General features: G+C 38.7%; 1 protein-coding gene across 1 annotated transcript; it reads right to left on the bottom strand.

The window, feature by feature from the left end:
* LOC109234024 (linoleate 13S-lipoxygenase 3-1, chloroplastic) lies at positions 15,826 to 21,059 on the bottom strand. Its single transcript, XM_019399844.1, has 8 exons — positions 20,326 to 21,059; positions 19,941 to 20,221; positions 18,576 to 18,816; positions 18,150 to 18,476; positions 17,824 to 18,017; positions 17,433 to 17,734; positions 17,082 to 17,348; positions 15,826 to 16,780 (listed from the first exon to the last, which is right to left on the bottom strand). The coding sequence occupies exons 1-8, from the start codon at positions 20,696 to 20,698 to the stop codon at positions 16,024 to 16,026; spliced, it is 2,742 nt and encodes a 913-aa protein (XP_019255389.1). The 5' UTR covers positions 20,699 to 21,059; the 3' UTR covers positions 15,826 to 16,023.

Genomic DNA, 59,237 nt, shown 5'->3' with positions numbered 1-59,237 from the left:
GTTCTTGCGATGATTCAGCAAAATCCTGGAGGTGAGGTCTTTTAGCCGGCCTCCCAAATGTAACTTCCCTTCTATACCAGGCATGGTACTCAGGTGATACTTCTCCTTCAGATCGATCCCGCACACAGGTATTCGCCGCCAAGTATTGACATTCGCTCCAAACCTGGCGAACCTTTGCTTCAGGAAACTGTCCATCAGGACCAATCTCAATCACTTGGATGCTAAGATCGTCGTTTTTCGACACTATCTGGCATCTCCCGAGTTGCCTTAAAACCCGATACGGAGCATAAGGCTGAATGCTCTTAAGACCCATCAAAAGGAAGTGCGGCCCCGTTGCTGGCATATATATGATTTCATCAACAGGCAACCATCCAAATGTCCACTCTATTTGACTAGCAGTGAGGGACCGAAAGTATGATGTCCACCCCGTGAATCCCTCGGGCAAGCTGACCCCCTTAATCCTTGTGTAAAACTCCTCTATACATGTTTTCTTTGTGGACCCATAACTCAGGAACTGAGGACGATGGCACAGGTGTTCGGTCATCCACATTTGCAACAATAGATTGCATCCCTCGAAGAAGTCTCCCCCGGCTTTGCAGACTCTAAGAGCGCGGAAGATTTCGGCTAATATCATGGGTGCAAGAGTGCTTTTGGCTTGAGTGAGTAGAGTGCTGCCGACCCCGGCTATTTTTATGTCAATGTTCCCATCTTTCCTCGGGAATACCAAAAGCCCCAAAAAGACCACCATAAAAACAAAACGTCTATGTTCTTCCCATTTTTGGCGGTTTCCTTGCTACATATCTTGTTTTCCGGGTTGTTGAACCCTCCTATGTGGCCATATCTATGGTATATGAAGTGTGGCGTACAAAAGCCATTTGCCAAATCTGCGTTGTGGACCGTCCTGCTTATCTTCAGTGAGTCTAAGAATCTGTGCACAGCTACAGTTCTCGGGGCAACCAAGTACTTATGTCTTAAAGGAACCTCATCATTTCCGATGTAGCCAGCTATTTCTTCTAAGGTCGGGGTAAGTTCAAAGTCCGAAAAATGGAACACGTTGTGTGCCGGGTCCCAGCATGTGACCAATGCTCTGATAATGTCTCCCCGAGGCACAATCTCCAACAAACCGGTAAGCCCTTTCAAATATTTTTTGACTTCATCTTGCCCTTCTCCTCTTAGGTCGTTCCACCACAGACGCAACTCCAAAGGGATTTTATGCATGATTGAAAAAGGTTCATTTTGAGTCGTGCTCATCCTGCACATTTATTAAGGTGATTTAACTTATTTTGACCTAAAAGGAAAAAAAAAATAATGACACTATTTCTGTTCAAATTTCCAATTTAAAACAAACAGCCGATCTTGCAGCTATGGCCGTTCAGCACTTCGTAAAGAAGATTTTAAGGCTGTGCCCGCTAACCGTTTAAAAATGACTCAGGGTGGCTGTTCTTGCAAAAACAGCCTTTCGGCGCCCTTTTTGGGGACATTCGGCTTATTTTAAACAAGAATGGCGGCACCCGACTTATTCATGACGAAATTAAAAAATTTGGCATTTTGGGCTATTTGTGAAAAGGGGAGGTTGGACCCGATGAGGGTTGCCTACGTATCTCACATCCGGTGAGAATCAAACCTGCGTAGTTCGGGCAAATAAAACTAACTATTTTTGAAAACAAGACTCTTTTGTTTTTGTTGGCAAATACACTATTTCTGAAAGCAAGATTCTTTTTGATATTTTCTTTTTCAGTGGCAAATAAACAAACTAATTTGAAAATAAAACTCTTTTTTGTTTTTCTTTTCCATTGGCAAACAAAACAAACTAAACAAAATACTTTTCTTCTTTTTTCTTTCATTTTCTCAAAAATCCGGCAGCATTTCGGCACTACTTGGACATTGGTTTTTCTAATACAGGTAATTAACTCTCTACACTGCTATTTTCTCTTTTTCTCTTTTTGTTTTTTCAACTTTTCCCAGATATTCAAAGCCGGTCAGCATGCGAGTCCAAAACAGATAAATGCACAAGTAGGATGCATCAGGATGGTCCATTATTCCGGATACATCTGTCCTAGACGGACCCAACCCCTGTGTTGAGTCCTCTAAGTCAAAATGCACGTGATGTAGATAAGCGTTCCTACTAGGGATCCGGCATGAGGTCAAGTTATTCTAGGTTCAAAACCTGGGTATACGTTCTAGACTGTGTACCCGAGCGGACAACTCGAGTCGAGGAGGGGGCTACGTACCGGGAACCAAAAGGCCATCCGGCTTAGTAACTTGTCCGGCGTCTTTCTTATTGTAAGGTATGATACTAACAGAATAGGGAGCCTCCACCAGTGAGCGCATCTCCGGAGATGAGAAGAGAAGGGTTTCGTAACAATTTATATACAGTTCAGATAATATCAAAGCGGTAAAGCATTTAGCACATTTAGCATGAAACATGTAGGAAAATCAGATAAAGCCAAACATAACAATTATTCTAAGCTCGAATTCTTAAACCCTGAACCGAAGTTCTGGGTCTGTATCCCCAGCAGAGTCGCCAGAGCTGTCACACCTCCTTTTTCCTACACCCGCAGTGTGTAAAGGAGTTTTTCCACTTAAAGGACAATCGGAACGGGATTTATTATTAAGATTTCAGAGTCGCCACTTGGGAGATTAATGGTGTCCCAAGTCACCGGTTGAATCCCGAACCGAGGATATGACTCTGTTAACAGTCTGCGAACCAGAAATCCAAGTAAGGAATTCTGTTAACCCAGGAGAAGGTGTTAGGCATTCCCGGGTCCCGTGGTTCTAAAACGGTCGCTCAACTGTCATATTTGGCTTATTTACCTGATTTTACAACATTTTTGAATCTATGTGCTTTTTAACCGCTTTTATTATTATTATTTTAAAGAGAATTGCAACGTCGTGAAAACATGTCTCGAACCGCATCACATAAATGCACCCGCAATTTTTGACACATTTTGACTTCGTTGAGATTTGGATTTGGGTCACGTAAATGCGCACCCGAGTTTAGGAAGGTAATGTTATTAAAATACGCGCTTAAAGAGGCTAACGCGTTATTATCTTTGGGGAAGGCCGTGAAATTCGCTAAACGGCCCATCCCGAAGTCTAAGTATTTTTTATAAACATTTATCGAGGGCCCCGCAATTTGTTCATTTCGTTTGGCGAGGCTCGTCTTATTTTATTTGAAAGGCAAGTCCTAGAATAACTATGATTTTCTATTTTTATGAGTCTCTAACAATAAAAGAAAAAAAAGTCCTAGTTAATTAGTATGTCAATGTGTTATTACTAAAATATTTGAAACAGAAATTGCATTTAAATGAAACATTTCAGCGTATATTCAGCATTTGGGTCTGATGATGGGATCCAGGCCCAGGGCGTGCTGGTGTAAACATTTGAGCTACAGAGCTAAGTGTGGCAATTTTTGGGCCTGGCGTGTGAGTCCAGTAGGACAAGGGCCTCGATGCGATTATATTCTAACTAGTTAATTCAGGGACATTTAAGGTTCAGGCCCAGTTGTGAGCCATTACACTCTTTTTGAAATCAATGATTAAACTAACAACAAAATAAAACAAACAGAAACGCTAAAATTAGAGCTGACGCCTACAACCAGTGTTCTCTAGCCCAAATTCCAGTACTATTCACATTTATATTATCCTTTTCCTTTCAATTGATATAATAATACCTGAATTGGCAATTAGTACGAGCTAATACCCAGGACTAGTTAAATATAATCTAACAATCACAGACCAGGCTAGTTTAATAGTCCAACAAGTTCATTTTAACTACAGGAGCCAATTAAACATGTACTAATGCAAACTATATTCAAAATTTTCTCATACAATTACATTTCAGTCCAATTACTACAAAACTAACAGGGATTCACATATCATCAGCAAATGAAAGATCTAAATATACAAATCAAAGAGAAGCTAAATCAGAATCTTCACGTATATTCAATCTTCGTGTTCTCAGCTTACAAGTACCAAAGTTACAGCTGTGTACCTGGATTCGAATGAAAAAACAGATGAGAGGAGGAATAGATCAGCAACAAAAGCGTAACAGCAGCAGTAAATTAGAACCACCTCAGCAGCAAACTCAAACTTAACCCAGAAAATACACTCAAACAAAGCCGGGCAGAGTTGTAAACCAGCAGCAACAACAAACACCCAAAACAGAATGACTGAACCCAAAAACTGCTCGAAATCAACTAGAATACCTCTGAAATTTCAGCAACTAAAGAGGGAACTAGGAGATATGATTCAATAACTAAAAACTCGCACGTAACCTAAAAGTTCCAATGGAACAGTGTTTTTGCTTTTGTTTTTTGAAGATTTTTGTTGTTTTTTGGTTTTGAGGAGCTGGATCTAGAATTGGAATTTGAAATTCAAAACTTAGAAACTCAGAAAATCAGAGAATGGATTTGGGAGGAATTTTTTGGGGCTCCAAAACTTGTGATTCAAGGCAAAGGCATTGCCCTTTTATAGGCACATATGAGGTGCAGCTTCAGAAATTAGTTTTACATATTAGTCCCTTGCTTATTTACTCATTTAGTCCCTTGTTTTCTGACTTGTGTCACAAGTTAGTACACTAAAAGTTACTGAAATTTCATTTCGACCCCTTCTAGGTACTTCTAGTAGCTTCTAAATTCAGTTACCATCAGATTCCTTTGGTGAATTACCCTTACTGCCCTTACCTTATCCTTGAAATTACCAAATTGCTTTAACCCCACTCCCACTCTTTTTACCCTAATTAAAACTACCAACTACAGCCCAATTTGTCTAATTATAAAAGCCAATTGAATCTGAGCACTGAACTAAGGTAATACTGACCCCCAACTACTGATTAATCTAACTAAACTAATCTGAATTCACTACAATCAGTTAATATCAAACCAAAAAAGGCACTAAACCACTACTAAATTCTGGATTTATCTATGAACGATATAAAATTAATTATAAAAGACTGATCATATTAAACAGAAAATAAAACTAAAACCTTAAGACTAGCAGAATCGATAAGCAAACAAACTTGAATTAATTGATGCAAGCTAAAATGCAAACTTGAATATGCTAAAAGTGTTTTAATAATTAGCTAATTTAAACAAAGATGAGAGCAGCCTACTTGTTAGATGCCTTAACCTTATCATGCAAACGGAAAATTAATTGAACAAGAAAGAAAGAAAAAAAAAAGAATCAGAGGAGACGAAGACAAAAAATAAAGAAAAGAGGTGAACGACTCACCAAAAATCGGAGAGTATTAACATAGATGACCAAGCTTGAGACGCTTCGACGAAGCTTGAAGCTGACCCTAATGACACTCTAGTCAAGAATGGTCTACCAGGGCCAGCTTCGAGCCACGACAAGCAGAAGCTTCAAAAGACCCTAACTCCTAAATTAGGTCAAATCTAGATTCAAGATTTGACGAATTCCAAAAGTTGTTTGGGAAAATCGCCAAGGGTTTTGAGTTTCGGGAGACTCGGTAGTTATGGGGTGTAAGTTTGGGGTCGATCGGAGTTGCGCCGCCGGCCGGTGAGTCGAGAGAATATTAGGGCGGCTAGGGTTTTTTCTTTAGGTATGGGTTAGAGACGGAATGGGGGGATTTGAAATGGGGGGTGTTAGGATAGTCTTATATGGATTGAATGGCCAGTTCCCAGCCGTTAGATCATGGGAGATCAACGGCTGGGATTGAAACCCAGCAAACGACGTCGTTGCGGGTTAATGGGAAGCTGGACCGGGTAGGCTAGTGATTTGGTCCTGGGTTTGGGTAGTGGTTTGGACGGGTTTGGCATTAAAAATGGCCCAAGTCAGAAAATAAACCCCTTTTCTCAATTTACCTCTTTTATTCCTTTTTTTTTCTTTTTCCTTCTTCCTTGTTAATTAGAAATCCTAAATAAATAAAAAAACTTAAATTAATCTAAAAATGTGAAATTAAACTAATTATCTAATTATAAAAATCACTCAATCCTAAATTAAAAGTAAAAAAAATCAAAAGGGAAAAAAATGTAAAAATGGGCCTTTTTGTGATTTTCATTGTTAATAAAGCAAATAATTAACTAATAATCCCTAAAATATAAAAACAAACCTAGATGCAATGCATGGTATTTTTGGCATTTTTCATGATTTTTTAATAAAATTAAACGTGCACAGAATGCAAACAATTGATAAAATTCTACGAAATTCCTAAAAATGGCAAATAATTAAGAAAGAATCTATTTTCCTGGGATTTTATAGGAGTAATTCATATAGGGCAAAAATTACGTGCTCACAGCTTTGACTACGGCGCCGGTGTTGGTTTTGCCACATGATCAAGACCATATACAGTTTATTATGATGCATCTCGTATTGGACTTGGTGCGGTGTTGATGCAGGATGGCAAGGTCATTGCCTATGCTTCGCGGCAGTTGAAGATTCATGAGAAGAGCTATCCGGTTCATGATTTGGAGTTAGCAGCCATTGTTCACGCGTTGAAGATTTGGAGGTATTATCTGTATGGCGTGGCATGTGAGGTGTTCACGGATCACAAGAGTCTGCAGTATTTGTTCAAGCAGAAGGAGCTAAATTTGAGGCAGAGAATGTGGTTGGAGCTATTAAAGGACTATGATATCACCATCTTATATCATCCGGGAAAGGCCAATATGGTGGCTGATGCCTTGATTAGGAAGTCAGCCAGTATGGGCAGTCTTGCATATATTCCGGTCGGTGAGAGACCGCTTGCTTTGGATGTTCAGAATTTGGCCAATCAGTTCGTGAGGTTGGATGTTTCTGAGCCCAGCCATGTGTTAGCTTGCACCATTTCTCGTTCTTCCTTATTGGAGCGTATCCGAGATCGGCAGTATGATGATCCCCATTTGTGTGTCCTTAGAGACACGGTGCAGCACGGAGGTGCCAAGCAGGTTACATTAGTAGATGATGGAGTTTTGAGGATGCAGGGACGGGTTTGTGTGCCTAATGTGGATGGGCTCCGGGAGTTGATTCTATAGGAGGCCCATAGTTCCCGGTACTCTATTCATCCGAGCGCCGCTAAGATGTATCAGGATTTGCGGCACCATTATTGGTGGATAAGGATGAAGAAGGACATTGTTGCATATGTGGCTCGGTGTTTGAATTGTCAGTAGGTTAAGTATGAGCATCAGAGACCTGGCGGTTTGTTTCAGAGGATTGAGCTTCCCGAGTGGAAGTGGGAGCGTATCACTATGGACTTTGTTGTTGGACTCCCACGGACTCAGAGGAAGTTCGATGCAGTGTGGGTTATTGTTGATAGGCTGACCAAGTCAGTACATTTCATTCTTGTGGCAGTCTCATATTCTTCCGAGAGGTTAGTTGAGATCTACATCCGGGAGATTGTTCGCCTTCATGGTGTGCCCGTGTCTATCATTTCGGACCGACTTATGCAGTTTACCTTACATTTCTGGAGAGCAGTTCAATGGGAGTTCGGCACGCGAGTTGAGTTGAGTACAGCATTTCATCCTCAGACGGACGGGCAGTCCGAGCGCACTATTCAGATTTTGGAGGATATGCTCTGAGCTTGTGTCATTGACTTTCGAGGCTCGTGGGATCAGTTTTTGCCTTTAGCGGAGTTTGCCTACAACAATAGCTACTAGTCGAGTATCCAAATGGCTCCTTATGAGGCTTTATATGGTAGGCGGTGTCGGTCACCGGTTGGATGGTTTGATCCTGGAGAGGATCAGTTGTTGGGTACGGATCTAGTACAGGATGCCTTGGACAAGGTCAGGATCATTCAGGATAGGCTTCGTACAGCTCAGTCCAGGCAAAAGAGTTATGCCGACCGTAAGGTTCGTGATTTGGCATTCATGGTCGGTGAGCGGGTATTGCTCCGGGTGTCGCCTATGAAGGGCGTGATGAGATTTGGAAAGAGGGGCAAGCTTAGCCCTAGGTTCATTGGCCTATTTGAGATTCTTGATCGAGTGGGAGAGGTGGCTTACAGACTTGCGTTGCCGTCGAGTTTATCAGCCGTGCATCCAGTGTTTCATGCGTCCAAGCATCGAAAGTATCACGGTGATCCATCCCACGTGTTGGACTTCAGCACTATCCAATTGGACAAGGACTTGTCATATGAGGAGGAGCCGGTAGCTATTCTAGGCCGGCAGGTTCGTCAGTTGAGATCGAAGAGTTTCCCTTCTCTTCGTGTTCAGTGGAGAGGTCAGCCTGCTGAGGCATCGACCTGGGAGTCCGAGTCCGATATGCGGAGCCGTTATCCCCATCTTTTTCCCGACTCAGGTACTTCTTTCTTATGTCCGTTCGAGGACGAACGATTATTTTAGAGGTGGAGGATGTGATGACCCAAAAAGTCATTACTTTTTTTAGAAACTAATTCAGTGTTCTGAGGCCTAAAAACCTCCTTTTTACCTCACCTTGACTTGCGTGCGTGGTCCGTACCTATATCTGAAAAGCTTTTATGTGAAAAATTTGAAAAATAGAAATTTCTAGAGTTAAAATTTGATTACGGTTGACTTTGGTCAACATTTTAAGCAAACGGACCCGGATCCGTGTTCCGACGATCCCGGGAGGTCCGCAGTAAAATATGGGACTTGGGCGTATGGCCGGAAATGAATTTCGAGGTCCCAAGCCTTAGAAATCAATTTTTGAAAGAAATTGGGCCTGTATTTTGGTTCCAGAGCCCGGTACAAACTTGTTATAGTATTTAAATGATAACTGTGAAATTTGGTGGAAAATGGAGTTTATTTGACGTGAGTTGGACTTCCGGTTGAGGGGTTATGAACTTTAAGTGTTCTTGATGAAATGATACGTTTTGAGGTTTAATTCATGGTTTTACATGTTATTTTGATGATGTGATCGCACGAGTAGGTCCACATGATGTTTTTGAGTTAGACTGCATATTTGATTTGGAGTCACGAGGGCTCGGGTGACTTTCGGATAGGTTCGGGATGTTTTAGACTTAGAACATAGTTGTTGCAGGTTCAGAGAAGTTGCAGATCTCTGAACCCGCCTGTGCGGTCCGCAATGATTTTGTGCGACCACGGAGGGGACTTTGCGGCCGCACTTGGTTTCTTGCGGTCCGCGGTGGGACCTTGCGGCCGCACTTGATTTCTTGCGATCCACGGTGGAGCTCCGCGGTCGCAGTCCTTTTTGTGCGGTCCGCGGAGAGGGTCTGAGAGGGGTATATTTAAACGGGACTTTCAGTTATTTTTCATTTTTCAAACCCTAAAAACATAAGAGGCGATTTTTCAAACAACCTTTCTTCTCCAAAACATTAGTAAGTGATTTCTAACTCATTTTCTTTACTCCTTAACTTCTTTTTACAAGATTTCATCCTAGAATCTAGGGTTTTCATGGTGAAATTGGGAATTTTTGGTAAGACCTAAGAATATTGAGATTTGGGGATTTAGACCTCAGATTGAGGTCGGATTCCAAAACCAATTATATATCCGGACTCGGGGGTGAATGTGAAATCGGGTTTTGGTCCGAATTTCGGGTTTGGACCAAGCGGCCCGAGGTCAATTTTTGACTTGGGGAGAACTTTAGAAAACTTATTTCCGTGCATTAGAATTGATTCATTTAGCATTTATTGATATAGTTAAGTAACTTGTGGCCAGATGCAAGCGAGTTGGTGGTGGAATCAAGAGGTAAAGCGGTAGTTGAGGCTTGAATTGTGTTCGTGGCATCAAGGTAAGTGTTTGGTCTAACATTAGCTTGAGGGATTAGGAGTTGTGTCCTATTTGCTATATGTCACTTGTTGAGTACAACATATAGGCATGGTGACGAGTATCTATACGTTGGTGTCAAGCATGCCCGTGAGTCTTATATTACGATTATTATGATCTGTTTGTATTGTTCATGCCTCTTTGTGATGATTTCTATTGTTGGGCAAAGTTTGTGGAAGAAATTGTGATATTTGAACATTGAGGAGCGTTGGCTCAAGTTGTATACTGAATTGTGAAAGTATAATTGGCAATCGAACCTTATAGAGCATTGGCTCAAGTTGTGAAGTGAGTTGTAAAGTAAAAGTGAAAAAGAGAAGGGAATTATTACTTTGTCTCCCTTGCTGGGATGTTGCTTCTTTTAATGCTATCTCCCTTGCCGGGATGTTGATGCTTTTGATATTGTTCCGTTGCCGGGATTTGATTGTTGACTTATTGTTCCCTTGCCGGGATTTTATTGTAATTATCTTTATTTCCTTGCCCTATTGCTTGTGATTGTTGTTTGAGTGAGGAAGAGTGTTAAAGCACGAAGGGTGATGCCGCGTATTGTTTTGGTGAGAGAGTATTAAAGCATGAAGGGTGATGCCGTGTATTTTTTTGGTGAGAGAGTGTTAAAGCACGAAGGGTGATGCCGTGTATGATTTATGTGAGGAAGAGTGTAAAGCACGAAGGGTGATGCTGTGCCGCACGATGTACCATTCCGTGCCAATTATATTTATTTTATGGTGAGGATGAGAGTAAAAGCACGAAGGGTGATGCCGTGCGGTTTATATTGATTCTTATGGTGAGGACGAGAGTAATAGCACGAAGGGTAATGCCATGTACTTGTTTGATTTCTGATTCTTGTTGATAATTGAGTTATGGTGTTCCTTATATTTACCTGCTGCCCTTCTGTTATCATTTGATGTTTCCCGCAGCACGTTTCCTCCTCCCATCCTTAACTATACATACCTACTACTATCTTTCTGTTGTATATGATTTAACGGCACAGGTTTATTTGGTAGTCTGGTCCTAGCCTCGTCACTACTTTGCCGAGGTTAGGCTAGGCACTTACCAGCACATGGGGTCGGTTGTGCTGATACTACACTCTGCACTCTTTGTGCAAATCCTAATATTGGAACTAACGGACCTTAGCCTTGGGTGGCTGCCTTTAGTCCATACGGAGAACCAAGGTAGTCTTGCAGGCGTCCGCAGACCCTGGCGTCTCCCTCTATCCTTTCGTCCTGTTTCATTTACGTATTTTAGAAACAGCCTTGTATCTATTTTCAGACCTTGTTTGTAATATTCTTAGACCGTATGTAAAGTTGTGGCACCAATCTTGGGTAGTTTATGTATGAATTGATATTGGCATCTTTATTATCATATTACGATTTAGTCTTCCGCTTTTAATTTCCGCTGTTTATTTAATGTTGGCTCGTAATTGTTAAAGGATTAAAACCTGGAAAAAGGTAAATAACTCTATTGGTTGGCTTGCCTAGCTTTCACTACTAGGCGCCATCACAACTCCCGAGGGTGGGAACTCCGGGTCGTGACAGCTAAAGGCTGTCGATTAAAGTTTATGTGTATGTTCTGATGATTCAACATTTTTATGTATATCTTCTGATGATTCAACATCTTTCAAGATTTCATCTATGGAATAGACCATCATATTTTTCTCCCCTGCTTCATGTTCATATACTTTATTTTCTCCAACAGCTAATTGTAAGTGCTATTTCTTTCGTTTTGTTCATTGATAGGCATGGAGGCCAAAGTAGGTCTGTTGGCAGAGGAATTAGACGAAGGGGGAATATGATGAAGATGGAGAAATATAAGCCTTATTCTTATTCCTCTGATATTGTGCATCGTCTCCCTGAATATAAGTTCGATCTGGAGAGAAGAGGGTAGGGGTGTTCAAAACCGAACCGAAATCGAAGCTTAATGGCTTATTGGTATTGGGTTAAGGTTTAATGGACGGGGACCGGATTAAAAATTTTTTATTAGGCTTATCGGTTTGGGGGGCGTATTATTCAATTTTCTTAACGGATAATCCGTTAACCCGTTAAGAATATATATATATATATATATATATATATATATATATAAAATAATCAAAAACTCTTCTTCCTCCAGTACTCTATCAAAGAGAATAATTTACCTCAAAACAAAAAAAATGCATATTATGTTAGTTTTATTTTTTTCACTTGTGATGAATGAGATTCAACTGATAACACATCTTAAAACCTTCAGGACAGTTCCATAAAGCATTCAAAGACACTCACCCAATGATTCAAGTAAGAACTCAACAACTTTCCCCTTGTCCCAGTTAAGCACATGCTTGACTTCTAAAACTTGAAGAACGTTATGGAGCAGACAGTTAGAGGAGTTAAATATAACAAGACAGTAACTTTCCTGCTGCCATGAAAAGTGCAGTGCAAAAGAAGGCTCAGATGGGTACCTTGCGGTCATGTGTCAATCGCAGACGTCGGTAGTGTTTTAACAGTTCATCAATAGATTTTCCAATAATTGACCAATTCTTTTATAATTTACGCAAGCACAAAACAAGAAGGGATAAGAACCTTCTGACAGATAAAGAAGAGTAACATAATCTTTCATTTGGATTTTAAACCAAATTAACAACCCATACCTTCTCATCTACGTTACGATAGTGTACAGAAACACAGAATTTGTTGTTCTCAACCTTTGCTCCCGTGATGTCTTTTGTGAGCTCAACAAGAGATCTAAAAACCTGCTTGAGCATAAATTGAAAACACCGTTTTATACCGAGCGCTGCCACAAATAGCAATAATTTTCTTTAGCACAAAACTAACAAACCCTTCTTCCTCCAGTATATTGAATTTTATTTTATTTTGATTGAATTAGGCCGATAAACCGCCCGATAAGAGCTAGACCGATACCAATCCCCTTGATATCTTATCAGTTGGATAGCGGATTAATACATTTAAAAGCCGATAACCGATAAGTCAAACCGTTAAGAGTAAATAACTGCTCAATCCGCCTGATAAGCAGCCCTAGAAGAGGGGAGGGAGGAGAAAAAAAAGCAAAAGGGTATAACTACATCCCTTGATTGAAGGCACTAATAATGGATTGGGAGCCTTTTAAGGTGGATTGTATATATTTTGTAGCTAAAACGTGTTTAGTCGGGTAAATACAAAAACTTGGATATTTTTCGCAATAAGGTTTCAAATAGTGTATAGGAACAAAAAAATTCCTTTGTAAAAACATGGGTCAAGTTGGGCTATGACCCATTGTATACCCATCTTGACCCAGTCCATCTTAGTCCAAGTACACTTGGGGCTGGGTTGGGCAATGACCCATTTATTGACTCAGCCTATTTTGACCTGCCCAAATTCAACCCAACCTGCCCATTTGCTACCTCGAGTAGCAACTTACACCCTCACTATTCATTTTTAGAAGAAAAAAATAACATTATTTAAATGTCAACAAATTGTGGAAATGAAGCAGCACGACAATTAAAATGATGGGAACTAAGGGTGTGTTTGGTATGAAGTAAAATATTTTTCGGAAAATATTCTTCAATTTTTTCATATTTGGTTGGTTTAAATGTTTTGAAAAACATTTTTCTTATGAACTCATTTTCCTTCAAATGGAGGAAAATGTTTTCCTTATGAATTTTAAATTCTCAAGCTCTTTTCTTGTGCGTTCAAGTTCTTCTTCTAAAGAAGAGAGACAAGTAACCATTACAAATCTTTCTTCTCGTGCTCTTTCTAGTCTTTGCTTTGTCTCTTGTTGCTCTGTAGTTACTGTTCCAAGATCAAAGGAGTGGATGTCGTCTTCACTTGATGATGACCCATCCTTCTTCTATTATGGGCGGAAAATAAAATCCAAGAAAAAAATGAGTAAGTTTTATACATTAGCAGTGTAATTTAAGATGTTATAACATGTTATATAAACAGTTACTTCTTGTTGCAGATAACTTAACCTGATGATCGATGCCAATCGAAATATTACTCATATATATAGATACCTATGTACAAATATTAAACACAAAAAGATAGATACTTCATTATAAAAAGATTCAGAATTCATCTTTGATATATCTAAGTAACTCTAGGGGGGATGCACGCTTAACGAAGTTTATGATTTCATGTTTATTATATCTAAATTATTTATAAATACTCTTGAGAAGTTATTTTCCTTAATTTGCGTACCAAACACCGGAAAATGAATAAGATTACTACTTGTTTTCCAAGAAAACATTTTCTTGAAAAATATTTTCCACGGAAAATATTTTCCGTTATACCAAACACACCCTAAGGCTGTTCAAAGTTGAACTGTAATAATACTCCAGTCGTAAAATAGGTTTATGGCAGAATAGCCTAAATGACACTTATATTTGTGTCACTTTGTCATCCCGGTCCCCAAACTTAGCATTTTGCCAATTGGACACTTATACTCGCTCAAACCATGTATAATAAACGTTTATGACAGAAAGCTGTCAGTGCGTGTAATACAATCTCCTACACGTAGGATGCCACGTCATTACTAGTGCCACATAGAAAAATAAACTATTGACTTTATCTTCATTTTTTTCCCTACCCCACCATCTTTTCTCCTTACCGCCAACAACTCTAATACTGCCATCGCCGGAAAATTTCTCCAGCCACCGGAGAATATCATTAACATCCGGAGATCACTGAAAGATAAATAAATAAAAAAAGTGTTCTTACACAAAGAATTTCACCCCACCGAGGTCTTTCCCCTTCCCAATTTTTTTCTCTTTTTCACACCCCCCCTCCCCACAATCAACCTATCTCTTCTTCCGCCTCTCCAATTTTCTTTTCTGTCTATCCCTTTCTCCTCTCCCTTGTCTCTTCCGTTAGCCTCAAAAATAAGAATATATGTAGCAATAGAGGAATTTTTTTTGTCAAAAATAAAGTTTCAGATTTGGGGTTTTAAAACATGATGGATTTTCTGGTGGCTTGATTTAGGAGATGGGATTTTGATTTTTTACTGATTTGAAGGTTCTTGTTTACTGATTTAAAGGTCTACTATACAGAGGATTGGGTTTTTGACATTATTTTCGGAAAGGAAGAAAGAGAGTAAAATGGAGGAGGGGTCGCTATGGATTTTCCGGTCGTTTTCCAGGGATCGTTCTCGCCAATAATTTTTTTTTCTTTTTCTTTTTTAGGGTCAAGAATTTTAGAAATGGGAGATGTGTTCTGGGGGAGGGTGTAGGTTGGGGGGGGGGGGGGGAGAAAGAGAAAAAGAAATAGAAATGGAGGAGTTTTGGGGAAGACGGGAAGGGGGTTAGTTTACTTTTTTAAAATTTTACTTTTTTTTTCATTTTATATATTTTTTTCTTCTTAGTTCAATCATTTCTTAGGCCAATTTTTTATGTTAACGCTCGTTGTACGCGTGAATTACACGCTTGTTGTCCAACTCAGCCATAATGTTGCCACATATGATCGGTCAACGGTCAGAGGGGTTTAAAATATAAGTTTTGAGCGAGTATAAGTATCTAATTGGCAAAATGCTAAGTTTGCGGACCGGGATGACAAAGTGACACAAGTATAAGTGTCATTCAGGCTATTCTGCCTAGGTTTATTGATTTTGCCGACCGTTAACCCTAAATATCTAAACAAACCGGCCCATAAGCAACCTGGGAGATGGTATTGTCTAGCTCTAGTCTTCTTTCTAAGCGAGAATGTCGAAAACTCATCACTACCTTACAAAGGATTCGAGAACTATGAAAAATGTTCTAACCTACGTACTCTTCTTTCCTTAACCCCGAATCTAACAATATAATAGTCTGTTTGGCCAAGCTACAAAAATCAGCTTATTTTAAGAAGTGTTTTTTCTCAAAAATGTCCTTTTTTTTTAAATTGTGTTTGGCAAATTTAATTAAAAAGCACTTATAAGCAGCAATTAGAGTTTGGCCAAGCTTTTAAAAAATGCTTCTAAATGTATTTATCTTCAAAGTGCTTTTTAAAAAAAATGTTTTCGAAGAGAAGCTACTTTTTTCTGCTTATCCAAAATTGCTTCTGTTTCTACTCAAAAGCACTTTTTTCCTCTAAAAGCTTGGCCAAACACTTCATTTTGGAAAAAAAAGTTTTAAAAAAAGAAGTGCTTTTGGCTTGAAGAAACTTGGCCAAACAATTATATGCAAGCTATAAGCGGGATAATCCAGGAATCCATGTCAAACAAATTTAATGTCGTTATTCATATATTATAGGACTTTGCTAGAGTTAACATGCTTACAAAAATCTATAGATACAAACATACATCTTGATCTTAAAATATATGCAGAAAACTCATCAGTCCACGCTATTATTTTGTGGACTTTATAAACATTGGCTATACTATATGTACTTGCATCATAACTATATATATACTCATATTGATACGCTATTTGGAACACCTCTACATGTTACTCCAGGGCCAGAACTTGGTGCCAAAAGTTCATATGGTAGCACACCAGCACCACACCTGTTTCTTAATCTCGTATCAGCATTCCTATCATCTATCTCCTTCTCTATTCTCCTTATTTCGGACGAGAAATCATAGAACGCTTCGACAATCTCTGCATCCCCGGTCCAGGTAGACGGTTGATGTCTATCTCCTATGTATTCTTCGTCGGGTGAATGAGTCGATAATGTGTCAACCACGGCCATAAACTTTGTTGCTTGTAACAAACTGGGTAGAGCTGAGAAGAAATACTTTTGAGGATCATCATGAAAAACTGCATATTCGGGATCATTCTCATCGGGGATTAATCGACGCATGAGAGGTGGCCGGTTCGGGACGTAGCCACCGTATGGGTACTGGCCGAAATTCAGTGAAGCATGTTGTGCTGAAGCTAGCCAGATGAGGGTGGTGAGGATCGAAATGAGATCTTCTGGCGTAGCTAACGTGGGCCACCACTCTTCATTACGGAGGTCTGCATGGCCCACGTTAATGGACTCAGCATACCAGGCTTGGAGTTCTCTGTCATTGCAAACTTGGGCCGAGTCCGGGTAGTAGTGATTTACATAGCTGCGAACCCAGCCCTCTATTGCGGCCCATATCATGAGTCCATCTGCCGCATAGGGATAGTCCTCTATTAGAAGTTTCAGTCCATGAGGCTGTGTTGGGTCCGGTACTGCCATCCCTCTGCATTATGAAATATTGAGCAAATATTGATTAGATTTCCCCACTTTTGCACACAATAAATACTACAAGTAGAGAACTCATGATTTATGGGTTTAATCTTATGCTAACAAGTTACTGAAATATATGATGCTAATTTACGTGGTATTATCAGTTAAACTATGGTGTCAATTGACAAATATAAGTCAAATCCTCTTTAAATATCTCAGTTTGTCAGATTTAGGCCACTAATTTTGTCGAGCCGCCATGTCTTAAATATATATATCTACATAAAGGATTTAATCATAATGGACGAAATGAGTACCTTCTGATAAGATCAGCTGGGAGGCCTTCCAAATCAAAACGCCAAAGATTCTTGTAGGCAGCAGCACTCATCTCCATGCAATAGCGACCAGGAGTAAAGCAAGCCTCGATTACACCATCGGCACTGATCAAGCTCTGGCGAGCCAATGCGTTAATTTCTAGTGTGTATCTCATATGCGGATCCAGAAGCTTATAAATGGGATGCATCGCACTTAATTGCCTGTGTGCTGCCAATATAAATGGTTCCAAGCACGCATGTGTACGCAACCTACATAACCAAAAATGAGTTAATATTCATTCAGAAATTACTAGAATGGTGTGTATCACTGCCTACAGTTTCAGTTTTACTTACCAGTGGTTGACGAGTTGGTGAACGCCGGCGTCATTAGAACAGACGTGTGCTTTGGCCAGTTGCCACATCCAGTTACCAGTGGCATCAACAGGTGGTGTGACAACACGTTTGGACCGTGAGCTTGGACCAGTTTGGGGGAGGCTAAGCTCAATGGCTATGGGTTTGAGAGTACCCAAATCAGACAAGAAAAATATGGTGCGGGTTGCATATGCTTTGCGGCCGTCAAGGGCATTAATCCGATCAAGAAACGGCAGGTAAACATCGTGGTAATCCACTATATACAGCCTATTTGCATCCAATGCCTGTTCAGATCAGTAAAATGAACATTTTCAATTAGTAAATATTATTTTTACACTATCAGTGTATATTAGTTGAATCCAATTATATTTACCTCTTGAACGGTCATGCCATTGAGATGACCAAGAATGTGTTCCTCTTTGAGGGCGGATTCTTGAGTGCCATAGATCTCAGGATCAAGCTTGCTTACTGGTGGGAAAACCTGAAGTCTTTCAATGTTCACTGGATTGACTCCTGCTATTGCTTGTCTAGCAAACTCATCGTCTCGTAACCAAGCAAATCTGTCCTCTGCAATATACAGAATATTCACATTGGTTAATATTTTGGCATCACTAGCTAAAAGAATGCACATTGAGCTTTATAGCAACCATAGTTAGTAGAATTTAACTTATATGTACTGACAGTGTAAAGAGTAATTACTTGAGAGTATCTTTGGCGTGTCATATTTGAGTAGATCCCCTTCTTGGATACTGCTAACGACCTTAGGCAATGGAAGCTTTTTTAACATTTCATCTTGAAGACCAAGCTTCAGAAGTAGCCCTTTACTATAAAGACTATCAATGTCTGAGAATCCCTTGAAATCGTGATTGTTCGTTGAGATGCTGGCCATTAACGATGGAATTAAATTATGGAGCACCGCTTTAAGCCTTCCAGTTCTGAAAGCATTCATCTTAGACTCCTCAAATTGTTCATCTCTTGGAACATACAATGGTTTTGGCTTCTCCACACGGCTCTCCGCACTCATATCTATAGTCAAAAACACCAAAGATAAGCTAAGTGAATAAAGGTAAACACAAATTACAGATTTAACTTATATACACTGACAGTATAAAGAAAGTAACTGACCAGTGTCTGTAGGAGCACGACCAGTGCGACAACGTCTTGGGTAAGGAACGTTATTGGATCCTCCAAGTTTAGGACGAGCAAAATCAATGCCCTTATCAGGATTGCCAAGATCATTGTATATATCATAATCATATACTCTATCAGACAATTTTCTGACGCCTGTTCCATCGCCTCTTAGATCTCTCAGCTCCCTCTCTCTTAATGATTTGAGTCCCGCTGGTGTCTCATTGGGTAGATATGGCTGCTCAATAATTTGGAGTAACTTTGTTAGTAAGGATAAAATTAATTACTATAAGAAATTGACTTTTAACTACCACTTTTTAACGAAGGGCTATAAATTCTGTCGTTGTAAGTATTTTTGCAAAGACCACAAGATTCAAAGATATTGTTGTTTGATATCATCGGATTCAAAAGTTCTCTTTATATTCTTAAATTTCTTAAGCAGTCAAAATAAGACACAAAATGAAAGAGAGGAAGAGAGGAAGAGAGTAGCATCATTTATGTAAGTGGCGGAGCTAGGATTTTCATTAAGGGGAGTCAAAATATAAAGAAATAAACTCACCAAGAAGTCAAGAGATGTCATTATATAGTATATATACATATTTTTTAAAAAAAATTACCGAGCTATACAATATAATTTTCCGGCGAAGGGGTGGTGCATGTGCCTCCGCCACTGATTTATGTTACTTTATACACACGTTTACATTTTTTTATTTTATTTCTTTTGCAGGTGGCTTTGCCGATTGGTTTTGGCTGGTGTTAAAACATAGAACATGGAGATAAGGAACAACAATACTAGGGCCATTAAAAAAGACATTACGTGCATTTAACTCGTGATTATATTGCCTTTCTTATTGTACCTATTGTTTCTTCTTTTTCCTTTTAAATACTCTCTTTTCTCCTTTTTGATGATTAAACTATCTAACCGAATCTTATGAAAAATATTCAGATTAGAATAATCAGTTTCTTCTACGAAAGTGGTCATCATAAAGTTGATAGTTTCCTATATTGTAGTAAAAGCTTATCTTTTGAAATTCCTCTTGATCAATTCAACTATGGTAGTCGCTTACATATGAAATTCAACATTAAGACTACTTTCCACACGTTAAGTCGTGAATACCACGGAAAGATTTTATATCAACAAAAAGAAACTTCAAACGTTGAATTTTAAAAAAATAAAATCCTATGGAATATTCAAATTTGAAATTTACTCGTCTATCACAAGGTAGGGGTAAGGTGTACGTACACACTATCCTCCCCAGACCCCACGGTGTGGACCTTATAATCTTAGCAACTAATCATAATTCATATCAGATGATTAACATATTAATGGCAATAAAAATAACAGATTTTATTTCTTTTTACCTGATTAGAGAAGAATATTCTTTTTCCAGGATGATCTTTTTTGGACTGAACCCATGAATTACAGGGGAAATGAACTGGACCACATGCAAATCCCTCAATCGTAATACTCTCCAGAAAGAACTCTTGTTGGTGCTTGTTAGTCACTGTGATCGCACCTGGAGTCCCAAAATTTGAATCCACAACAAATTCAGCTGTGTAATTTACTCTTTCTGTTTTTAAGTTCGATTTCTTAGACCAATCCTTCAACACTGCCTGGTTGCTTTTCTTCGGCCCTTTTGTATCTATATATATTAAAATGAAATAGAATCAGTTCACAACAACAACAGATAAAAGCCAAATCTTAATAAGAGACCTTTGATCAGATTATTGGAAGTGTGAGACTTACTTGGGTCGATGTCAGTGCTAATGAGCTCTAAGGAAACATTCCTTCCAAATTTATCAGTGAAAGCATCCAAATGCTTAACAATTGTTTCCTTCAGATCTTCCTTGTTCTTGTTCCTCACTGTAACTACAGCTCTTACTTTGAATTTCACTGCCTTTTCAGGTACAACTTTGATCAAATTTTCACTTATAGCCGCCATAGGACTCTGCCTCAGTACTCTCCTTGTTCTCAAATTCCTCCTCCCTTGAAACTGTCGGTTGACACATAACTGGTTTTCTTTCTGATAGAAATTGGGATTCAAAAACACCTTTGATGAGCTAATAACTGAAGATTTCTCCACTAAGGAAATACCCATAATTTCTTTAGCTAGTGCCATAATAATAATAATAATAAATTCTCTCTTCAATTTATGTTTCAATGGTCTCTTTTTTTCAAAAATTTATGGGAGAAAGAAAAGAGAGAGAAAAAAAAGGAGGAATTATTAGTTAGAAATGAGTGTTTTCTTGAGGCATAGTGATTTAGATGAGAAGGGTATATATAGAAAGAAGGAGAAATTGATTAAAAAATTGTGAGTGACCGTCCACACGTTTTTGATTTCCTTCAAATGACATAGTACGGTTGCTCTCACCTTTTTTTCATTGCTCCTCTCCTTATAATAATGTAAGTGGGGTTTTCATTTTGGTGCAAGCTTTTCACATGGTGGAATTTAGTCAAACCGAGTTGTGAGTTTTAGAGGAAAACACGCCGAAGTGGAAGCCAAGGAGAAAGTGGGAAGAAAAAGAATTTCTCTCTCTTCCACTCAATATTTTCTTTGAAGTTTTAAGGAATAAATGCTCCGTACTGTACTGTCATGATATTTGTGTGGTTATAAATCGTAAAATGAAGAATTTAAAATTAAATTATTTACAAAATTAGAAATGTGTCATTTATTTTAGAACAGACTAAAAAGAAAAATCTTCATCTAATTTGAAACGGAGGAGTAATAAATTTTCCCTTGCAATTGTTCAATTTTGTTTTCCGTTATCAATTCATTAAATCATTTTGTATTTGATTTTATTATTAACAAAGCTCCAATGAAAAACTGTTCAAACTTACCTCCCAAAGGTCTAAGGGCCTGTTTAGTCATAAAATTTTTATTTTTATAAAAAAAATTTCACTTTTTTTCGAAATCAGTGTTTGATCATATAATTTTTGCTTTTCACTTGAAGATGAATTTCGAAATTTTTAGAAAATTTGAAAATGTCCATGGCTATTTTTTCAAATTTTCTCTTCAGATTTTCAAAAAAAAATTCAAAAACAACCCAAAGTTATATTTATGTCCAAACAAAACTCTAATTTTCAAATATCATTTTCACTTGAATTTTTTTCAATTTTTTCCGAAATTTTACAAACCTTATGTCCAAACGCCCACTAAATTACCTTCAAGTTGGAGCTTCAAAGGTGAAAACAAAAATTTTTTTTACCTGACGGTGAAAGTTATATTAGAAAAAAAATTAAACAGTAAGCAAACGTGTTCAATTTCGGATAGTACATATACAAATTTGACCTTTTTCTTTTCTTCTATTTTTTTTTTTTGTCCTTGGGGGTTTCTGTTTATACGTACTTTTCTTTTTTCAAAGTGGCAATCGAGTTGCTAATTAGAAAAGGTTTGCATCAACTTTTAGTTCTTTAAAGAAGGAGAGCACATAGCATGCTTAAGGGAATGTGGTTTATGACATGGCTGTCTGTTAGTCATTCATTGAATGGTCCCATCCACGATATAATACTCCGAATGCTAGTACTAGATCTAGTATGTTATTGAAAAATATCATCCTTTTTAATTACAACAACAACAACAAATTCAGTAGGTTCCCACCAGGTGGGATCTGGGGAGGATAGTCTGTATGCAGACCTTATTCTTGTTAGTAAATCGTATTTGTAAAATAATACTGGAGAAAATAACATAAATAGAAACTAAATTTAATCCGAGCACATTGAATTTACAGTGTTTCCATAAGGAATTTAATCCCCTACTAGTACCCAAGGTTATGGATTATTTCCTCCCAAGATAGAACGAATTACACACTGGTGTAGTGGTACTTCAAACCCCAGTGTTTCAGCGAACACAAAGTTCGGTAGCAAATCACACTTACTGTTGCTTTCTTTGAAGTTAAAACAATATAGAAGGAGGAGGAGAAACTCAGAAAATCGTATTGAAATTCTGAGAGAATAGACTTGTATTTATAGCCAAAGTTGGACTGAAATCTGAAGAGGTGCAACTCTTCAGAATGGTTGTTTATGCAAAACTGCCATAGAATAAATGCCATAACATAAATGGCTATTTACTCAACAATAAAGAGGGAAAATTGAAGAGGGTAGTTTAATTTTCAGTTACACAATTGAAAAATGGAAAATTGATTGGATTTAATATTAATATTTATTTTAATATTAATATTCTATTATTAAGACGAATATTTAATAACATTTCTGTTAATATTTTACTATTAACAAATAAATTTGGTCCAAAAAATTAATCAATCGATCGATCCAAATCCATATCCGAATCCGAAGCCGAAGCCGGAGCCGAGCTGAACGAGCGACGACGCGAGGCTTGCCTTCTTCTCAACTCTTTAAGAGCTAGAAGAAGAGCAATTGCTTATATACCCATAAAAAACCTCTTCCTCTTCCAATATGGGACAATGTTCCTTCATCAAGGGGGAAACTTAAAATTTCACTTAAAAATTTTATTTTCTTCCATTTCCCATTCACCCTCTTTTAAGCATTTAATATACTTTAAACCCCAACAATCCCCCACATGAATGGGGAATGGCTATATCACGAAAATATGCATGAAAAACTATGTGATTCGCAAGCAAGGATTAATTGCATCTGGATAGGTAGGTTTCCCTTTGAACTTTCCGTAGTGAACTTATGTCGGATATACTCGGTCAATCGGTAGATTTGATATCTTTGAACCGTCGAACTTTGGTGTATACCTAGACAACCATAAGTCACACAACCAACCTTTAACCGTCTTTGGTTCTCATTGTTGTGTTCGTTTCAGCCATGAACACCGCCTGGTTTCATAAGTGCGTAGAGAACTGGCCTAACAAAGTTTTTCTTGAAGTGGCTAACACTTCACACTTACATAGGTGATTCCTAAACGTGTCATCCCGTAGATACACTATTTGAAATACCACGTATCAAATTTAGAAATTATTAAAAAGCCTTAATGCTTTATCCTTGGTACTGAACATTGTCTCATCACGAGAATGGACCAAAAGTTTAGTTAACAATGTTGAACCGTCATTAATGACTTTGTTTGATCTCCTTGAACCTAGATCTTGGGATCTCCAATCTTCTAGGTAGAGTTACCGCCACTATGACTTGTTCTCAGCCATAGTCCCATTCCCCTTGATGATTACTCAACTACCTCTCTAGTTAGGCCTTTTGTAAGTGGATCCGACACATTATCACTTGAATTTACATAGTCAATCGTAATAATTCCTCTAGAGAGTAATTGCGTAACGGTTTTATATCTTCGTCGTATATGACGAGATTTACTGTTATACATAATGCTCCCAGCCCTTCCAATTGCCGCTTGACTATCACAATGTATGCATATTGGTGCCAACGGTTTGGGCCAAAATAGAATGTCTTCCAAGAAATTTCGGAGCCATTCAACTTCTTCACCAGCTTTATCTAAAGCTATGAACTCAGCCTCCATTGTAGAGCGGGCAATACAAGTTTTTGGACGACTTCCAAGATACCTCTCCTCCACCAATAGTGAATACATATCCATTTGTGGACTTCGAATCAGCTGAACCGGTAATCCAATTTGCATCACAATATCCCTCAATCACCGCAGGATATTTACTGTAGTGCAAAGCAAAGCCCTGGGTATGTTCTAAATATCCCAAAACTCATTTTATTGCCATCCAATGAGATTGACCTGGATGGCTCGTGTATCGACTCAATTTACATATAGCACAAGCTATATCTGGTCGTGTACAATTCATGATATACATTAAGCATCCCAACACACGAGCATAATACAATTGTGATATGTTTTGGCCTTTGTTCTTTGATAATGCAAGATTTACATCAATTGGAGTTTTTGCAACTTTAAAGCCCAAGTGCTTGAATTTTTCAAGTACTGTCTTAATATAATGAGATTGTGACAATGCCAGACCTTGAGAAGTCTTATGGATCTTAATTCTTAGAATTAAATCACCAACTCCCAAGTCTTTCATATCAAACTTGCCAGTTAGCATCCGCTTAGTCGCATTTATGTTGGCAATGTCATTACTCATTATCAGCATATCATCCACATATAAGCAAACAATGACCATATGATTAAGAACATTTTTAATGTACACACATTTATCACATTCATTTATTTTAAAATTATTTGACAACATTGTTTGGTCGAATTTCGCATGCCATTGTTTGGGTGCTTGTTTTAGTCCGTAAAGGGACTTAACAAGTCTACATACCTTCTTTTCTTTACCTGGAACCACAAACCCTTCAGGTTGTTCCATGTAGATTTCTTCCTCCAACTCTCCATTTAAGAAGACCGTCTTAACATCCATTTGATGAATTTCAAGAGCATAACTGCAACTAACGCTACTAATGTTCGTATGGACGTAATTCTTGTAACTGGAGACTATGTATCAAAATAGTCAAGACCTTCTCTTTGTCTATATCCTTTGACCACAAGTCTTGCCTTATATTTGTCGATAGTGCCATCATCTTTTATTTTTCTCTTAAAGATCCATTTAGAACCCAACGGTTTATTTCCATGAGGAAGATCAACCAATTCCCACGTATGGTTGTTCAATATGGATTTTATTTCACTATTGACTGCCTCTTTCCAAAATAAAGATTCCGAAGAAGACATAGCTTCTTTAAATGTTTGAGGCTCATTCTCCAATAAGAAAGTCACAAAATCTGGTCCAATTGAAGTAGACGTTCTTTGAAGTTTACTACGTCTTGGATCCTCCTGATTAAATGTACTTTCTTTTGTTTCTTCCCGAGGTCGTTTAGATCCTTCACCAATCGACTCACATTGCTTTTTATACAGATATATATATTTTCAAAGAACTCAGCATTATCTAATTCTACAACCGCATTATTATGAATGTCGGGATTTTCTGATTTATGAACAAGAAATCGATATGCTTTACTATTGGTCGCATATCCTATGAAAACACAATCAACGATTTTCGGCCCTATTTTTACCCTTTTGGGTTTAGGAACTTGCACTTTTGCCAAACACACCCACACTTTAAAATAATTCAAGTTGGGCTTCCTTCCTTTCCATTTTTTTATAAGGAATGGATTGTGTTTTTCTATGGGGTACTCAATTTAGTATTCGGTTAGTCGTAAGAACGGCTTCCCCCCACAAGTTTTGTGGCAAACCATAACTTATCAATAGTGCGTTCATCATCTCCTTTAATGAACGATTGTTTCTTTCTGCAATCCCATTGGATTGGGCGTGTAAGGGGCCGTTGTTCGATGAATAATTCCATATTCTAAACATATTTATTCAAAAGGAGATTCATATTCACCACCCCTATCACTTCTTATCATTTTTATTTTCTTGTTAACTTGCGTTTCAACTTCATTTTTGTATTGCTTGAATGCGTCTATTGCTTCATCTTTACTATTAAGTAAGTAAATATAGCAATATCGAGTACTAGCGTCAATAAAAGTTATGAAATACTTCTTCCACCGCGAGATTGTATTGACTTCATATCGCAAATATCTGTGTGAATTAAGTCTAAAGGATCTGAATTCCTTTTAACTGCCTTATAAGGATGTTTAACATACTTAGATTCCACACATATTTGACATTTTGATTTATCGCATTCAAACTTAGGCAATACTTCCAAGTTAATCATTTTCCGCAAGGTTTTATAATTGAAATGACCCAAACGTATATGCCATAATTCATTTGACTCAAGTAAGTAAGACGAAGGTGAAATTTTATTATTATTTTCAACAACCATTACATTCAACTTGAAAAGGCCCTCGGTGAGGTAACCTTTTCCTACAAACATTTCGTTCTTACTTATTACAACCTTATCAGATACAAAAACACATTTGAAACCATTCTTAACAAGAAGTCCAGCAGAGACTAAATTCTTCCTAATCTCGGGAACATGAAGGACGTTGTTCAAAGTCACCACCTTGCCAGAAGTCATCTTTAGAAAGATCTTCCCACATCCTTCAATCTTGGCGGTTGCAGCATTTCCCATAGAAAGAGTCTCTTCGGGTCCAACTGGAGCATATGTTTCAAAAGCTTTTCTAACAGCACAAACATGGCGAGTGGCTCCAGAATCAATCCACCACTCCCTCGGATTGTCCACCAGGTTGCATTCAGAAAGCATGGCACACAAGTCATCAACATCTTCATGCATTTCAACCACGTTTGCTTGACCCTTCTTCTTGTCTTTCTTTGGAGCACGGCACTCCGTAGATTTGTGCCCAGCTTTCCCACAGTTGTAGCAATTTTCGTTGTACCGCTTCTTGCTGGGGTTGCTTTTCGGTCCAGAAGCCTGCTTCCTCTTTCTCTTATTTTGAGAAGTATTCTCAACAATGTTTGTTCCCATTATTGTTGAGTTTCCACGGCCTCTCTTTTCAGTAGCTTTGTTGTCCTATTCGATTCTCAACCGAACAATGAGATCTTCAAGGGACATCTCCTTGCGTTTGTGTTTCAAGTAGTTTTTGAAGTCCTTCCACAAAGGAGGCAACTTCTCAATCATCGCTGCTACTTGGAATGCTTCATTGATGACAAGACCTTCAATGAAAATTCTGTTAGTAAAAATACTAAGATTATTACTTTCAACATCAGTGTTAATTTGATTTATACCTTCAGCAAGGAGATCGTAAATAATCACTTGCAATTCCTTGACTTGGGTAATAACATACTTGCTACCCACCATTTTGTAGTCCAAAAACTTGGCGGCAGCGAATTTCTTCAACCCGGCATCTTCAGTTTTGTATCTCTTTTCAAGCGCAGTCCACAATTTTTTTGATGTCTCCACGCTGCTGTAGACATTATACAAATCGTCCTCCAGTCCGCTAAGAACATAATTCTTGCACAGAAAATCAGAATGCTTCCACGCCTCAACCACGAGAAAGCGTTCATTCTCTGGAGTTTCATCGAGTAGAACAGGAACATCTTCCTTGATGAACTTCTGCAGACTTAAAGTAGTCAAGTAGAAGAACATCTTTTGCTGCCATCGCTTGAATCTAACCCGGAAAATTTTTTGGGTTTCTCCACCGGTGCCAACGCCGGTGTTCGGCTTGTTGATGCATTGGCAGTCACCATTGGAACAGCCTGGTTCCCGTTATCATTAGTCATTTCTGTAAAAGAATGACACAAACAAACGTTAAAATCACGTAGATTTTAATCTCCAACGGAGTAAAAACCACAAAGGTTTTAAACTCCAAAACAGTGAATATAAGACAAACATAGAATACAAATTAAATTCCTTAAGCTTGTTAATAAACTATATTTGTAAAATAATTCTGGAGAAAATAACATAAACAGAAATAGAATTTAATCCAAGCCCACTGAATTCACAGTGTTTCCTTAAGGAATTTAATCTCCTCCTAGTACCCAAGGTTATGGATTATTTCCTCCCAGGATATAACGAATTAGACACTAGTGTAGTGGTACTTCAAACCCCAGTGTTTCAGCGAACACAAAGTTCGGTAGCAAATCACACTTACTATTGCTTTCTTTGAAGTTACAACAGTGCAGAAGAAGGAGGAGAAACTCAGAAAATCTTATTGAAATTCTGAGAGAATAGACTTGTATTTATAGCCAAAGTTGGACTGAAATCTGAAGAGGTGCAACTCTTCAGAATGGCTGTTTATGCAAAACGGCTATAGCATAAATGCCATAACATAAATGGCTATTTACTCAATAATAAAGAGGGAAAATTGAAGAGGGTAGTTTAATTTTCAGTTACACAACTGAAAAACGGAAAACTGATTGGATTTAATATTAATATTTATTTTAATATTAATATTCTGTTATTAAAACGAATATTTAATAATATTTTTGTTAATATTTTAATCCGAAATAATATTTGTGTTAATATTTTAATCCGGAGCCGAAGCCGAAGCTGAAGCCGAGCGAGCGAGCGAGCGACGACGGCGCGAGGCTTGCCTTCTTCTCAACTCTTTAAGAGCTAGAAGAAGAGCAATTGCTTATATACCCATAAAAACCTCTTCCTCTTCCAATATGGGATAATGTTCCTTCATCAAGGGGGAAAACTTAAAATTTTACTTAAAATTTTCATTTCCCTCCATTTCCCATTCACCCTCTTTTAAGCATTTAATATACTTAAAACCCCAACAATCCCTACCTAACAGGTAGAGAGACTATTTCCAATAGACCCTCGGCTCAAGAAGGGTAAGAAAGAGCGAAGAGAAAAGAAAAAGAAAGAAATAAAGGATAAGTAGTATCAAATAATTAAATCAAGTAAACTGCCCCTAGTGCGTGGATGAACAGTTTCCTTTATGGGAATGATTCGACATAATTTTACCAGGGGAATGCTAGTGAGAATTTAATGCCAAGCTAGCTCATACAAATTTCAGAATGTTTCCTTAATATAACATCATAATGTCTTTTGAGTTTCCTAATATATATTTTATGTATGTTCCGGATCCACAAAGTGAGGAGGGCTGCCTTATGTGTGTATTAGTGAAAAAATCGGCATGACATGTGGACTAACGATATGGTGACAAGTGTCATTTGCATCAAGTTAACGAAGTAGAATGATGAGGTACAGTTAAAATACCTACAGAATTTATAGAAGAAGGTACCATACCTGACAAATGAGAAAGAAAAAATAGGCACGAGATGCATGAAGGCCATAAATGAGGAAGATTCATGGGCAATTACGAATATGGAAAGAGAATCGACATTATCCCTGATTGCGCGCAATCACCAATTATTACCATAATTGTTACGAGTATTTTCAGTAACGGGTAGGAATTAAGTGAGAGGGAACATTTACATCTTTTGTATCCTTATATAAGGGTCCTTATCTTATTTTGTACGATCATCAAAATACTCTCGAATATATGAAGTCAGATTTTACTTTTATATTTCTAATTGATTGAAGATTCTTATCCATAATTCTTGGGAGGGGGGGGAGGGGGGGGGGGGTAGGGGGGGTGATCATCAATAAGATTTCCTTACCTCGTTCATTGAGTATTGAATTGCAATTGCTTTTTACTCTTTTATTTTTGGAAAATTAAAATAATGTAAACTTGGTTATTAGAAATCCAATTTTCTTTGATATTGACTTTGACCACAAAAACTATTTTTTGGTTAAACAATGTGTTAAAAGTCCATGTAAAAATTATATAATTATGTATATCATTTCTTTGTGTAAGTGATTAATTGTTACTACTATTTAACCATAACGTTTATGAAGCTCCATGCCATTAGGGGCGCACTATAATATTTATTGAAGGGGGTTCGATCGAAACTCCTTGGCCTATGAATTATGTTGTGCAAATAATGAATTTGTAGGGAAGTTCCTAATAATCATAATATTAGTTTAAGATTCTTTTAGATCATATGTTCAAATCTCTTCTTATAATTTTTTTAATCCTTCCCTTAGAATTCCTAATTCCATCACTACATGCCATAAGTCGCACATTATATTTGATTGGTCACGCTGGTGCATGTGCATGGTCGTACCAGCTATTGCATTATTATTTGATTTCTTATGTTTAGCCCCGAAGAGTCATTTTTAAGCCACTTGACGTGATGGACCAAAGAAGGAAGGGACATTATTTTTGACGATACAAGTAAAGGTTAAGGCCAATGGAAGAATGTTCAATTTTAACGTTAAGACAAAGGCGGATGTAATATTTTAAGTTGATGAGCTCATTTTTAGGCTTTTATTACTGAACCCATTATAATTTTTGTTTAAAATGTAAATTTTTTAATATATATTTAGTAAATTTCACCTATATACTCAGGAGCGGATGCACACTTACGAAGCGGTATCACGCGATACCTCTTTGTTGAATTCTTTTACGTTATATATATATATATTAATACAATGAGAAAGTGGATAAGTAGGAAAAATGACACCGCTTGACATAAATTGTCTCTTGGTGTATTGGTTAAGTGCTTGATATTGCTTTAAGAGGTCAGAGGTTTGAACCTCAACTAACATATTTGTTTTGCAAATATTTGAGAGAGCATGTATGATTAAAAATTGTGATGAATTAAAATTGAACTCAAGATTTTTTCTAACTTGAAACTTAACAAAAATAATAGACTAAAATTATTTATTATCTATAAATGATAATTAAAGTTATTAATTCCCGTTCTTCTATAAATTTTGACACCGCTTATAAAAATTTCTGTGTACGCCTCTATAAATACTTTTACCCTACTGTTTAACCAGAAAATAGGAATTTCGGTCAAAGCATAATCTTAGAAGAACTCGGTTACTGATAAACAAATAAGAAAATAATTGCGTAAGAAGAGAAGAAAAATTTGACTGAAAAGTAGCTGAGTAAGCAATGTAAATAAGTATATTCCAATAATAATCAGTGTGTCCTACACAAATGTTATTTCTCTCCTTTTATAGCTATTTCTAAGTACTACGTTTCTTTCCTCTCATAATAGAGCCATTATGAGCAATTAATGTCATTAATGAAACGTTATAATTGGCAATCGTAACTGTTTCGTGAAGATTCTATAACGCTCCTCATCATTTATGCTCATTAATTGCAGATATTACGTATCTATACTTTTTGCTGTCTTGATTCACTCCATCGATGTCTCTTCAAATTATCAAGAGATCCGAGTAACCGTTCCTTCTTGTTTTCTTAAACCTTTGCTCGTACCTATTAAGACCCGCATCTCTTTGCATACTCTTTGCCAGCTGTCACTTATTAATCCACGTGTCTTGACATGTCAGCCACATAATTAATTTCAAATGTTAACTTAATTTTCCCCAATACAAATAGTCCCCCCACTTGCCATTTATTCAGCAATTGAATATTTGGGAAGTGGATCTCATTAAAGCGGGTATTTTTGCCGCCATTCCCACATATCATTATACCTTTTCCAGAACTGACGCTTCGTATGTCACTTCCATTTAATGCACGTGACACGTGGTGGCTTGTGATTGGTATGCAGTTCCTCAGCGCCTTTAGGGCTTTTTTACGGCTGCATCAATCACAAAGTGACAGTTTTCATTATGACGTTTCCATCATTACCTTTTAGTTTGACGGTTGCTTCAGAGTATAAATATATCCTTTGTCTTTTCTTTCATGGTAAATTTTCCATCTTTGGCCATTCAATTTTCTCTTCTTCTTCGTAAAGCTATGTCTTCCTCAAACCCTGATCCTCAAAAAGTTCTTATCATAGATGAACTTCCCCTTGCTCCTACTAGAAGCAGGAGAGGGGGTAGGTTGCATAGTTTAGGCTCAGTTTCCATTAGAGTTTCTTCTTCTTCTCAACCTAGTTCCACTCCTCCTTCATCTTCTAGAACTAGGGCGTCTCTTCCACATAGGTCTTCTAGAAATAGAGATTCCAATGAGCCAATCTGTGAACCTACAGTAGACGAGATTATCCCTTCTAAACTTTCTTTTTATACTAATAGAGAATCAATTAGAAACCAGGTTTCTTCTATGTCCTCTCATGATCGTGCTGATGTCTACCCTTCCCAGATTACTGAAGGTCTGATCTCTGTTGTTCGTAGAGATTGTCACTGGAAGTTTGATTTTCCAATTCTGATACCTAATGCAAATCAAAGGATCACTTCTTTCAAAGCTAGCTTTTCTTTTGTGTATACGTACCCCTTTACATTGGACTTTAGACCCCCTATTGATCCAGTCATTATCAAATTCTATCGCTTCTTCAATGTGCGTTTAGGATAAATTGGCCCTATCGTATGGAGGGCTATTGCATGCTTAAGATATTTGGCTAATTTGGCTCAATTGCCTTTCACCTTTTTTCATCTAATTCATCTCTACTCCCCTAAGTTATTCCGTCATGGGGTTTTCACTTTGGTGGCGAGGAGCAAGAGAGTTTTAGTCAGCCTTGAGGACGATATAGATCGTGGCTGGTATGCCTGATTTGTTGCTGCTCCTAAGATAGGGTTAGTAGGTGAAGAAAACATGCCATTCCCTGAAAAATGGAATTTTGCACGTAAGTTTTCTTTACAACTTTCTCTCTTCTCTTTTTTTAAGAGTTTGTACTTCCCGTGACTGTTTCACTTTTCGTTTTTCAGCAACCATGGGAACTATTGAAGAGATTCCCAATTTCCGTGGTTTGGTAGAAAAATTGTTGTCCATTGCTCCGATGGAAGTTAGATCTTGGAAGTACCTCTCAAATAGGTTTGGTTGGAAGGTTGAGACCCATGGTAAAAAATTTATTCTTTCCCTTCTATTTTTTTATTTATTTTTTCATTAGAATTTATTTAACCCTTATTTTTATCTGGCTTTCCTATTCGTGGTGTAAGTACTGAGTCAATCGCAGCTTCTAGACTTTCTTTGGTGAGAGCTCAAGAGATAATCTTGAGTTCTTCAACGAAAAGAAAAGCTGACAGACCCTAGGATTCTGAAGATGAAGAGGAATGGGATGGAGGCTCTTTGGTTAGAAAGTCGCGGGCTAGAAAATGCGTTATTTCGGATGACGAAGCTATTCCTCCTCGTTCTGTTCCCGTGCCCGAGCCTGTTGAAGCCACTTTAGTGAGTTCTAACGAAGAGACGCCCGTGGCACCTCGTGACTCTGCTGAGCACCTCTTTTCACGTGGGTTTGATAACGAAGGTTTTGACTTGGTGTCTAAGGAAGTACCTCTTGCCTCCTTCCCCGTATCTGTCCCAATGGAACGTCATCTGCCTGTTCTTACTACTGCTATTTTTGCTCCGCCTAAAGCCATTATGACTTCCTCTACTGTCCCTGCTGCCAATATTCCTAGTACTAAAATTGGTTCTTCAAGTGGAAGCAGGGTAATGAAGCAAATTACCATTGAAGTTCCTGCCAATGGAAATCTTCTGAAGAAGTCAGGTCAGGCTGACGTATGGTTAAAGCCCTGATTGGTCCGGTTGAAAAGTCCAAGCTAGAAAGTCATAGTTCTTTGACTTGGATGAATGTCATCGTGCAATCATCATTGAAGGTATAGACTTCTTTCCATATCTTATATCATTTTCCTTCTATTAGGATTCTTATCCTTTTCTCTTTATGTAGATCAATCTCATCGGCACGGAGATGATGAAAAGGGTTTCCTATACGGAGCAATTCATGCTTGATTACCAGATTGAGGCAGATAATTGGAAAGAGTAGTATGAAAGCCTCCAGCTTGAGATGGAAGTTTTAGAAGAGAACAAATGTACCTTGGAGCAGCAGCTAAGAGTAATGGAAACGGAGCTAGCCGTTGAGAAAGCTTCTTCCAACCAAGCAGGCAAGGATAAGAACCTCCTCGAGCCGTCTTTTGTTGAACTACTCTCCAAAGCTACTGAAGAGATCAGAGGTCTGAGGGCGCTGTTGAACGAAAAAGAAGTTTATGCTGGTGAGCTTGTTCAAACACTCACCCAGACCCAAGAAGATCTCCGAGTATCTTCTGATAAGGTCAAGTTTTTGGAGAGTTCACTTGCCCCCTTACAGACTTCTTACGATGCTGTTTTAGCTGAGAGGGGGGAGCTTAAGAGTGAAATTGATCATTGGGAAAGAGACTACGAAGCTCTTGAGGACAAGGCCACTGTTGAAGCAAGTTGGGCCATTTTGAACACGCGTCACGATACTCTTATGGAGGTAAGCCAGGAAGGTTTTAACTTGGATGCTGAGTTAGCAAAGATCAAGGAGACGATTGAAAAAACTCAGCAGAGCCAAAGTTTTTCTTCACCCATGGCTGATACTCCCGAATATGTTGAAGCTAATCCTGGTGCAGTGGATGTCCCAGCTCCTTCTGATCAAATCGAACCTTCTGCTGTTGATGGTGCCAACTTGAATACTGGTTCAAAACTTGCTCCATAGTAAAAGTTTATTTGTGAAGTTAACTAGTTTTTTTCTTGTTTTGTTGGTGAACATTTGGTGGTTTTACCCCTGGTCCCATTCAGGGGTAATGTTTTTTGGTGACAACATATCCCCAGGTCTTTTCAGGGATTTTTATAATGATAATCAAGTTAGGACTAAGTTCATACTTAGTCTTAACTAAATATTATAAAGTTTTTGCTTCAACTTTTTGTGATGCCTTTAACTTGAGTTTCTGTTATACTCTTTTGATGATTTGCCCTTACCTTATTTCCTTATAAGTTTAGGATCTTGCTTCCACTTCAATTTTAATATTTGGGTTTGCTTTACCCTTTTAACTTTTGCATTTAAAAATGCTTAGTTAACTTCATGGATTTTTGAATCAAGCATGAATTATAAAAGAGGGCCCTTTTATATACGACACTTAATGAAGAAGAGTCTCAACTTCATAATGGTGTAAACATACGAAAGGAGAAATAGGTAAACACATGTTTCTTGGAATAACTTTGAGAAAAGTTTTATTTTAGTCTAACTTGTCAAGTTAAATAATACGTTACATGTATTTAAATATCTTCTATAACTCTTCCGTAACTGTTTCCTTTACAACAGGATTTGTAAAAAAGAAAATCCAAAGGTTTCTTTATGACCCGTGGCTAAATACAGCTTGTAACCTAAACATTCATAAGATTTTGAAATTTATACCTACGAGGGTATTCTTCACAGGTTTTTGAATCAGGGTTGTTGTTTTTGGCTCGTGACTTTGCTCTGAACTTGATATTTGTTGAGTATACTTTAGTCTTGACTTGAAATTTAATTGTTTCAGCCTTCTTTGCCTTCCATATACATATATTATATGTATATTATACAGTCCCCCAAGCGTTTGAGCTTTGGAGTATGAAATCTCGAGCACTTGATTATTCCTTCCATGCGATCCTTTTCCTGAAAAGGAAAAACATACCGGACTCGGAGGTCTAATTTAGATGAAGACTGCTTAACCCATTACATTTCCATCAGAATAGTTGTAACCTTAGACCGGTAATTATGTTTCTTCCGCGTGTCTTTCAGGTCTAAATTCATCATTTGGTATGAGTTAGCTTTTTTCCTATCATCTAAAACTGTTAGCATAATTTTAACAATTCAAAAATAAAAATCATAAGTGGGGGTACATGCCCGTTGGTATTTCCTTCCCTTAAAAACAGTACTTCTTCGGATGAACAACATTCCAACTTGAAGGTAGAATCTTGCCATCCATGGTTTCAAGCTCATATGCACCTTTTTCTACGATACCACGAATCTTGTAAGGCCTTTCCCAATTTGGACTTAACTTTCCCGCATTTGCTGCTCTTGTGGACTGGAAAACATTCTTGAGTACGTAGTCCCCAATCTTGAAGTATCTAAGACGAGCTTTCCGATTGTAATATAGCTCAATAACTTGTTTTTGCGCTGCCATTCTTATTAGGGCAGTTTCCCTCCTTTCTTCAAGCAAATCCAGATTTACCCGCATCTCTTCTTCATTTGACTCTTCAGTAGCTTGAGTATATCTCGTACTTGGCTCCCCTATTTCAACTAGAATTAAGGCTTCAACACCGTATACAAGTGAAAATAGTGTCTCTCTCGTACTTGTTTTTGCTGTTGTTCGGTAAGCCCACAAGACTCCAGGTAGTACCTCTGGCCACTTGCCTTTTGATTCTTCTAGTCTTTTCTTCAAGTTGTTGATAATAACTTTATTTGTTGATTCAGCTTGTCCATTGGCCACTGGATGATAAGGTTTCGAGGTAATCCTTTTAATTTGTTAACTTTGGAAGAATTCTGTGATTTGTGCACCTATGAATTGCGGGCCGTTATCACACAGGATCTCTTTTAGAACCCCAAACCGGCATATGATGTTGCGCCAGATGAAGTCTCGAACCTCTTTTTCTCGTACCTGTTTGAAGGCTCCTGCTTCTACCCACTTAGTAAAATAGTCAGTGAGTACTAACAGAAATCTTACCTTGCCCTTGGCTTGTGGTAGCAGACCTACGATATCCATCCCCCACTTCATAAAAGGCCATGGTGCAATAACCAGATGTAATAATTCAGCTGGTCGATGCATGTTGTTACCATATCTTTGGCACTTGTCACATTAGGCCACAAAAGTTTCCGCCTCTTCTTCCATTTTTGGCCAGTAATAGCCAGCTCTAATTATAGTTTTTACCAAAGATCTTCCCCCGGCGTGATTTTCACAATATCCCGCGTGTATTTCTTTCATCACATATTCTGTTTGAGAAGGCCCGAGACATCTTGCTAGAGGGCCATCGAACATTTTTCGATATAAATTGCCTTGATCTAAGAAGTAATGAGCAGCCTTTTGGCGAAGTGCCTGAGCCTTTTTCTTATCTTCGGGTAGTATCCATGCTGCAAAAAATTGACAATCTCGTTACTCTAATCCCAGTTAGATTATTGTAATTTACCTCATTTTTATCTTGATCAAGCACTGAATGAAACAAATATATTACGGAAGCGTTTTCTTCATTTGTTACTTCTGCAGTGGATGCAAGATTAGCCAAAACGTCTGCCTCTGCATTCTCTTTCCTTGGTATCTGCGTGACTTTTCAAGTTTGGAATTGTCTGACTAAGTCCCGTGCCTTTTCCAAGTATTGTTGCATCCTTGCCACTTGATTAGGTAGCAGCGGACTCAACCTTTGGAAGAGTGGGCGCTAATACTTTTACCCAATAGTGGTATCAGGGTCAATTTTCACAGGGAGCTAGGAAGGGAGTTGGATATTTTTTAGTCTAGAAATGCGAGTTTGCTTCTAATTGATCTTCTATCATTTTTGGGTTTTTCTTTGTGATTATCAACTACAATTTAACAACTACTAATTATAACTAGATTATGCTAAAATATCAAATCTAGGTTGTATGCAAGATAGAGAAAGGCACTAGGGTCGTGGCATTTACCTAGGTGGTCAACTAACGGGTAGAGGTTCCTAATACGAGAATGATGATTATGGGGCTTATGATATAACCATTGCACGATAGCACTCACTCTCACACCTCTCGGTAGAAAGAATGATTTTGCCCAATTGACTCTTTCGAGACCAATTGGGTAGGCCAACAAACCAAGCAACTTAGGGTTCAAGTTGGGTAATTACTCTCTCGAGGTTTTACCCGTTAATTGGGACTACTATTCTCATAGGTCCATCCCAATTCCTTGTTGGGTTAATTTTGGAGTCATAGACACTCTTTCTCAAGAAGAGTCAAAACCCACAAAGCTAGACTTAGTGTTTGCAACCACCAAATCCAAGTGAAAACATAAAAATAACCCAAATATCAAACACCCAACATCATTCAAGCATTATACAATCATACCCATTAATTACCCATACTAGGGTTGAGCCACAACCCTAGCTTATGGGTTTAGCTAGCCATAATAACCACAGAAATTGAAGGAGAAATAGATAAAATGAACATATTAATTAACTAGAAGGTAAATCTACAAGAATCCACGTTAAACAAAATGAAAAATGCCCAAAATAGGCTAAGACTTTTGTCTCACGAGTGCAGCAGCTCTTCTCTATCTCCTTCGTACCCTAAAAATGGCAAATATTCTATTTATACTAAGCTAAGAAAAATCGGACAAAAATACCCCTGCGGGGTCCGTGCGGTCCGCACGAAATTGACACGCGGCCGCACTGGGTTGCTTGACTTCTGAGACTTGCCTTCTGAAGATGTTGACGCTGACCGCACAATGATGAAGTGCGGCCGCATGATGACTGGCGCGGACCGCGTGAACTTGTAGTGCGGCCGCATGAGTGGCTTGTGATGGTCTCTGAACTTTTGTGGTGCGGACTGCGTGAACTTGTAGTGCGGCCGCATTGGCTGGGACTGAAAATTGCCAACTCTCTGGACTTTTGTGGTGCGGACCGCGTGAACTTGCAGTGCGGCCGCATTAGCTGGAACTGAGAATGCCAACTCTCTGAACTCCAGTGGTGCGGCCGCATGACATGATGGTGCGGTCCGCATGAAGTTTTGAATATCCTTGCTTCCATGATCTTNAGTAGGAATCAACTCATTGTTGGCATTGGTCACTACCGTCATTCCACCCTTCTTTGGCACACATTGGACCGGAGAGGTCCATGAACTATCCGAGATCGGGTAAACCACACCGGCGTCAAGCCACTTGATAACCACTTTCTTTACTACTTCTTGCATCACCTCGTTGAGTCTCCTTTGATGTTCAAGATATGGCCGTGCATCCTCCTCCAAGATGATCTTATGCATGCAAAATGCGGGGCTTAGCAAGAAGAAAGAATAACTGGAAGAGTAGAATTAGAGACCAAGAATTCATACCTGAGGTGTGGAGGAAGTGGTTTCAACTCCAACACCGGTGGCTCCTCAATTGATGGCTTGGTTGGCGGAGTTTTGCGATTTTCAAGATCTAAAGATAGTTTCCTAGGCTCATATGAATATGAACCCATTCCATGCAATGCATTCACGCACTCCACTCTACCGGCATCATCATTGGCATCCATGTTAAGAAGCACGGCTTCAAGAGGATCTTCAACATTAATCAAGGCACTTGTGTCATCCACTATCACCGCCGTGACAATGTCCACAAATGAACACACCTCCGTACTATTGGGTTGCCTCATTGACTTGCACACATGAAATACCACCTTCTCATCTCCCACACGGAATGTTAACTCCCCTGCTTCCACATCAACCAATGCCTTCCCCGTAGCTAGGAAAGGTCTTCCAAGAATGATAGGCACTTCGAAATCCACTTCGCAATCCAATATGACAAAGTCGGCCGGCAATATGAATTTGTCCACCCGGACAAGCACATCATCGATTATACCTAGAGGCCTCTTCATCGACCGGTCCGCCATTTGAAGTCTCATGGAGGTTGGCCTCGGTTGCCCAATTCCCAAAGTCTTGAATACTGAGTACGGCATCAGATTAATGCTAGCCCCTAAGTCACATAGGGCCTTAGCAAAGTCCGCACTTTCAATAGTGCAAGGAATAGTGAAAGCACCAGGGTCCTCAAGTTTCGGGGCCATAGAATGCACAATCGCACTAACTTGGTGCGTCATCTTTATTGTTTCACACTCCATAGAACGCTTCTTGGTGACTAAATCCTTCATAAATTTTGCATACCCAGGCATTTGTTCAAGTGCCTCCACTAAAGGGACATTGATTGTGAGGCTCTTCATCATGTCTATGAATTTCTTGAACTGATTGTCGCTCTTTTGCTATGCTAACCGCTGAGGATATGGTGGAGGTGGTCTAGGCAAGGGTGCCTTTGCCTTGGGCACCGCCAGCTCGGGTATATCAATGATGTGTTCCCTTGACGGGTTCACGGTCTCTTGAGTCTCTACCCCGGCCTCATCATCAATATCGATCAGCACATCATTTGTCACTATTGGTTCAACCACATTGTCAACATTCAGAGGTGCTTCATCATCATGCAACTCAACTTCATCATTCACAACTTGATTATCAATCGAGGCATGCACATCACCGCCTCTTCCACTCCTAGTCGTAACCGCCATCACATGATTGTTGCCCCCTTCAGGTTCACTACCGTATCACTTGGTAGCGCACCTTTTGGGTGGGTATTTAAAGCTTGAGAGATTTGTCCTATTCGCACCTCTAGGTTCCGGATAGATGTGTTATGCAAAGCCAATTGTGCATCGGAATCTTGGTTCTTTTTCATCATCTGCTCGAACATCATTTCTATCCGTCCCATATCACTTCTAGAAGAACTAGGCCCTTGTGACTGAAAGGGGGGTGGATTGTTTGGTTGTTGGAACATGGGGGGCCTTTGAAAGCCTTTCCCCCTACCACCATTATTCCACCCTCCTTGATTGCTATTGTTGTTGTTCCAATTGTTGTTGTTACCATTCCAATTGCCTTGGTTATTGCCTTGATTACCCCAATTGTTATTTTGATTGCCATTGTTCCAATTGTTGCCACCCTGTTGTTGATTATTGTTGTTCCAATTGCCGCCTCCTTGTTGATTTCCCCAATTGCCTTGGGGGCGCCATTGTTGATTTCCTTGATTTCCTCTATTTCCTTGGTAGTTATTGACATATTGGCACTCCTCACTTTGATCATCAAAACACTCATTCAAATATCCACCACCATCATTGTTGTTGTCAAATTGGTCACCGCTACCTTGAGGTTGTTGTTGCCCTCTTTGCCTCCTTTTTAGCATAGAAACATTCTCCATTGCATTGACTTGGAGCGGGTTTTGTACTTGTTGCAATTGCGCCTTTGCCAACTGATTCATTGTTGTTGTAAGTTTGGTAATAGCTTGGCCGTGATCACTCAATTCCTTATGCAAATGGATGACCGTGGGGTCACCTTGGGGTACATTCGCTCGCTTTGCCATGCCGAAGAGGTGTCTGCCATTTCATCAAGTACATCACATGCCTCTTGGTAAGAAAGTTTCATAAAGTTTCCACCGGCCAATTGGTTCACAATGCATTGATTTGTGGTGTTGATGCCCCTATAGAAAGTCTGTTGGATCATCGCCTCAGTCATGTCGTTGTTAGGGCATTCCTTCACCATTGTTCTATATCGCTCCCAGATCTCATGCAAGGGTTCCGTTGGCATTTGATTAAAGGCTAGAATCTCATCCCGAAGAGCCGCCATATGACTTGGAGAAAAGAACTTGGCAATAAATTTGTCCGCCAATTCATCCCATGTAGTGATAGAATGATTTGGTAACCTTTCTAACCAGTCCAACGCTTTACCCCGAAGAGAAAACGGGAAAAGCCTCAATCTCAACGCATCCTCTGACATGTTTGTTTGTTTGCTGCCCCAGCAAGTATCTACGAACCCCTTCAAGTGCTTGTATGCATTTTCCCCTTTGCTCGAGCAAGGTCAACATGACATTTGTGATTTGAAAGTTCCCCGCCCGGATTCGGGGAGGAACGATGGCACTTGCGTACCCTTGATTAGGAAGAACTCTTGGGACCGCTCTTGGTGGTGGTGGAGGAGGGTTCTGAATAGGATTGTTGTCATGTACATTAGCATTGGCATTTCGACCTCTCTGTGGTACTTGAGGTACCGGAAGCTCATCTTGCTCAACATCTTCAACCTCCTCCCCCGCCAAGGCATTGCCAAGAGGGTCATTTCCGTTTAGAGCCATGTGTACCTGATGGATCAACACAAATAAAATTAGTAAAAAGAAGGAAAGAGAAGCAAAACTCAAAACTAGCTACACAAATAGTTAACACCGTAAGCTCCCCAGCAACGGCGCCAAAAAGTGATTAGGTCGCAGCGGACTCAACCTTTGGAAGAGTGAGCGCTAATACTTTTACCCAATAGTGGTATCGGGGTCAATTTCCACAGGGAGCTAGGAAGGGAGTTGGATATTTGTTTAGCCTAGAAATGCGAGTTTGCTTCTAATTGATCTTCTATCATTTTTGGGTTTTTCTTTGTGATTATCAACTACAATTTAACAATTACTAATTATAACTAAATTATGCTAAAACATCAATCTAGGTTGTATGCAAGATAGAGAAAGGCACTAGGGTCGTGGCATTTACCTAGGTGGTCAACTAACAGGTAGAGATTCCTAATACGAGAATGATGATTATGGGGCTTATGATATAACCGTTGCACGATAGCACTCACTCTCACACCTCTCGGTAGAAAGAATGATTTTGCCCAATTGACTCTTTCGAGACCAATTGGGTAGGCTAAGAAACCAAGCAACTTAGGGTTCAAGTTGGGTAATTACTCTCTCGAGGTTTTACCCGTTAATTGGGACTACTATTCTCATAGGTCCATCCCAATTCCTTGTTGGGTTAATTTTGGAGTCATAGACACTCTTTCTCAAGAAGAGTCAAAACCCACAAAGCTAGACTTAGTGTTTGCAACCACCAAATCCAAGTGAAAACATAAAAATAACCCAAATATCAAACACCCAACATCATTCAAGCATTATACAATCATACCCATTAATTACCCACACTAGGGTTGAGCCACAACCCTAGCTTATGGGTTTAGCTAGCCATAATAACCACAGAAATTGAAGGAGAAATAGATAAAATGAACATATTAATTAACTAGAAGGTAAATCTACAAGAATCCACGTTAAACAAAATGAAAAATGCCCAAAATAGGCTAAGACTTTTGTCTCACGAGTGCAGCAGCTCTTCTCTATCTCCTTTGTCCCCTAAAAATGGCAAATATTCTATTTATACTAAGCTAAGAAAAATCGGACAAAAATACCCCTTCGGGGTCCGTGCGGTCCGCACGAAATTGACACGCGGCCGCACTGGGTTGCTTGACTTCTGAGACTTGCCTTCTGAAGATGTTGACGCGGACCGCACAATGATGAAGTGCGGCCGCATGATGACTGGCGCGGACCGCGTGAACTTGTAGTGCGGCCGCATGAGTGGCTTGTGATGGTCTCTGAACTTTTGTGGTGCGGACCGCGTGAACTTGTAGTGCGGCCGCATTGGCTGGGACTGAAAATTGCCAACTCTCTGAACTTTTATGGTGCGGACCGCGTGAACTTGCAGTGCGGCTGCATTGGCTGGAACTGAGAATGCCAACTCTCTGAACTCCAGTGGTGCGGCCGCATGACATGATGGTGCGGTCCACATGAAGTTCTGAATATCCTTGATTCCATGATCTTTGACACTTGAGCAGGTTTCACTCCGTTTCGAGCCGATTTTTGACTTTCGTCATCTTGTTGCTCAAACCTGCAATCAAGCGCAACTTATAAGCATTCTGGGTTTATTTTATGGCAAATCATACATAAAGCATAGGCAAGTATGGGCATAAAATGTGTTAAAATCACAGTTATCACCTCTCTAGCTATATAAGTCCCCTGCATTTGGTTAAATACGAGCTGTGAATCGCTTTTGATTATGACCTGCTCTATTCCGAGCTCTCGTGCCAATTCTAAACCTGCAATCACAGCTTCATATTCTGCCTCATTATTAGTAATAGGTGACATTTTATGGCTTGTCGTATGGTTTCTCCCGCAGGTGGTACCAAGACAATGCCTAGACCTGCTCATTTTACATTTGATGAACCATTAGTAAATAAGGTCCAAGTACCTGGATTAGACCCGTTAAATACCTGCAGTTCTCTTTCTGCCTCCACTTGTAACCCTTGGCTAAAATCTGCTAAAACTTGTGACTTTATTACAGTTCTAGGTTGATATATAATGTCATATTTGCTTAGCTCTATAGCCCACTTGGCTAATCTACCCGATAACTCTTGTTTATGCAATATATTACGTAAGGGGTAGGCAGTTACTACAGAGATAGGATGACATTGAAAATAAGGTCTTAATTTCCTAGATGCCATAATTAATGCTAGTGCAAGTTTTTTTAAATGAGGATATCGAGTTTCAGCATCTAATAAAGACTTGCTAACATAATAAATCGGAGATTGTTTACCTCGGTCCTCTCGAACTAATACGGCACTTACCGCTACTCCTGAAACAGCAAGGTAGATGAGTAGTTTTTCCCCATCTTTTGGTTTTGCTAGCAATGGTGGATTTGACAAGTACGCTTTTAAATTTTTAAGCGCTTGTTGACATTCTTCAGACTATTCAAATTGATTTTGCTTTTTTAGGGCTGAAAAGAGCTTGAAGCACTTTTCTGATGACTTGGAAATAAACCTTCCCAAAGCTGCTATTCTTCCTTTCAGCCTCTGTACTTCTTTTTTGCTCGTAAGTATATCTGGATTTCCTCAATAGCTTTAATCTGTGCGGGATTTACTTCAATGCCACGGTTAGAAACAAGAAATCCCAAGAACTTACCTGATGACACGCCAAATGCACATTTCTCGGGATTCAACTTCATGTTAAATTTGCGAAGAATCTGAAATGTATCAGACAAGTGTTGAATATGATCCCTGCTTGTTGTGATTTGACCAGCATATCATCTATATACACCTCCATGGTTTTTCCTAAGTGTTCTTGAAACATTTTGGTGACTAGCCTTTGGTATGTGGCCCCAGCATTCTTTAGGCCGAACGACATAACTTTGTAACAGTAAGTCCCCTGTCTGTTATAAACGAAGTTTTTTCTTCATCCAGAGGATCCATTTTAATCTGATTATATCCTGAATAGGTATCTAAAAACTTAATAATTCATATCCTGCAGTAGCATCAATTAGTTGATCTATGTGCGGTAATGGAAAAGAATCTTTAGGGCAAGCTTTATTTCGATCAGTATAATCTACACAAACTCGCCACTTACCATTCTTTTTGGGCACTACTACGCTATTAGCCAACCAATTTGGATACTTTACCACACGGATGGACCCGATTTTTAAAAGCTTTTGCACCTCATCTTGAATCACTTGATTCTTGAAGGAGCCTTGCTTCCTTTTCTTTTGTTTGACAGGTGGGAATGATGGATATTCATTTAATTTGTGGGTCATTACCTCCGGTGGTATACCTGTCATATCTGAATGGGACCGAGCAAAACAATCTGCGTTAGCCTTTAAAAATTCAATCCACTTACGTTTCATCTCTGTGGCTGAGGTTGGTACCAATGTAGACTTTTTTGTCCGGCCAATGTACAAATAGTACCACAGCTTCCAGTTCCTCGATTGTTGTTTTGATGTTTTCATTTTCTTCTGGTTCTTGAATAGTATCAGGCCTCGAGTCTACATCTGTTTGACCGTCTTCAGTTGAGGCTCGTGTTGCTGCATCCTCAACTGAATTCTGTGATTGCTATTTTTCGTCACTTTTTGCGCTTGAATCTGCCACAGAGTTAATGCTTCGAGAAGCTTGTTGGTCACCACGGATTTGCCGTATCCCATTGTGAAGGGAACTTGATAACTTGATGTAAAGTAGATGGAACAGCATCCATTTCGTGAATCCATGGTTTGCCGAGAATCATATTGTAAGACATATCCATTTCTACTACTTGAAATTTGGTGTCTTTGACTACTCCTTCTGCGAATGTGGTGAGTATTATCTCCCCTTTTGTTACGACGCTCGAGTTGTCAAAACTAGACAAGGTGTGTGCCTTGGGTATCAGCTTATCATTGGCTTGCATCTCGTTTACCACTCTCAACAGAATGATATTCACTGAACTACCTGGGTCAATCAAAACTCATTTTACATTAGTGTCATGTACAAGTAAAGATATTACCAGTGCATCATTATGCGGGGTCAGCACGCCATCTGCATCTGCATCATCAAATGTTATACTATCTTCTTCCAAAACCTGTCGAACTCGCTTCCCGTGGGTGACTGTAATTTTTGACACCTTCTTTGCTGCCGCATATGTTACGCCATTGATCTCCTCCCCCCCCCCCCCCCCCCCACTTATGAAACTAACCGTCCTTTTTGGTGAAGGAGGTTTTGGCAGTTCCTGCCTATTCTTCATATATGCTTGCTTTCCCTTTTCACTAAACAATTCAGTTAAGTACCCTTGTTTTAATAAATGCTCTACTTCACCTTGTAACAATCTGCAATCCACCGTTTTGTGACTGTGATCGTTGTGAAACTCACACCAAAAATCGGGATTTCTCCTGTTTGGGTTTGATCTCATTTCTTTTGGCTACCGTACCTTGTCTCTCATGCTCCTTAAAACAGCCACCAACTCGGGTGTGCTAACATTAAAACTGTAGCCGCCGATTTTTGCTTTCAAGCTTCTGTCATCGTCTCGCGTATCTCGCATGTTTCGCTCTTTTCCGAACCTTGATGATGAACCTGACTCTCTATCTCTTGATCTAGGATCATACCTTGGGTTTTCCTATTTTGAGCGCGAATCCCTTCCTGTTTGTCCCATATAAGGTTTGTACTTGTTTTCACTGGACCTTTTTTCAGTTTTAGCTCGTCTTGAACTCACTTTTTCATCTTTCCGGGACTGAATGATAGTATCTTCTTCTATCCGCAGCTTTGTGCTGTATCTATTATAAACATCATTCCAAGTTGTTGCTGGAAATTCTCGTAAGCTTTCTTTGAGTCTTCTCGTGGCTTCCGAGCTTTTTTCATTTAGATTACTGGCAAAGGCCATAGCCGCCCAGTTATCCGGTACACGTGGCAACATCATCCTTTCACGCTGAAATCTGTCTACGAATTCCCTGAGCATTTCCGTATCTCCTTGTTTTATTTTGAAGATGTCCTCCATTCGCTTTTCAACTTTTTGAGTTCCCGAGTGTGCTTTGATAAATGAATCTGCAAGCTTAGCAAAAGAATCAATAGAATTTTCAGGTAAAAGAGAGTACCATGTCAATGCTCCTTTCGTGAGTGTTTCCCCAAATTTTTTGACCAACACTGATTCAATTTCTTGCTTGGTCAAATCGTTGCCCTTTACACCAGTTGTGAATACAGTTACGTGATCACGTGGATCAGTTGTTCCATCGTATTTCGGAATATCAGGCATCTTGAATTTTGGAATATCAGGCATCTTGAATTTCTTTGGAATTGGTAAAGGAGCAGCACCTGGCTTCCAAGGTTGTTGAGAGTATTTGTCCATATCTATCCCCTTGATTACAGGCGACACTCCAAGTATCTTCTCTATGCGATCACTCTGCTCCTTGAGCTGTTTCTGCAAAGTTAGTACTAAACCTTGTAAATCAGAATTAACTGGGTTACCTGACCCTCCATCACGAGATTCGCTGGGAGTTCCTCCACTGCCTGAGTTAACGAGTCCTGAGCGAGGATTTTCTAAGGTGTTGTTGTTTGGAGTTGGTGTTGGTGGTACAGCCGGCAACTGGTTAGCAAAAGCCTGAAGAGCATTGCTGACCTATTGAGCGATTAATTTTTTCAAAGCTTCATCAACAGCCTGATCATTATCAAACTGCTCGTTCATATTTGATTCAGATCTATTAGGAGACCCTTCTCGAGATTGTCGAGGAGAGTTTCGTTGTGAGGAGACTGGAGTTCAATCACCTTGTTGATTCTCCTGATGTTGCTGATTTTCTTAGTGCTGTAAATTTTGTTGGTTGTTGTCGTTGACATTTGACATGATTGTTTTGACAAAAGAGTTGATTTAGAAAGTAAAAGATTATCAAATTTCCGGTAACGAAACCAATTTGATTAACCAGAAAATAGGAATTTCGGTCAAAGCGTAATTTTAGAAGAACTCGGGTTACTGATAATCAAATAAGGAAACAATTACGTAAGAAGAGAAGAAAAATTGGACTGAAAAGTAGCTGAGTAAGCAATTTAAAGCAATGTAGATAAGTATATTCCAATAATAATCAGTGTGTCCTATACAAATGTTATTGTCTCCTTTTATAGCTATTTCTAAGTACTACGTTTCTTTCCTCTCATAATAGAGCCATATGAGCAATTAGTGTCATCAATGAAACGTTATAATTGGCAATCATAACGGTTTCGTGAAGATTCTATAACGCTACCCATCATTTATGCTCATTATTGCAGATATTACGTATTGTACTTTTTGCTGTCTTGATTCACTCCGTCGATGTCTCTTCAAATTATCAAGAGAACCGAGTAATCGTTCCTTCTTGTTTTCTTAAACCTTTGCTCGTACCTATTAAGACCCGCGTCTCTTTGCATACTCTTTGCCAGCTGTCACTTATTAATCCACGTGTCTTGACATATCAGCCATATAATTAATTCCAAATATTAACTTAATTTTCCCCAATACACCTACGTGTCGAAAAATACTAATTCGGATGAAACCCACTGTTTATGTACTCCATCCGCCAGTAGATAAAGATATGTACTAACAAAATTTGTAGCAAGTAATGGCGTGCTGGAATTCTCCTTGAATGACACGACCAGCGACTGTTGACCATTTTTAGGTATCTCAATATGTGCCGCCAATTCGGCAGCACCGATAACTTATAGTGCCGCTTTTGACATCCTGACGAACACGGAAGGGCTTCCACTCAATAATTTATTCAAATCCACGTCACCTTACTAAAATCCATTCAATATTGTAGTAATTAGTAGATATTTCTTAATTATTATCGGCAGTTTTATTTGTTAATTAACAACAATAGATAGGTGGATCAACGAATTTTGTTAAAGATGTTTCAGGAATTCAAAATTTAATATACATATATACAACATTTGACTTATATATACAGTATAATTTTCTCGATAAACAATATTACCACCCTTTACCGGTTGTAGCTTCGCCCTCGGGTGAATATGGTGTACGTTAAGAACTAAAATTTGATATCTTCTGTTACACCAGCTTTTATTAGCTAGTTTAATTTAGCTCCTAATTGACGATCAAAATTGTTTGACTCAAAAATTGTTACAATTTTTAAGCAAATCAATCAAAAAGATGAAGGGGTAAATCCTAGTTAAAGATAATTAACTCTAGATCGGAGACGAATAATATGAGTAGAAAAACATAGCCGAGTATAAATATTGGGCGTGATTATAGCCAGATTTAATAGCATAAAGAAAGATGCATTGAATAACATTAAATGGCGATAAAATGTAGATAAAGGAGAAGATTCACCCGATCTTGAGTGAGTCGGATCTTCTTTCATTTGATAAAGATGAATGATAGATAAAATACAAGAACCATTGGACCCTTTTTGGATCTGATGAAGGTATGAGATCACAGATCCTCTCCTCTCGAAAGAGATGAGTGTTTACATATTGTTCTAGCCAGAGGGAGAGGGAGAGAGCCCGGGCCCCTTTTTGGGAAGTCCTCCCTCCTATTTATAAGGGAGGTATCCATAAAAAATCCTAACAAAAGGTACAATTTAGAGAGAATATTCGGTAGAATATTCCTTTTGAGTATTCCAAAGCAAACTAGCAGTTTCATGACTGTCCGTCCTCGGCCTGTACGACCACGACCTTATTGATGACGGTCCGACCTTGGCTCTATTGATGACGGCCCGACCTTGGTCTGTCCGACCTTGGCCTGTCCGACCTCGGCTTTATTGATGACGGTCCGACCTTGGCTTTATTGATGACGGTCCGACCTTGGCCTGTCCGACCTTGGCTTTATGTCTTCGCATGCTGAATTTCTCTGGTCTAATTTTGACCCATACAAATAGTCCCTCCGCTTATCGAGGTCGTCTCTTGGTCGAGCTCGGTGAGCGGACCTCATTAATCGTAGTTCGAGAAATTCGGATGGGGAGGTCGACTAGTATGGGTTGCAGCTGAGGATGCCGATGCCGAGGGAGAATATCTTGGAGATGGTGGTGAAGAGAGTGGCGATGGTGACGCCGAGTGAAAAGATAGCTGTCTTTTTTGACCATTGATCCGGGTCGTATGTAATCTGCGACTATTTGCGCAGTGACTTTGTATAAAGAAGAACTTTTCGTTGTTATTTGCCTTGTACTTTTCCAGGTTTTCGCTTTTCGCGACTTTGGTGCGAGGTAGATTCCCGCATGGCGAGTCCCGGTCTTTCCTTCCCTTTATATTTTCTGACGGCACTTAGCCTTAGGGACATTTCGAATTCTCTTCGGCGAAGGTCCATGGCCTTAGAGGGTGTTATTTCGATTTTGTCGGAATATTGACCCGTCGTTGTTCGATCGAGATCGAACTCTTCTTCTTTGGCGAAGGCCCTTGACCGTACAGTCGATTCGGACGAGGCCGAAGGTTGATTCGGACGAGATCGAATATTTTTTTGGACGAGGCCGAATGTTGTTTCGGACGAGGCCGAATGTTGATTCGGACGAGGCTGAATGTTGATTCGCCGAGGCCGAAGGCTGATTCGGACGAGGCCGAGTGTTGATTCGGACGAAGCCGAGTGTTGATTCGGACGAGGCCGAGTGTTGATACGGACGAGGCTAAAGGTTGATTCGGACGAGGCCGAAGGTTGATTCGGACGAGGCCGAATGTTGATTCGGACGAGGCCGAATATTGTTTCGGACGGCCGAAGGTTGATTAGGACGAGGCCGAATTCTTCTATTTGGCGATGGCCCTTAGCCTTAAAGGGCGTTATTTCGACTTATCAAAATGTTAACCCGTCGTCGTTTGATCAAGGTCGAACTCTTCTTCTTTGGCGAAGGCCCTTGGCCTTAAAGGGTGTTATTTCGACTTATCGAAATGTTAACCCGTTGTCGTTCGATCGAGGTCGAACTCTTCTTTTTGGCGAAGGCCCTTAGCCTTGGTCCCAGTTCGAACGAGGTCGAACTGTCAAACTTTGATGGCGAAGGCACTTAGCCTTAATCCCAGTTCGAGCGAGGTCGAACTGTTAATCTTTGATGGCGAAGGCACATAGCCTGAGTCCCAGTTCGAGCGAGGTCAAACTGTCAAACTTTGATGGCGAAGGCACTTAGCCTGAGTCCTAGTTCGAGCGAGGTCGAACTGTCAAACTTTGATGGCGAAGGCACTTAGCCTTAATTCCAGCTCGAGCGAGGTCGAACTGTTAATCTTTGATGGCGAAGGCACATAGCCTGAGTCCCAGTTCGAGCGAGGTCGAACTGTTAATCTTTGATGGCGAAGGCACTTAGCCTGAGTCCCAGTTCGAGCGAGGTCGAACTGTCAAACTTTGATGGCGAAGGCACTTAGCCTGAGTCCTAGTTCGAGCGAGGTCGAACTGTCAAACTTTGATGGCGAAGGCACTTAGCCTTAATCCCAGTTCGAGCGAGGTCGAACTGTTAATCTTTGATGGCGAAGGCACATAGCCTGAGTCCCAGTTCGAGCGAGGTCGAACTGTTAATCTTTGATGGAGAAGGCACATAGCCTGAGTCTCAGTTCGAGCGAGGTCGAACTATTAATCTTTGATGGTATAGCCTGAGTCCCAGTTCAAACGAGGTCGAACTGTCAAACTTTGATGGCGAAGGCACTTAGCCTTAATCCCAGTTCGAGTGAGGTCGAACTGTTAATCTTTGATGGCGAAGGCACTTAGCCTGAGTCCCAGTTCGAACGAGGTCGAACTATCAAACTTTGATGGCGAAGGCACTTAGCCTTAATCCCAGTTCGAGTGAGGTCGAACTGTTAATTTTTGATGGCGAAGGCACATAGCCTGAGTCCCAGTTCGAGCGAGGTCGAACTGTTAATCTTTGATGGCGAAGACACTTGGCCTTAAAGGGTGTTCCCTGGGGGAGTCCCTATTTTGCTTAATTTGGCTTGCATTGGAGAATATGATGTATTTCCTGGAGGAGTCCCAGTTTGCTTAAGTTTGCTTGTATTGGAGAATATGACGTATTTCCTGGGGGAGTCCCTACTTTTATTCCACTTGGAGAAATAGTTAGTTAAAACAAAATAAAAGCATTCGTTACCTCAGTTTGATCACGTTCCCTTCTCCGGTTATGCTTTCAGTGGCCGCTACCAATTTGGCAAGGCCATCTGTTTCGATGTTTTGTGCTCGGGGTATCTGATCGAGTTGACACTCGTCAAACTCGGGCAGCAGCTTATGAGTTCCTGCCTGATATTTTTGTAGTCTTTGTTCTTTTATTTGGAAAGTCCCTGTAACTTGGTCGACGACGGATTGTGAGTCATATCGGAGGATGAATCGTCGCGCTCCATACTTGAGAGCCAGTTTCAGTCCTCTCAATCGTGGTAATTTAGCTGCCAAGTGTAATGTTGGGCCACTGAGCGTTCCTGTTATTGTCGTTTCCTCGAATCTTATCGGCTCGGATATGTAAGTGTAAAATTGAACATCTGAATATCAAAGACTTAAACCGACCCCGAATATGAGACAAATGCACGTCAGTTGTGGAATTGGGGCGTGACTATTTGGATACCATGAAAATCCATGTTTATTAGTAACGAAGTTCTCGATCTAATTTATATATATTTCATTTGCCTGAAAAGATATTTTTTCTTGTTGGGATCATAAAATTCATTTATAACTTTGTTTCATACTTTTTGTACAATTCAACCGATCATTGTCGCTTGCCGGCTTTTCTTGTCTTCGTTAATGGGAATTAGATTTATGCCTAGATCTTTGTTCTCATTCTTGAACTCCTCGTATATATGATAGAAGCTACTAGCTATTTATGAAAATCACATCCACAGAAATAGTTATATTTCATATATAATACTCTTTAGTATCTCATTTGCACAAGCACCAAATACAAAAATTATTTGGTGTATCAAATTCGTTTGGCTTCCCTGAAGACGCTCCATAGTTGGAATTGAATTTTAGATCTAGAGGAAACTAAAATTCTAACTAGAAAATCCCCACAGACGGCACCAAATTGTTTGACTCAAAAGTTGTTACACTTTTTAAGCAAATCAATCAAAAAGATGAAGGGGTAAATCCTAGTTAAAGATAATTAACTCTAGATCCGAGACGAATAATATGAGTAGAAAAACATAGCCGAGTATAAATATTGGGCGTGATTATAGCCAGATTTAATAGCATAAAGAAAGATGCATTGAATAACATTAAATGGCGATAAAATGTAGATAAAGGAGAAGATTCACCCGATCTTGAGTGAGTCGGATCTTCTAATAAAGATGAATGATAGATAAAATACAAGAACCATTGGACCCTTTTTGGATCTGATGAAGGTATGAGATCACAGATCCTCTCCTCTCGAATGTTTACATATTGTTCTAGCCAGAGGGAGAGGGAGAGAGCCCGGGCCCCTTTTTGGGAAGTCCTCCCCTCCTATTTATAAGGGGTCCTCCCCTCCTATTTATAAGGGGGTATCCATAAAAAATCCTAACAAAAGGTACAATTTAGAGAGAATATTCGGTAGAATATTCCTTTTGAGTATTCCAAAGCAAACTAGCAGTTTCATGACTGTCCGTCCTCGGCCTGTCCAACCACGACCTTATTGTTGACGGTCCGACCTTGGCTTTATTGATGACGGCCCGACCTTGGCCTGTCCGACCTCGGCTTTATTGATGACGGTCCGACCTTGACTTTATTGATGACGGTCCGACCTTGGCCTGTCCGACCTTGGCTTTATGTCTTCGCGTGCCGAATTTCTCTGGTCTAATTTTGACCCATACAAAAATGCATCTTAATAGTAATTTCAAAACTTGAGTTTCATATTTCCAGTTGAAAATTAAACCTTGGATGTTGGTCTCTCTCCGACCGCAGAATGTTTGAAACAATAAAATTTTCTCTTGTTTTAAGTTGACCTGGATAGTGTTCATACTGACGGTCATAGTAGCTGTTTGTCATTGACAAATAATATGTTGACTGGTGAAAAATCAAATATCGTACTTACTCATACAACTATTCAAAAGACGATTACGCTTTCTTAGAAGGTGTCAAATTAATGAATGATCAAGAACATCCATATTGCCAAAATTTGTGCTTTTAATTTACTACTTCCTTCGGTCTACATTAATAACTAATTTTTTTTTAACACGTATTAAGAAATTTACATTTTAATATTAATTGATGAAAAAACTGACCATATTAATCTTTATTCGTATTATTTTGTTCATTGAAAATATAACAAATACTATAATATTCTTTACTTTAAGGGCAACTTTGGAAAAGGAGGTTAATTCCTTCTTAATATTTAAAAAAATAAAATATTATGAACTGCAAAAAAAAACCAAAAAATTATTTTAAGTAAACCGGAAAAAGTACATTTGTATGAGGTTTTCCTCTGAGGTCGACTCAAGAGATTAAACGTACTTCATATTTTATTATTTTAACTGAAAGTCTGATCAAAGCAGCCTGACGTAAATTAAGGATTCACCAAACTATATAGAGAACCTAGTTCTCTTTCAATTCCCACAGTACGCAGCAGTGAGTAAAAAATACAATGATGTCTACGTAGAAAATTCTCAGCTCACGAGATTAAAAATTAAGACTTACACTAATAGGATTTCAACTTTACTAACTGAGTAAACTTTAGATTACAACCTATTGCAATCTTTAAATAAAACTCTTAATTCCTCACCTTCTTTTAATAGTTGTATTGTAAGTCTCTTTGTAATAACTCTATTATAAAGCTCCACACTTTACTAACTCTAGTCAAAACAACCAAAATGATAATGGTTTAAAAGATGTCCTATGAATACTTCTGAAAAACTGTATAGAAATTAAAGGACACAACAATACTAAAGGACACACGGCATAATCTGGTGCTTTGTTCTATTGTTGCTTTGTTCATCAATGCCTCAGAGGAAATAAGGACCGGCTACACACTTGAGAGAGAACAATGTTTAGGTTTTGCTAGGGGTATTCAAAACCGAACCGAAACCGAAGCTTAATGGCTTATTGGTATCGGGTTAACGGTTTAACGGACGGGGAACGGATTGAAATTTTTTTATTAACGGCTTATCGGCTTGGGGGCGGATTATTCAATTTTCTTAACGGGTAATCCGTTAACCCGTTAAGAAGATATATATACATATAAAATTTATTTTTATCCATATATATATTAAATAATCAAAAACCCTTCTTCCTCCAGTACTCTATCAAAGTGAATTAGAATAAAAGAAAGTCAAATAAAAGGAGTCATCTAACTGTGAAAAAGACAGAATTTGCTGTCTGAAACAAGATAACAACACCAGTTACACCACTGCTTCATCAACTTTGCCTGGGTTTTAAGGCATCCTAGAATTCTAAGCATGACGAACATTTATTTTAACAACGGCCAATTGGAAATCATTCACATGGACTAAGGCCAATGTGCATAAACATAAATAAGATTCTAGACAGATGATTTACCCATCAGGGTGTCTCTTCTGCTTCGTCCCTCTTAGTACGTCGACCACCTATTTAAACATACAGAGACTAAATTTTATTTTGTTTTGATTGAATTAGGCCGATAAACCGCCCGATAAGAACTAAACCGATACCAATCCGCCTGATATCTTATCGGGTGGCTAGCTGATTAATACATTTAAAAGCCGATATCCGATAAGCCAAAACGTTAAGAGTAAATAACCGTCCAATTCGCCCGATAAGCAACCCTAGGTTTTGCAAGTGTTGAATGAAATCACTTGCCTCATGTTGATAATATATGTGTGAGGTCATCAAAGATGATGCAAAGGAGTGTCTGGTACACTGCACGCTTCAACTGTGTTGTTGTACTGTTGCCAATACAGTGCAACAACTTTAACAGTTGTAAAGTTGACTTGTACTGTGATTGGAGGAACTGATCGCAATCTGTTCTCTCTGTTGTTCCCTTATCTGATCTCATTGAGAATTGAATCAAACATCTGACTAATTACTCTGAACACTAAGAAACCAATTGTATTAGATTTCCTATCTGATTCTTCATAAAATTTGTCAAATCATCAAAACAATTACGTATAACTCATCACAGCCCTTAAGAAAAAGATAACTATTGGAAGACTGTTCTAATTAGTACTAGTAAGTAAGATTTAGACAAGCTGACGAGAAGGAGAAAAAGAAATGTCTACCAGCTGGTAAAAGTAAAATGAATGAGAAAGTCAGAATTTTGAGGAAAACCCCGGCGAAGGGAAAAGTAGGAATTCGACGTAGACTATATTTTCATTATCAACCACAAATATTTTAGTGAGTTTGGACCAGATAAGAACAACGAAACCTCACAAAGTAAAACTCTGAAATATCAAACCATCAAGGGCACGGCAATTTTGATTTGTGATTTGGAATTCATACTTGGAATATCAAAAGCTAAGAAAGTTTGTTGGTAGAGCTGTCTAAACGGGCTAGCCCAGTTCAATCCAGCCCAAGCCTCGTGGGCTTTTAAATTTGGTGGGCTAGGGCGGGCCAGCCCTCTATCTATATGGGCCTTAAAATGGCCAGCCCAGCCCAGCCCAGCCCTAAGAGGGTCGTGGGCTAGGGCGGGCCGGCCCTTCAATTTTTTAGATAAAAATATTTTTCCAAATCTTTAGATATTTTTTCGTGATATAATCTCTTGATCATATGAACGACTTCTGTTTATTTAGAGTGTACAAGAATCTTGATATTTGACAAGGAATCTCGTAACTGAAATGCAAATTCTCTATATCTCTAGATCTTCTTTTTTTAACGTTACATGAATATTTTTTAATATTTTTCTTTCACTTTCCTTAGATTCAGGAATTGCTTCAATAAGTTTATATGTTAAGATTTTTTTAATTTAGGATTAACATTATTTGTCGACTTCATCATTATAGTCCATGAAATTTTTAAAATTCATGATATTTGCTAGTATTGTCAATTTTTTTGGGGTATTAAAACTTGACCTTTTTCTATACTGAAGAGAAAATTAATAATTAATAATATATTAAAGTAACCAAACTGATCATTGGCCACTTAAAATAATATTTTCTTTTGAAAAACATATTATTGGCCACTTAAAACTTTCCTAGTTCGTTGTTAATTAAGCAAAAGAAAAGCTAATTTCGTCATACCACATGCATATCAAAAATATAAATTCTAGTTGATATGGAAGGGTAAATGAGCAATCTAAGGTTGGAAAATGGGGATTATAGTTAATATTTTTTTTTAGTTTTTACTTTTTTAAATATTTAAATTTGAATATAATTAATTTTTGGCCCACGGCCGGCTGAGGCCCAGCCTCGATCAAGCGTCAAGGGCCAGCGGGCTGACTTGGGCCGGAATTTTAAGCCTCAGTTTTAAATAGGCTATAAAATTCCAACCCAGCCCTACCCAAGTAGCGGGCTGGGTTGGGCTGGCCTCACGGGCCAAGCCCATTTTAACAGCTCTATTTGTTGGCCACGTAATTTAGGCATTAATTGGAGTAGCTAGGTTTATGTAATTAAGAACATACTCCTATTTGTTTACTTATTCGTGTCTTTAACATCTTCAAGAAATTTTGTAGGTCAAAAGAATTAATTACAAAATGAATAATTAGTCTTCCTTGATTTGCTGCATATTATGTGGGCATGGATTAGAAAAATCTAAGGGTGCTGATTTTCAAGCTGCTATATGGAAACAAAGGAAAAAATAGAAAAGTTGAATGCTTTTTCTCTTCGTATGGTCGGAAAGTGTCGTTTGTTAAGATGGAGCATGAAATCAATGTATTCTCCTTTGCCACTTTACTAAAAAAAATCTCATTTCAAGGGGTTTAATAGCGTATAAATAAATAATAATAAAAAATTGATTTTTACATTATTTGTACAGCATATATTATATACTGATTATTTTGTTGATCAACGATAACGAAACGACCCTAGTGTAGATGGGCACTCGCCGTTACAAAGACAGTATATAACCAACGTCAAGCTAGCACCGTCCTAATTAATAAAAGTGGGCAATGGAAAAAATTAAAAATGACCACACATGCATTTTGTCTTCTTTTTAATGGAAGATATAGGCAGGGAGAATACTCATGCAGCTTTTAACCATAATTAAAGATAGGAGAGGGACGGGACCCCCCAATCGTGCCGGAAAAGTTATTTCACGGTCATTGGTGGACCTATGATAAAGCAGAAGTAGGGCGGCAATTTGAGTCCAAACTCATTCAATTCGCTCAATCCGCTATTAATAGGTTGGGCTATAAATATTTTAACTCATGGGTCTAAGGCTGAGCCCAAATTAACCCATTATTGTTTAGAGAAAATCTCACTTTATACCCATTAATTCCAAACTATTTACCCTTTAATGCTCAAGCCCAAATTATTTACTACTCCTACCCATACCCCCAAACTATTTACCCGCTAATTCCAGATGTGAAACTAACGCCAGCTTCCTTTAGCTTCTCCAGGACAGCTGTGGCTATGTCACCGTGCCCAACTGGTAGTATTTCATTTCTTCTTATATTATATTAAACAATATTAATATTATATTTTTTTTCTTACTCATTGAGTTCATTTGACGTGAACGGTAACTTACCACTCTAGTCATGTAGAGGCAATTTTTGAGTTAAACAAGTCTTTAAATAATATTAATATTATATTTTTTTCTTATTCTCATTTTTCTTATATTTTGAGGTGATTGAGATCGAAATTTTCAGTCGAAAATCGAAAAAGAACACAACTACCCAGTAGTACACTGCTACGGTATACAATATGTTGTAGGAGTATATAGTTATACTGCAGCAGTATACTATTATAGTTTACAATATACTGCAACGATATATTGTAATAATCGAAGAAGAACACAGTTACCTAACAGTATATCGCTACAGTATACAATATACTATAGGAGTATATAATTATACTGCAACAGTATACTATTATAGTATACAATATATTTGTTATAGTATACTGTAACAATATGCAATATACTATAACAGTATGCTGTAATAGTATACAACATACTATAATAGTATACTTATTACCCGTAAATTCACTTGACTTTTACCTTTTAATTTGCTTTAAGCTTTTACCCAGCGTGAGGTGCAAATTGAAAATGCAAAAAAAAAAAAAAAAGTTATAGTATGCTATATAATGTAACGGTATACTCTTACAATTAGATCCTTTTAGAAATTTTTGAAAATTTTATTGACAAGTGATATTATTTCAGTTTAATAATTGAATAAAAAAATTTTAACTCTTTGCGTAAAATTGTATACCCTGTTGGTATAGCTATATACTATACTGGTATCATATGTTAGTTAATATTTTTTGGTTGTATTAGCTACATTTAATTGGTACACAATTTGATTTTTCTTTAGTAATAATATAAAAAAAAGAATAATAAAAAATAGTTATAACAGTAAATGAAATTAGATTATGAGGAGAAAAAGAATATAAAAAAAAGAAGTTAAATGAAATTAGAAAAGGGAAAAAGAAAAAAAAAGAAGTTAAATGAAATTAGAAAAGGGAAAAAGAAAAAAAAAAGAAGAAAACGAGAAAAAGGAAAAAGAGAAGAGAAAAAAAAAGCATAGAAATAAAAAAAGAATTGGAGAATAAAGAAAAAATTCCCCACAAAAACTACTATGGGTAGGAAATATAATTAGTTTATGGGTAGAAAAATAAATGGGTAGACAAGGGTAAATAATTTTATTTTTGTGGGTAACTGTGTCAAAACCCCTATTTTTTATAGCTCATTCTGACCCATTAAGCAGCCCAAATACACCCCATGAAACTCATCCAAAACAAAGGGATCTCAACCAAGCATATCTAGAAATTTACTTAGTTGCCCCAATTTTACCTTTTGTTTTTAGTATTTTCAATTTTCTGCACCACCTACCACTACTCCCCT

The sequence above is a fragment of the Nicotiana attenuata genome, chromosome 11, assembly GCF_001879085.1.
Source record: "Nicotiana attenuata strain UT chromosome 11, NIATTr2, whole genome shotgun sequence".
Classification (NCBI taxonomy): domain Eukaryota; kingdom Viridiplantae; phylum Streptophyta; class Magnoliopsida; order Solanales; family Solanaceae; genus Nicotiana; species Nicotiana attenuata.
This window is presented reverse-complemented; position numbering and strand designations above follow the sequence as displayed.

Excerpts from the sequence above, each read along its gene's own strand:
- LOC109234024 (XM_019399844.1), bottom strand. The coding sequence starts at position 20,698 with ATGGCACTAGCTAAAGAAATTATGGGTATTTCCTTAGTGGAGAAATCT. Across the intron at positions 20,222-20,325 it reads TAGCACTGACATCGACCCAA|ATACAAAAGGGCCGAAGAAA; the intron begins GTAAGTCTCACA and ends TAATATATATAG. Across the intron at positions 18,477-18,575 it reads TCGTGCTCCTACAGACACTG|ATATGAGTGCGGAGAGCCGT; the intron begins GTCAGTTACTTT and ends TTTTGACTATAG.